Below are 72,089 nucleotides of genomic sequence, written 5' to 3'. Positions count from 1 at the left end.
TCGAAAAACATTTCCAGCTGAGATTCAGGAGACAAAGAGTCTATATGGAAGGATGTTCCCTGTTGCTTTTTCCTCACCTGTTTGAATGTCCCTTGTTTCCCTTCCTGCTTGATGACTCTGTCTTTACTGCTTAAATGCAAATTAAGCAAAGGATGCATTCCTTTGTTTGAGACACAGACTTGTTTGCCAGCCTCGGTTAGGAACATGTGCTAATAACCCCATACAGTGTAATCTTATAGCTTCACATAGCTTGTTGCCACATACATTTTTTCAGGACAATAATGACCAGCAAATTATGAATTTTCATGTGAAACCTCACAAGGCATACTTTGTACAAAGATTATTATAATAGTATGTGGGGTGTGGACATGGGTACATTCTGTCTCACACATACACAGTACTGCTGGTGCTTCATACTTGTCTAGCTGTATTCTCTGTTCCAGCCTCTGCAACTGGTTCTTGCCTCAGAGCGTAAGTGTCATTGTGAGATGCATAATCCTATATCATGACCCTCCTTTTAAATTTTTTCCTCCTAAATTCCTTTATGGAGCAAATGTTAACCAGCACTATGATTTAACTTGATAATGTCTGTTTTGTTACAGTATCAGCAGATCTCAGTCTTTTTGGAATTTTTAACAGGTTTTTGGATCTACTCTACAAAGTGTCTTTAAGCATGTTCTACTTTTCTTCCACACAGCCCAAGAATGAACAAAGATATGGCCAAGAAAAAACAACTGATGGTATGGGCAGAGAAATACGTAACCGTCTTAATTGTCATTCACATCACTGTAAGCTAGGTATTCTGGTCCTAAGTTTGCTGGGAGAGCAGAAAATCAAGAGTTCTTTAACTGAATTTGCTGTCCTCGGAGGGGACAGCAAGCACATGTGATAACCATGAAATCCAGCATACAGGTATTTCAGCAGGGTCAGGAATATAACTTCCAGCCCCACCGATGCCCTAGCAATTTTACAGGACTGCACATTGTATACATTCTGGATATTGCAAAAAAATAGCCAGAAACTTGGGGACCTTCATCTCCCCTCATTATTTGCACTCAGAACGGTTAACACGTCAACAGAAGATCTGATACTTAGTATTCTATGGACACAGGACCCAATTTGCCAAAATAATCCTGTTCACTTCAGGTTTAAGGCATTTCCACTTAGAGTCAATTTCCTTGGGGGCAGGTGTCATAAACAGATAGCTAAGGGTTAATGTCTCTTTCACCTGAAGCACCTGACCAGAGGACCAATCAGGAAACCGGATTTTTTCAACTTTGGGTGGAGGGAACTGAGTGTTTGGTTTTTGTTTCTGGCTGCCTGCTTGCTCTGAGCTTTGGAGAAGTAGTTCTACTTTCTAGTCTTCTGTTTCTAAGTGTAAGGACAAAGAGATCAGATAGTAAGTTCTATGGTTTCTTTTCTTTGGTATTTGCATGAATATAAGTGCTGGAGTGCTTTGATTTGTATTCTTTTTGAATAAGGCTGTTTATTCAATATTCTTTTAAGCAATTGACCCTGTGTTGTATCATCTAATACAGAGAGAACATGTGTACTTATTTTTCTTTCTTTTTATAAAGCTTTCTTTTAAGACCTGTTGGAGTTTTTCTTTACTTCAGGGAAATTGAGTCTGTACTCACCAGGGAATTGGTGGGAGGAAGAAATCAAGGGGAGATTTGTGTGTTGGATTGCTAGCCTGACTTTGCATTCCCTCTGGGGGAATAGGAAAGTACTTTTTGTTTCCAGGACTGGAAGCAGAGAGGGAGATTCACTCTGTTTGGATTCACAGAACTTGTGTCTGTGTATCTCTCCAGGAGCACCTGGAGGAGGGGAGGGAAAAAGGATTATTTCCCTTTGTTGTGAGACTCAAGGGATTTGGGTCTTGGGGTCCCCAGGAAAGGTTTTTCAGGGGGACCAGAGTGCCCCAAAACACTCTAATTTTTTGGGTGGTGGCAGCAGGTACCAGGTCCAAGCTGGTAACTAAGCTTGGAGGTTTTCATGCTAACCCCCATATTTTGGACGCTAAGGTCCAAATCTGGGACTAAGGTTATTACAGCAGGGGAAAGGCTTTTGATAAGTCATTACAGTCACAATGTGCTCCTGCAAGCAGTCCATGCCCAACTGGGATACAAGGACCAGGAGAACATTTTATTGCTAATTTAACAGATGAACAGTGGATCTAATTGTTACTGACATACTGGAGGTCCTTTAAAATGACGTAGGAATGAGCACCAGGTTCAGCACCTTGAAAATTCACGCATCAGCAATAGCAGTCAAAAGGTCAGTTCACCTCTTGGAGTCAGCTCTGATATAACTAGATTTAACTGGATGGTCAATAAGATGTCAGACCACTTAGACCTCTTTGGATCCTAAATCCGGTATTAAGTTGGTGTAATGCTCTTCCATGTGAAGCTTTTAAGAAGAGGAATATTTCCTAGGCTGTTATCAGTCAAAGTTGGGTTCCCTTTTGACATCTGCCCTTTGTCTCCTCTGTCTTCTCGTCTAGTCCGTATGCTTGGGACCTCCCAAACTAATGCAGTGTTGTTCACTATGGAGGGATTAGCACCTTGCAGCTGCCTTGACCATCTTCTTCCCAATGATGTGTCCAGCCAATGGCTAACTCTGTAAATTTACTTATGCAGATAAATATAAATTTGAAGTTTATAGTACAGTTTGGTCTAGTTTTATTACTTTGCTGCCTATATATTTCAGGCAGTACATCTACAGAAAACCTGAACAAAAAATTAGACACTATTTGCCATATTTACTTAATGATAAGCAGTGGGTCTCTAATGAATTTCAGCAATGGAATAGATATAGGCAAAGAAAGGAGACCATGTTCAATATCATTATGAAACTCTGGCTCATTGTGGCCCATTGTAATCCACATATCGCTAACGACATTTATTATTTTGTCTGTGACTGCTGCTACTGGAATATTTGTTTTTCTATTCTCCCTTACATGAGAAAACAGACTGGCAGTACAATGACTGAGGACTGATTGAATAGACAACCTTTGATATTTACTCGTCAGTTATTGACGCATGACACTAACAAACTAACAAGATACAATCTACCACTTTTGCAAGACAGTTAGGAACTCCAGTATTATTACTTATGTAACACATTAGTGCCTGTGCAGTTCCTTGTCTATCATAAAGATACAGCTACTCTGCATAACGAGCATGCTACTTATTTGTATACAGGTTTCACCTACTGTTGCAAAATTCTCCATCCACTATTATTTTCAGCCTCTTGCAAGATGGGGCTCAGCACCTAATAGGATTAGGTCCTTATTTTATACAGTGTCTTTCCTATAAACTCTATCCCAAAGCAAGCAGTCTGTGATAGTCTGTACTCCCATGTTCACCCCTTTTACAGGGCTATGATAAATTTTGTACAAAGTATGCCTTATGAGGCATCATTCAAAACCTCATAATTTGCTGACTATTATTGTCAGGGTAAAAGTATGTAAAGTTATAACATTCTACATTCTAATATGGTATTACTATGACATGTTCCAAGTCTGTGGAGCAGTCACAGACCAGTTCCCCAGAGACAAAAGGCTAGCTGATTCCTCAGCCAGGTGTCAACAAAATCAAATGGACCATCACCTGGTTAAGTGGCCATTCTTTGGCAGGAAAGAAGGTGTCGGTGAAAAATCTACATCTTGACAAAGAAACAACTTGGGGTCCCATCCACACAGACTTTGTCTCCTGAACCTCAGCTGGAGATGCTTCTTGAAGAAGAAGGGAGCACAGATGCCCCAAATTATTTCTCTTTCTTTCTTCCCATGGTATCCACAATACCTGAAGAACAAAGGAAACTGCATTGGACTTGGGGAGGGCTCCTGACTGAAAGACAGTCAGCAAGTAAGATGTGGTGAGAGAGACTTTGCTTTGCGTTCATTTAGCTTATTAAGTTAATTAGTTGCATTTTACTTTAATTTTCTTGTAACCAATTCTGACTTTTATGCCTCATTATTCATATTCACTTAAAACTTACCTTTTGTAATTAATAACTTTGTTTTATTGTTTTATCTAAATCAGTGTGTTTGAACTGAAGTGTTTGGGAAACTCAATTTGAGATATTGTACATATCATTTTTTATTAATAAAATGGCAGACTTTATATGATCTTGCATTGTCCAGGGGAAAGCTGAGCAGTATAGGTCATAGATTTCTGGGGAAAGTCTTGGACTGGGAGTTTGCTGGTGTCGTTCTGCAACGTAACTCAAGAGTGGTTGGTTGCAGCACTCATACTATAATGGAGTAACTTACATGCTGGAGGCTGTGTGAGAGCAGACCAGAAGTGGGAAGTTCTCACAGTGAAGCAGTGTAAGAGGTACTCCAAGTTGGAGAATTGAGGGGAAACAGCTGTTCATCCGTCCAAATTGTACTCTGGGTAATGTCACAATGATCTATCCCACAAGAATATATAGTTGCATTTCACACGGTCAAACTATAGACAAAGGTTTTTAACACTGGACAGTATTCTTTCAGGGTGGCAGACATTTTTGGATCACATACAACGCCTGTGACTGAAAAGATATAGAAAAGGCAGTAGAAGCAAAAGTTTAACATTGAAGATATAGAATAAATCTGCTCCACATCTCCATAGGGTTCACGCCCAGGTTCTCTCTTAACTTTATTTTCACAATGAAATATGGGCATCTATTGATCTTCTGTAGACAGCGACTCAAAAACAGTGACCTTTGTTGGCCTTGTGATGGTGCCATGGAGCATGCATTATTAGAATGCAGCTTCAGTATGTTCCTGATTTTGGTATTCAGGTCTGGAACTTAGTTAAAAAAAATTGTTCACTATTGATCTTAATAAGATGCGAAGATATTTTTGTGAAATAAGCAGTTCCAGCAGATTAATATGGACCCAATTTGAAGAAGTTGCTTGATATTATCTGCTGCCTTCAAATCAATACTGTGATATTGGAAACAGTCTTCAGAATTAAATTTCAAAAGCATAGCTTAATTCAGTGGTGGGCAACTTGTAGGCCTCACGTGGCCCATCAGGGCAAGATGCTAACAGGCCTCCAGACTGTTTGTTTACATTTGCATGGCCAGTGGACGTGGTTTGCTGTTCCCAGCCAATGCAAACTGCGGGTGGCTGTGCAAATGTAAACAAACGGTCTGGTGGTCTGCCAGTGGCTTGCCCTGATGTGCTGCGTGTGGCCCATGGGCTGCAGATTGCCCATCACTGCTCTATGCAATCAAAAAGGTACATGCTTGTAGGTCCCTGGCCTTGATGAGTATTAAGTCTAATCTTTCTCCTTAAATATGGACAGATCATACCCTGTTTGCTTATAAAAACTTCATTAAAGACTTAGCTCCAGCTTCTTTGATGGTGTAAATTAATCTCAATAGAGATATGCAAATTTACACCAGCTGAGGCTCTAACCCTTAATGGAAATTATAATGATACAGCCATCTAAAAAAACCCTGAAAACAAACACTAATGGAACCTTGCACTACAGAACAGATCTTTAGCCTACTATAAAGGAGCCATAAAACAAACATAACCATCCTGCCCAGGATTCTACCACTTCCCTCGAGAGAACATTCCACAATCCAACACCTTTCACTAGCAGTACATTTTTTTTTGATATTCAGCCTAAATTTTCCATTACTCAGTTCAGTTGAGTTAATCCTAATTATATCTCCTTGACTCCACTCTAAACAATTTCTCTCCCATCTTGGTGTTTGAACTCCAGAAATACTTGTAGAAGGTCATCACACACACCCCCGCCCAATTATTTGCTGTTTTGCAAACCTAAACCAATCTAGGTCTTTCAATATTTCCTCAAATTTTATGTTAGTCACTCCAGTCTGTTGGTCATTTTCGTTGCTCTTCTCTTAATTCCTTCCAGTTTGTAGGTCATCCTTCTGTTAATGAGGTGCCCAAAACCCTATACAGATCTGTAGGTGTGATATCATCAGTGCAAAACAGAGAATGACTTATTTTCCTAAAATGTGACATGATTCCTTTTTCAACTAGCTCCCATTAAGCACAATGTGAGGTCTTAAAGGGACCTCTGAAGAAACTGAATTGGCAACAAACAAGCTAATGTAAACAAATATTAGGGGAAGACTTATTCTCTTGAAAAACAAATCAAAGGGCAAAGAACCATTCAAACTGGGAACAGGGAAATTCACTGACAGTTTTTATTCCTTAAGTACAAAACAAGTACAATAAGACCCTAAGTGATAGAGCCAGATATTTGGCCTTCATCCTAAAGACCAAGTACTTCTCAGAAAGTAATAAATCTGACAACATATTGGCCAATTACTTAAAGGCAGAAAATAAAATAACAGCATCAAAGCCGTTACACTGGGTAAGATAAAATATCCCTTAATAAACGTCTCGACATTTGATCTGAATTTCAAGTTTCACCAGAAGTATTGCTCCTCCAAAGTGCTTAAGGAGACATCCACATTCAACACCATCTTTCACTCTCACCATGTCTCTTATCTCATCAGTGATGGTAATGCGTTTACATTATAGAGCCATATGACAAATTGTATTATCATGACTCTTTGATGACCTGCGCTTTTCTCATTAATCCATCTCTTTAAGGACTACTTCTAATGAGTGACGAGCTTGGGGGAAATGCATAGGGCACAGGACTACGAAGCAGGAGACTTGGATGATATACTTGGATTTGCCATTGCCTTGTTATACAACCATGGGACAATCATTTTACCTCTGTGCCTGAGTTTTTCCACCTATGAAATGAATATTATTGCTAAATCACTTTTTATTAGAGCTGTTGATTAATCACAGTTAACTCACACTAACTCAAAACAATTATTTGCAATTAATTTTTTAAATCATGATTAATCACTGTTTTAATCGCACTGTTAAACAATAGAATACCAATTGAAATTTATTAAATGTTTTGGATGTTTTTCTACATTTTCAAATATATTGGTTTCACTTACAATACAGAATACAAAGTGTACAGTACTCACTTGATATTATTTGCATTACAAATATTTGCACTGTAAAAATGATAAAAGAAATAGTATTTTTCAGTTAACCTCATACAAGTACCATAGTGCAATCTCTTTATCATAAAAGTGCAATTTATAAATGTAGATTTTTTTGTTACATAGCTGCATTCAAAACCAAAACAATGTAAAGCTTTAAAGCCTACAAGTCCACTCAGTCCTACTTCTTGTGCGACCATTCACTGCAAGTTTGTTTCCATTTACAGGAAACATAATCCTGCCTGCTTTTTATTTACAATGTCACTTGCAAGTGAGAACAGATGTTTACATGGCAGTTTTGAAGCCAACATTGCAAGGTGTTTACATGCCAGATAGGCTAAACATTCGTATGCCCCTTCATGCTTTGGCCACCATTCCAGAGGACATGCTGATGATGCTCATTAAAAAAATAATGTGTTTATTAAATTTGTGACTGAACTCCTTGGGGGAGAATTGTATGTCTCCTTCTGTGTTCTACCCGCATTCTGTCAGATATTGCATGTTATAGAAGTCTCAGATGATGACCCAGCATGTTGTTCATTTTAAGAACACTTTCATTGCAGATTTGACAAAATGCAAAGAAGGTACCAATGTGAGATTTCTAAAGATAGCTGCAGTACTCAACCTAAGATTTAAGAATCTGAAGTGCCTTCTAAAATCTGAGAGGGATGGGGTGTGGAGCATGCTTTCAGAAATCTTAAAAGAGCAACACTGTGAAGCGTAAACTACAGAACCCGAACCACCAAAAAAGAAAATCAACCTTCCGCTGGTGACATCTGACTTAGATGATGAAAATGAACTTGCGTTGGTCTGTAATGCTTTGTATTGTTATTGAGCAGAACCCATCATCAGCATGGACACTTGTCCTCAGGAATGGCGGTTAAAGCATGAAGGGACATACCAATCTTTAGCGCATCAGGCACGATGCAGGCTACAATAGTACCATGCGAATCACCTGTTCTGACTTTCAGGTGATATTGTAAACAAGAAGTGGGCAGCTTATCTCCTGCAAATGTAAACAGACTTGTCTGTCTGAGCGATTGGCTGAACAAGAAGTAGGACTTAGTGGACTTGTAGGCTCTAAAGTTTTACATTGTTTTATTTTTGAATGCAGTTATTTTTGTACATAACTCTACATTTGTAAGTTCAACTTTCATGGTAAAGAGATTTCACTATAGTAAATTGAAAAATACGATTTCTTTTATTTTTACAGTGCAAATATTTATGATAATGAATATAAAGTGATCACTGTACACTTTGTATTCCATGTTGTAATTGAAATCAATATATTTCAAAATGTGGAAAACATCCAAAATATTTACATAAATGGTATTCTATTATTGTTTAACAGCATGATTAATTGTGATTAATTTTTTTAATCATGATTAATTGTTTCAATCGCTTGACAGCACTACTTTTTATAAAGTTCTTTGAGCTCAACAGATTAAAAGAACAATATAAATGCTAAGTATTATTTAGTAGTATTTCATCTGTATACATTCCAAACTTCTCAGCAGCTGAAACTTTTCTTTTTAAAAGTTTCTTCAAAATTACATGGATCTGACAGCAAGACAAGCAGAATTCAATCCTGGACCAGTGACTAGTTTACTGTCAATTATCTCACAACTCATAAGTCTAGAGATGGGTGACAGATACAGCTGGAAAGGGGAGGTTTTCAGCTTTCCACTGGTCATTCAGCAATTACTTCTAGCCCTGGAAGATCCAAAGGTGTCAGGTGTTAAAACTACAGAATAACTGTCCTAGGAGAAATCACTTCAGGCAATTTGTAGAGGCTTAAAAAATGTACTAGTTATAATTTTCCTTCTTTTCTAGAGCTTGTACAACTGATCTCATAGTACAAAGGCACCTTACTTTATGAACAGAAAGATGAGAAAATAGCACCAATCCAACGGTTTAACATATTAAAATATTTGTAAAATATTTTTCTCTATAAAATATGTAGCAATCACATGATTGTGTGGTGTTACTGGCACTCATTTAAAACCACCTGCATAACTCACTCATGGTGAATGTGGTCATTCCGTAGTAAGGCTGGAATAACCCTTATACCATACCATCAGGCATTCTATTTTTTTCCAGTTGTATAACAGACATAGAATTTGTCCTGAAGAAAGAGATCCCTAATGCTGCAAGGTAGAGAACACAGCACTAATGAGAAAAAAAATGGGAGATAGGCTGGACCAGAACTCTGAATTCTTGTACCCTAGAACTTTCAAAGGTATTCAGAATTTGAACCGGGGTGTATCCAAAACTGAAATTTGCAGGTGAAAGCCCCAGATCCTAACACTGGGCTGTTTGAAATCTTTCCGAAGCCTTTTCAATTCTGTTTGATCCATCTCTACAAAACCAAGCCAATCAACCAAATAAAAATACCAGCAAGCCAAAAACATGTAATAAACTGATGTCTAAAAAAACCATCATAATTCCCTTCTTGGAAAACTTGGAAAGAATGACATTGTAAAACCAAAATTGTGTCCAAGGAGTTTTGCAGAAGTATATACATGGGGAAACTTTGTGATAAAAGTAAAATGTCAGATAGTATAGTAGGCTGATGGGACACAATGGAAAATTTAAATCTACCTATTTATTTTAAAAAGATGAAAAGTAGGATTTCACTGATGTTCAAAGCAAAGCAACATTACAGAGAAATGATTACTGGCAATAATTATTACCGAGAGAATGTTAAAATTCTTAAGATGGGCATCAGAATATGTCTCAAAATTCTATTAAAAATCAAAATACAAAATGTAGTGGTTGTAGCACAAATGTATCACTCTTATGTAATATGTTTCTAAAGCCCCAGTATGATCAATACATATATGTCAGAGAATTAAAACTGTACAGGAAAATTAGGAATTTTTTATAAGCTGTACTGAACTCCAGCCTGCATTAATGGGTTCAGTTTGTGAGACAAAGTGGGGGTTATGGGGAGCAATACTAAGGAAATGGCAGAACCCTTCCCTTCCATGTAGAGAGGATCCTCTCTAATGCTGCACATGGATTTAGGGAACAAAATTTGGGCCATTATAATTAATATTGGCTTTAGACTTTCATGAGACAGAATTAATAACATTGCAGACACAAAGATTAATTCATGTCTTGTGTGTTTTTAGATGTCACTTTATGTGGATTATATTTTGGTTTTCTTAAACGAACTTAAGATTTTGGTCCAACATTTACTGAATGCTGTTGAATTTGGATTAAATTTCCTTGGTCCTTCCCCTGGCCTCTATTTATGGGGATACTAATAATAGGAATTAGCAATCTACCCAATTTGCAGGTGGAATCAGGTAGCCAGAAGGCTATGTTTTATAATGTACACTGGAAAAAAATTATTGGACCACAAAATATGGGTCCAAATATTTCAGAGCATAAACATGCATCTCAAAATGAGAGGTCACTTTTAAAATTGTCCTTTATCTTCAGTATCTGGGTGTAAGATAAATTAGTCAAAGGTGAGGCTTGCCCTTTAAATTAAAGTTGTTTCCAAACATTTTCAATCATTTTTCATTTAATTAAACCTTAGGTGGCTTAATGTGCCCAGGAGTTTTTACCAATTACTCACACAGCTGGAGCAAACAATGGAATTAAATTCAGAACAGATTCTGATTGTAATCTGCAATGTCTCTTTAATGTGGTCTCTTCTCAACTTTACTTGCTGCAACAGGATGGGTTCAATATTAATGGTCCTCACCTAACACATCCTTCGTATTCTGAACACATTGTCATTTGCTTTTCTACTGCATTCTTCAGTGAAGTTTTTATCAGCATCAGCATGAACAGGTTCCATTGGAATGAAAAACCCCTATGTTTAAAAAAAATGAGGGAAAAGTTCTTCTTGATATATAAGAAATTAGGAGTAGTACAAAAAATAGTCAAACTTTCTAACTTTTGTTCAGTCTGTGTATTCCCTCTTAGGCCTTGTCTAGCTGCTGCATGAAGACTAAAATGCATTTTCCTTTTCTTTCTCATCCTTTTGCATTAGGCATTCACTCTGCTCTATACTGGTATTTATATACTAAAACATACGGCTTGTCTTTGAGAACACCCCAATATGATTTATTTTGGGGCAAATTCTGTTTTGTATATTTAAAGTCAAATCCTTACGCCAAGCAGGGGTAAACAGGGGACTTGGATATAATCCTCCTGCTCCAGATCACACAGAACCAGTGGAGCTTCTCTTTGGCCACTACTGCAACTTCAAGTGTGCATTTATGTCTGTGACTACTGCGTTCCCTAATCTGTCTGGAGATTTGGCTGGTGAATTGAGGCAGTCAGAGATCCACAATGTTCAGACCCCTTCCCTAGCCTGTTCCTAACCCAACCCTTCTACTACTCTTAAGCAAATAGAGCCTGGAGCTATGTGGAGTCCCCTGTGCCAGCTTCCTCAACCCTATGCTCTGGTGCTGGATGGCCCAATTCCACTCCAAATAATGCAAGCAAACACCCCCCCACCCCTCAAGAAACAAACCAAACCAAACCCCAAACAAGTTCTAGTAAGCGTATTATTTGGAACTATAGTTGTCCTTCAAATAGTATTGTAGATCATGATTAAATAGTACAATGACTTTTCTGGGGTAAATTACCTCTACTTCCACATAACGCTGTCCTCGGGAGCCAAAAAATCTTACTGTGTTATAGGTGAAACCATGTTATATTGAACTTGCTTTGATCCACCGGATTGCACAGCCCCGCTCCCCCCGGAGCACTGCTTTACCGCGTTATATCCGAATTCATGTTATATCGGGTCGCGTTATATCGGGGTAGAGTTGTACTGGCTTTACGGATATAGCTGTACAGATCCCATTAATGTTAATGAGAGTTGCATGATTACATTGCTGCATATCTCATTGAAAACAAACTCTCTTCTAATCAAGGGAGCAAGTTTGTTTATCAGTTTTCCTCATTCTCAATTCTACTTTGTATATGTCAAAGTTGTGACAATGACCTTAAACCATAGATCAGATAATTCTAAATGAAACACACTGGAATGTGTGAGTGCATTTTCTCTGCTGTACGAAGAAAACAAAGCTGTCTGTCTTCTTTTATAGTGCTATAGCCAAGATTTTATTAAGGAAGGTTACAGTGACAGCCTGTATAATTACAAGACAAAACAAATCTAATACATCAAAGTTCTGTCAATGTACACAGTGGAGATATACACCAGAGCTCTATAATACAACATTAACACTGTAGTAACTAAGACCCCAAACTTATGAGTTCTCACTATTTAAAAATTGTCCAGGTGTCAAAGTCTTTTAGAAAAAGATAGAAGAGAGAGCTGAGAGAATAAAAACCCAAGGGCTACTGGCTAGATTTCTTCAGTAAGTCTGAGGGAAATTCAGAGTTGCTGCAACCTTGTGCAAGACTGTACAGTCGTAGCACCTAAAGAGAGTTCCCTTTTTTCTCTGTTTATGAATGAATTACAAATAATATTAAATGAATATCAAACACTTATATTATATGATGTGCCAGATACAGTAGTAAAATGGGAGAATTTGATAGAATCTAATATGATAATTAAAATATGTATAAGAGGGAAGTCAGCTATAAGTGATATGACTATTATGAGTCAAATCTTGTTAACTTTTAATGCCTAGGTTTACCTCAGGGACAATCTTGTTAGGGAAATAAAAGTGTTGCATTCATACTGATTTCTTTTAGTGTAGTGTCAAAGTGAAGCTAATATTTACAATCAAGCATGCCTATGCTATCAGGTTAGTGAAATACACCTGAGTAGAAAGAGGCACTAAGTAAAAGAAACCGAAACCTTTGGTATTTGTGAAACCCAATAGTGTGTTTATAAGGGCACTTGCTCACAGAATGGAATAATAGAAATGTGGCTCTTTAATTAATGCTGCATTGAGTCTGTGCATTCATATAGCCCAAAGGCTCCACCATTGCTTCATGAGGAAGGTTTATACATCTGTTCCAGCCTGCTGGGGAACAATAGTTCTTGAAATGACTTTGCATTGTGTAATGGACTGTTAAAACAAGTTTAAAAAGTATCAAAAAATATAGAGGGAATTCTTGTAAGTTATAAGAATGTTAAACTGGACATTTCAGCAGCTAGCAGAGCAATGATGGAGAAACTGCAACTTGAACAAGCAAAACTGCAAAACTGGCCAAGGGATGCACCACAAAGGCGTCCACAGAAGGTAAGTTGCTGACCAGCTGATGTTCAAGATATACTTCAGATAGTTGTACCATCAGTTATTGCCTAACTTGTCTTACACCAGCTGGTGTGACAAAATGTGTTATGCAAAGAGCCTGGAAAATTCCAGTCCCAGTTGCAAGACCTCAGAAGTTGAAGTCTTGTTCCATGATTGGATAATGAGAGAGGACGACTGTCATTTTGGTTGGACATTCAAAATCTTTGGAAGACATTTGGGTCACCATCTGATTGATTCACACCAGCACTTCCAGGAAGAAGAAGCAAACAAGACCACCCAGAAGAAATAGGATAAAATGGCTTATTTGCTTCAGCATGTTGCTTCTTGGAAGTTGAGATCTTCTGGTGACATCAAATACCTATCTTGGATAGGCACATTTAGTGGTCTCTGTTTTCCAGCAATTCAGATTATTTACTAATTACTTCAATAATTAATTTCTTTCCAAAATTAAATGTCTGGGACTAAATCCTGATAACATGTGACCTCTCTTTTATTAATAAATGGTAACAATTATTCAAGTAAAAATAATGCTACCAGTCAGAAGTTCCCCTTGTGTCTTTATGTCTTTTAAATTGACCAACGGTGTATGATAATTTTTCTTTTTCACCTACATCTTTCAAAAGGGACATGATTGTTGTATACATCTTCACAGAAATACATTTGTACTGAATTTGTAGAGTGAAAAATATAGGATAAAAAGATCTGTTCTGGTCCATTTTCGGTGGTGGGTATATTCTTGGGAATCCATGAGAGATAGTATTATCTCCGTATCACCAATAATAAATACCACTTCCATTTTTCTTCTGAGCCAACCTCCTTTTATTGAGGGCATTACTCCCTGGGTGGGTATAACATATTCTTTTTTAAGAAGATTGCTATTAGTGTTGCTTGTATAGTAGCTCGCAGACTCTTTCATGACTTGACAGAACAGGATTTAGAAAAACCACAGGTAGTGACGCTAGAGCACAATTTTTGTTTTGTCAGCATGGATCCATTCCAAAACCCATTGACTTTAATGGGCTTTGGGTCAGGTCTTTGTGAACTACAAAGCTGTAAAGGATTATTGGGGCTTGTCTATGTCCCACAGTCTGAATAATCACCTTTATATTCACTACAGTCAAATCTTGTCTCTCTTCTGCCACAAGGGACACTCCATTGCCACTCCATTAAAGAGTGGCAGAATGAAGTGAAGCTGGAGATCAAGCTTATTACTTTCCCAGTATGCCTCAAGTTAGCCTGTATGGACAGACTTGAGCTTTAGTCTAAAACTGCTGGGCATCTGCTCTAAGCTGGACCTAAAGGGTGCTTTAAAGTTGTGCCATAAAGTGCAGCTGATATGGCGATGCACAGGAAGTCTTATGAAAAGCTTTTACACCACTCCTGTTCAGAATCTTTAGAGCTTGATCCCTAGCCTGAGCCCAAACATCTACACAACTATTTTTAGTGCTGTAGTGTGAGCCCAAGTCTGCAGACCTGGGCTCTGAGACTCACTGTTGCTTGCCATGTAAACGTACCCTTTGTGTTTGTTTTTCTATTTTGTATAAGAGGGATTGAGTGTGAATAGTTCTTACCTACCGACCTCACAGGGTTGTATAGCTTAGTTAGCTCTCTCAAAATATAATGCAACTCTGGGCATGATCAAAGCCCTTTGAAGTTAAGGGACAGTGTCGTGTTGCTTTCAGTGGGCTTTGGGTATCTAATAACCAATAGTCATATATAAAAGAGAATTTAGTGAGAACATATGCAAGTCTTTTGTACATCCACCTAAATCCTATCCTCAGCTTGAAGTCTTTATTGAATTTTTGATGCTGGCATGACACAGTACATGTCTAGCACAAAGTTGATGCATAGGCAATGATAAATATTAGCTCTAATATCATATATATATATATGTCAGCATATATAAAAATGAGGAAATGGTCCAACTTCAGATAGTGTTATTTTAAAATAACACTATTGGTAAATTGTGTAGATAATTCTTAATTCATAGCACCCCATTAATATATTAATATGAAATTCTGTGAGTTTTTACACCAAAAAGAAATGGTTGCTGTTTTAAAAACACGTAGCTGTGTTCTGTTTCCTGATCCTTTCAGTAATCAGAGCAGCTATTATTCATCCAACCACATTTCTGTCACAGAACCAGAATCTGGAAAAGAATGCTTTTTTTTTTTTTTTAAACAAACACAAGCAACATTAGTTACAGATTATTAAACCACAAAGAAGAATTTCACTCAGTCACAGCTCTGACAAACCTAGAGTTATGCTCATAAGCAACACTAAAACCCATACTGACACTGAATCGCATTTTGCATTTTTCACACAGGCCACTTCCTTGAAGATTTATTCAGTTTAAAACCCGTTCCCATTAATCTAAATCACAATATATGTTCCTGATTATAATGGCATGTATGTAGAAAATGAAAGAAGTTGTTAACATCATACTACTTCTTCATTTGTTTTAGAGTTTGAGGGGCAGTGAGGTTTAGTGCAATGGGCCCTGGACTGGGAGTCAAGAGACCTGGTTTCTCTTCCTGTCTTTGTACAACTCACATTACCACTCTTTCCCACTATTTTTCTATTTAGATTGTAAACTCTTGGGGGAGGGGCTTTTCTTACTATGTGTCTATATAATGGGACCTGCTCTTGACTGGGGCTCCTCTGCATTGCTGTAATATAAATAATAAGACCATCATGCACACCTTCTTCCTTCTACCCCAGCCCTTCCCTCAATAATCAGCTTTGTGTGTGATGCTACATGAGTTGGAATGACTAGAATCCACCTAACCTAAAGATAACTTTGGGAAATGAGGATCTAGGAAATGTTTTTAAAATGCCTTCCATGTGGTTAAATCTTATTCTTTTCAAAAGCAGAACAACTTGTTTTTGAGATTAATTATTATTATGTGCCTGAGGAATAAGTTATCTCTGTCAGGGATGATCCAGAATTCAGTGGGGAATGAACCCCTGGAGAGGCAGAGAAATGAACCCAATCTTCTAGTTTGGTGGCAGAATTTTAACAAGGGGCTTGTGGGAACCACCGGAGGCTTCTGAGACCTATTCCAGCATGTAAGTACAAAAAAATTATTGGGCAGTGAGGTTGTCTAGAATTAACTTCTTCCTATAAAATCACACTATTGTTCTAAATATTGTCTCCCTTCTTAATTACTAGAAAAGCCCCCTGCATTAATACTCGCCCTCATTTAGTAGCTGTCCTTTTACCAACAGACCAGCAATGGAAAGCAATTATATTTAACAGAAGCCCCCATTGTTTTGAGTTCCCCTCCTTGATTTAAAGCTGCAGAGGGTTATAATTAAGTGTAACACATGGTGCATCCTCCAAAGCTATGTGGTATCACACAATTAAAAATAAGGAAGAGCTCACAGAAATAACTAATCTTAGTTTAATGTATTTATGTTAGTGTTTTATCCTCAGGCATATAATGAAAGAGTATAGTTATGATATTGTTTATTGAAGTGCTGAGAGAATCTTAATTTGTTGTAAAATTACTTAAGTGACAAAATCCTATGGGATAGTCGTCTATCTTCTGGATAATGCTAGAAATTAAATTGTGTCATAATACAGTATTTTAATTAGATCCATAATGTCTGGGCCATCAATTTTTTAAGGAGAACTCTTCACTCTTCACTGAAATGACTGGGGAATTCTTGTTGGAAGTGGCAGAACAATAGGGCCCTATGCATTTATTTTAAAATACCATTTTGTAGTGTTTGAACCATATATTAAATCTTTGAAAATGCTGCAGTAGCCAAATAAATAATACCACATAACTTGATGAGAGCATGTAGCAGACGTATACTAATGAGATTTATTCACATAATAGATTTATTTTAGCAGTTATGTCACGTCATAAACATAATATGTTAAGATAGTTTGAAGGAAATGATTTCTTTATTTAATTTCATCTGAGCAGAATGATTGAAGAGAATAACGCATGTTTCCTTCTGGTTTAGACTTCCAAGAGAGCCTATCTCTTGCTATGTCTCCATTCCGGAAAAGAATTAATATGACACAGCATTTAATATCATGTTGCATAAGGACAAAAAACCTGCATCAGAATATTAAAGAGGTGATCCATAAAACAGAATATTTTGTACTGAACATTTAAAATTATCTCAACTATGTTATAGTGACACCATAGTTATGGATAGGATAGTACTTCCACCCTGATGTGGACGGCTTGCCCAATGATCAGAATAGGTAAGATTCAGACCTACAGCATGCAGTGACAACTTGTCTAAACATAAAAATGATTAATCTCTGAAGTCTAATTTCTCATGGCCCCACAGTGCTAAAAATAGGGGAAGGGGAGATTCTTTGCTTCTATCCGTTGAGATGCCATCATATTGGACTTTAAAACCATATCTTTGAAGCCATTTTGCGTCATTTCTGGAGATGTTTATGGCTCCCTGTGAGTCCTGTACAGTTAGGCTAAAGGACCAAGATTTTCAAAAAGTAGGAGCTGGAAGTCAGACTTCTAAATCCACATGTAAATGTAATAAACAAGAAATACTTTTAAAATCAATTAGAATTTTATATTGATTATGGCCAATTAGATGCTTGGGGAGACAGGTATCAAATTATAGCATGAAAATCTCTAGAAGTGTTCACAGGAAGTGCATAAATCCAAAGGTAATCAAGACTCCATTCAATCAACTTGAAATAGAGTTAATTAAAAAAAGTAGTTAAAAGAGATACCTGGGACTATACCTGTTCCCCTGCCTATTTTTTGTGATTTTACATTTTCTTATTTTTTTTAAATATTCCTTTGCCCCCTTCTTCTGTTTGAAAAAGCCACATAAACAGCAAGGAACACTCACTGACAGCACAAGGAAAAAGTTAAATTCATTAGATACAAGGGACTTGGTATCTTCTCACAAGTTCTGCAATGATGTAATAAAAAAAATCAGTTTCAACTTCCAAAGTATTATCAAATATACAAACTAAGCAAACCCCAGAAAAAAAAACAAGATTTTTTTCTTTCAACCCTTTTTGGTTATAGTAATTTTAAGAGTCCCTTGTGACTATAGTAGGTAAAACAATTTTGAGGAAAAATATCATTATTAAATTGACCATTTCCCTGTAAGTAGAAAGAAATGTCATTTAAAAAACTGATAAAATGAAAGTCTTCAGTGGCCACCTCAAATATTTACTATTGGCTTCAGCACTCTGTTAGCAAGTGATTTTTGTTTGCAGTGCATATTGGGCCCAGGATATGAGAGAGAGAGAAAAGGTGAGTAAAATAATATCTTTTATTGAACCAACTTCTGTTGGTTAAACGGACAAGCATTTGAGCTACACAGAGCTCTTCTTCAGGTCTGGAATATACTCCGTGTAGCTGACACATGCTGATTACCATTCCAAGACCTGAAGAACGTCTATGTAACTCAAAAGCCTCCCTCTTTCATCAACAGAAATTGGTTGAATTAAAGTCAAGATATTACCTCATACATTTTGTCTCTCTATCACTTAGGAAAGTTTCATCTCAGATGAGGTAAGAGGCTTTAACTACCCTTTGCTAAGCCACTGTATAATGATAATATAATAATAATAACTTGGAGCCTCACAGGATCTCTCTTAAATGAGACATATTCTCTATAAATCACAGACAAAATAGTTTATTGTCTTAGTGCAAAGTAACCAATTTTGTTTGAAAGGATTCATCACTGCATGCCTCATTGTTAATGTTTCTAGTTGTCTGTTGCAGATTTTTTCTTAACTGGTGCCAGTGCATCGCGTTAGTGACACCACTCACCCCCTCAAAATTATATACAACACCCACCATTATGGTATCTGAGAGCAGTATCTATCCCAACTGCTTACACATTCCTGGCTTTTTCTGATCTCTGTTCTGACAGTTCAGATGATGTCGAGCTCCTCATATTCTCCAGACAGTGCTAGTTTGAAGGAGAAAATGGAGGGCCAGCTTTTTCACAATTCTCAAATGTCTTGAAAGGGCTGTCTCCCGCATCTCATCCATTCAGCATGGTTTGTACAAGTTGGGAGCAAAATAACTAAATCTGGGATTTTCAAAGGTGCTCAACTCCCATTGGAATTTGATTGTAGCTAGGTGCCCAGCTCCCTTAAACAGCTATGAAAATCCCAGCCTAAAGGAATGAAAACAGGGTCTTGGCTTGCATGCCCCTGAAAAGACTTCTGGGTTGATGCCTCTGCTCTGACAAGGTCAAGACTTAGGTTACAACTCTTAATTTAATATAGTTTTCTGTTTGTAATAGCAATAAAAAGTATTCTAGTATGGATGCCCCACCCTCTGGCAAAGAGAACCACACCGTTCTTTTTGTGATGACTCTAAAACTCACCATGTGGATTATACACATTGTTTTTCTTAGCTCTATAAAGGGCAGCGATTCTTTTGTTTTTCAGAAGACACGCGTCACCACTGGGATGGTCAGAATAAACTTCTTAGCTGTGATACTTGGGAGTGGAGGGAAGGAGAGGATGACAAAACCCTGGCAACCCCTGCAAAATTCCCACAGTTGTGCGTCCAGTACAAGCAAACATACCTTGCTCCTTTTCAGCAGACAGAGATTGCATCAGAAAGATGTATGTTTATTCAGACTATTTCTGATGACATTTTGTTTTTTATTCCACATTGGTAGGAAATGAACACTGGTGTGTTTTTACTTCGTAAGTTAATTTAGGGCTTGTTGTTACAAACTGCCAATTATTTATATTTAATTACCTAGGAATTTCCTCCACCAAGAACACAGGAAATATTCAGTCCAGGATTAGTGACCTGTATCTCAGAACTTACCGGGACCACTATGTACATGGTATATACAGAATACCCTGAGAGTGTGGCATAAAAGTTTGAGTGGCCTAGATAAAGGCTGGTCACATTACCTGAGTGGAAAAGCTAAGAATGAATTATTCAGGTAATCCCAAATGAGCGTATTCTGTTATGCAAACATATTTTACAGAAAAAAGCATTTTAAAAAAATGTTAGAGCTTTAGAAATTGTAATTGATAGTATTTATTTTACCCTGTTGCCTCTAAAACCAGGCAACCCTATTACCATGAGTCAGCTGCACAGACCGATGAAGGAGAAATTCCAACTCACTCTATGTGCTAAGTATTTAATGCAGTATTTCTGACATGAGTGCACACAAGAAGTAACTTTGCTCTATTTACACAGCCCTACAGACTTTATTTTCTAACTCAGGTAGGAACTTATAACTATCAACCCAGCACAGAATTCACAAATGATAATTGATCTTAAAAAGGGCTATCATGAATGGATAATTCTTTAAAGGATGTTTTTTTTTTGCTTTTGTTACAGTATTTTGTGCTTTTGAAGACTTACGAATTGGTGACATATTGTAGTAACAAGCTAAATACACTTCTAAGAGCAGTATTATTATATACTTTGTCACCTGCCATATCACTGGCCTCAATTCCTGACAACATATTCCAGTCATGAGGTAAACTTAATTTTTGATGCAAACTCAGTCCAGCCTTAGGGCAGGTCTGTACTTGAAATGCTGCATTGGCACAGCTGCACCAGTGTAGCTGCACCACTGTAGCACTTTAATGAAGGGGCTCTATTATGACAGGAGAGAACTCTCCCGTCTGTGTAGTTAATCCACCTCCATGAGAAACAGCAGCTATGTTAATGAGAGAAGCTCTCCCGTTGACATAGCACTGTCTCCACTGGCTCTTAGGTCGGCATCATTATGTTGCTCAGGGGTATGGATTATTCATACCCCTGAGCAACATTGTTATAGTGAAGTAATTTTGTAGTGTAGACCAGGGCTTGGTTGTTTCAGGAAATGATGTAGTGAATTATCCTTCTGTCATGGTATCATTCCCCACTCTGAACCTTAGCGTCCAAAAGATGGGGTACCCGCATGAATTCCTCTAAGCTCAATTACCAGCTTAGAACCTGTAGCGCTGCCACCAACCAGGAATTCCAGTGCCTGTTACACTCTGGTCCCCCTAAAACCTTGCCCGGGGACCCCCACGATCCAGACCCTCTGGATCTTAACACAAGGAAAGTAAACCCTTTCCCTCACCATTGCCTCTCCCAGGCTTCCCTTTCCTGGGTTACTCTGGAAGATCACTGTGATTCAAACTCCTTGAATCTTAAAACAGAGAGGAAAATCCACCTTCCCCCCTCCTTCTCTCTTCCCCTCTCAGACTCTCCCTGAGAGAGAAAGTAATCCTAACCCAGAGAGAAAATTAACCTTTCTCTCCCCCTTCCCTCCTTTCTCCCCACCAATTCCCTGGTGAATCCAGACCCAGTCCCCTGGGGTCTCACCAGAATAAAAAAAAATCAGGTTCTTAAACAAGAAAAGCTTTTAATTAAAGAAAGAAAAATCAGTAAAAATGATCTTTGTAAATTTAAGATGGAATATGTTACAGGGTCTTTCAGCTATAGACACGGGGAATACCCTCCCAGCCTAAGGATACAAGTACAAAGTAAAATCCTTTCAGCAAAATACAAATTTGAACTCCTTCCAGCCAAATATAAATTTGAACTCCTTCCAGCCAAATACACATTTGCAAATAAAGAAAGCAAACATAAGCCTAACTCGCCTATTCTACCTAGTACTTACTATTCTGGAGATATAAGAGACTGTATCAGAGAGACTGGAGAGAAACCTGGTTGCACGTCTGGTCACTCTCAGAACCCAGAGAGAACAACCACCAAATTCTAACAGCACACACACAAACTTCCCTCCCTCAAGATTTGAAAGTATCTTGTCCCCTGATTGGTCCTCTGGTCAGGTGACAGCCAGGCTCACTGATCTTGTTAACCCTTTACAGGCAAAAGAGATATGAAGTACTTCTGTTCTATTAACTCTTACTTATCTGTTTATGACACCTTCACTGACAAATTATTCGAAATAAATTTCTCTTTTAAAATAGGATGAAAAGCCCACATAAAATAAAATATCCATGTATTGTAAAGCACATTTATCTTATTTTTGTAAACTATTAATAATTCTAAATGGATTAATTATACTTTTTGTTTTTCTTTTAACAATAAATCTATTCAATTTATAGTCCTCCATGAATGTAATTGCTCATTCCACCCATGTTTGTATGTCTGCCTACTGCTACCTCCAGAACATTGTGAGAATTCAATATTCTCACAATTGATCTTGCCTCCACTTAGATTTTAATTCATGCATTAGTCACTGCCCAGCTTGAATATTTCAGTTGTTTGTTTTAAGGGTCTCGTTGAAGTTGTACTTGCGCTCATGCAGACTCTCACTGGGCTATCCCAACCCTCTCTCTGAACCACTAAGATATACAATGGCATTTAGGCATCTTAAGTTGCAGGTAGGCACCCTATGGGATTCACAAATGCCTAAGATTACTGGCAACAGTATGTGATCAGACAGGTGAGGCAGGATGTTATTTTCAGTGTCCTAACACATGAACCCAATTGGCATTGGTAATACATCAGAAAAGATTCAATCTCTTCTTTCCTTTGGCTGCCACTTTTCTGACGTGGTCTGTGGTAAGACAGCATCCTTCCTCCAGACCTAATGGGGAGGGATGGCCCCATGCCCCCTAGTTGGCAGACCAGGCCAGTCCTGCCCCCCCACGCTGGAAGAGAGGTTTAGGCTAGGAAGTATAAGAGGTTGGCCCTCCAAGTCAATTGGGCTGGAGATAGGGAAGGAGGCAGACATCTCTCCCTTGCTGCAGAACTCTGGACCAGGCACCAAGCTGTGCATCACCCTACCCCCAGAGGAGACCAACTGTGGTGAGGAGTTGTTGGGATTGACATCCATTGTTTACCCTGAGGAGATAGAGGACCCATAGATGATGGAGCCATGCCAAGAAAGGGTGATAGGAAGTAGCCCAGGGGAAACGGGCATTAGTCTGGTTATAGTGTTGAGAACAGACGAGGCCGCATGTTTCAGTAGGATCCCCGGTGACCCAGTGGCAGGACTACCTGCCACTGTTAGGGCCCTGGGCAGGACCCAATGGAGTAGAGTGGGCCTGGGCTCCCCTATCTCCTGCTGCAAACCCCACCTCTGGGGTGGCATCCTACTCATCCTAGGCCAGAAGGCCTGTGCGTTATCTGTGGCTTACCCCAGCTAGAAGTCTGTGAGCCCCAGACTCTCTTGTTTGCTGTCTGCAGTAGTCAGGAGGCTTGGGCTATAGACAGCTCCCTGCTCTGCTCCACCCCGAGGGGCAGAGCTTCAGACTGTAGTCCCTAGACAAGAGGCTAGACTAAAGATGACTTGTTACTCTGCCCTACCCCAAGGGGCCAAGATGGTAGACTAATTGTTGTCTGCCTAGCCAGGAATCTAGGCCAAAGACTGCTAATCTCCTGTAATTTCACTGTTTGATGGAGTGAGGCAGAATAGCCTTCCTCCAAGCCCGACTGTTGGCCATGAAACACTACATAGGCCAAACCTTAGTCCTGTGTTCAAGGTCATCCCCAGGATATATCAAGTTCATCTCAATCATATGGCAATACCTTCTCCAGCGAATGTCAGTTTCAGACTGTAGTTGAATGTCCTGTGATTAGTGGTAAAATAGGTGGAATTTATTTTTGCTGGATTCAGCTGGAATTTATGTTCCTTTGCCCATCTAATTACAATTTCCAAGTCCTCATTCAATCCTTTTCCAGTACCTCTATTTCACAACCCATGATGAAGCATAATAACACCTGCATACATGTACACAGTTTATTTCAAGCCACCTGACAGTCCAGCGGATTATAGTAGTAGAAGAAGAGAACTTCAGACTGAGTCCTGAGGAACTCCCACCCTGAGTGGCCTAGTCTCCGAAAAGGTACCATTTAATCTTATTTGTATTTCCCTATACCTTAGTAAATCTCTTATCTAAAGGTACATTTTTACCACAGATTCCCATCTCACCTTCACTAAGAGCTTATCATGTCAAACCTATCAAATGCTGCACTGAGATCCAAAAAGACTCCTATTGATGACTGGTGGCTTATGTTGGAATCCATCAATAATAGTCTGACAGAAGGCCAACCAGATGTCCATAGTTGAATGAAAGAGCCTGTATGCCTTTGGGTAGGTTCTATTTTCCTTTTTGTTAAAAGCCAGCACAGAAGCCTTGTTTGAATCATTCTTTCCATTATCTTTCAAAGGTGACTTGAAGATTCAAGCTGATAGCTGCCTGGAGAAGTGGCATCCTTGCCAGTCTTAAGAAGAGGGACAATAACTGCTCACTTCCACCATTTAGGTATCTTCCCTTTTAACCATGATTCGTTTATGATGTTGTGATGGCAGGCTCCCCTGTATTCACACCCTACACACTATTATAATAATCTTTGTACACGGCATGCCTTGAGATGTATCATTTGAAAACTCATAACTTGCTGATCAGTATTATCATAGTAAAATGCATGTAGCAACATTATATGTAAAGTTAGGCTTAAATCATGACTGGTGTGTGTTTCCCAGATAAGTCTGGGAATGGCTCAGTTTCTCCAAGACAAAGGGCAAGCTGATGCCCCAATCAGGTGTCAACAAAACAGATGAGCCATCACCTATCAAGTGGCCATTCTTTGGCAAGAAAGGGGAGCATGGACAAGGAGATCTGCCTCTTAGTAAAGAAACAGCATGAGGTTGCCTTCCTTCACCAGACATCCTGTCTCTTGGTTTTCAGCTGGAAATGCTTTTCAAAGTGGGACTGAAACTATAAAAAGGAGGGGCAAACACCCCAAGGAACCTCTCTTTCTCTCCATGTTCATCTCATTCTCCGCACCTGAGAAGACAAAGGAAACAGCTGCCAGACACCAAGGGAGGGGTCCTGACCTGAAAGTTTGGTCAGCAATGCTGTTGGAAGCATGTGATGAGAAACTTTGTTTTAAATCTAATACAGTTTAAGCAAGGCACTAGAAAGCATATTTAATCTTTATTTTCTTGTAACTATTTCTGACTTTTATGCTGTATTGCTTGCACTCACTTAAAATCTATGTCTTGGTCATTAATAAACTTGTTTCATTGTTTTATCTAATCTAGTGCGTTTAAATGAATGTGTCCAGGTAACTCCATTTAAGGGGGTTAGCTGGTGAATATTATTCCTTTAAGGAATGACAGGTTTACTAGATTTGGACTGTCCAGGAAAGGGTTGGGCAATATAAAATATATATTTCTGGCCAAAAATCCAGGACTGGGATTATGTTGGGGTTACCCTGCAATATAGCCAACATTAGTGAGAGCCGGAGCATAACCCAAGTGTGGCTAGCAGACTGCAGTTATGCACAGATACTCAGAGTGTGACTTGCATGGCGGAAGGCTGTTTGTGAGCAGCCCAAGCTGGGAGCTACTACGAGCAAGTAAGGCACCCACGGTTGTAGGGCAAGGGTGACACAGTTTCTCACTGGTCTGGATTGCACCCCGGTATTTCACAGATGTCAAACTACCTGCCTTCAACCTTCTTCCTAAAGTGGAACTATATGGCCAAACTGAAAGCTATTCTCACTGAATAATAAATAAATAGAGCAGAAATGGAGGCAGATATGATTTTTTTGACTTAGCATTCTGGTTTCTTCTAAAGGAACTGACATCAACAATGCAACTCATAAGGAGGCTTGGAGAGAGAAGCAATAAATTGATTTTTCAATGGATTACATCACACAATAGTATATACAGTAGTGAATAGCTGATGACCTGGCTAAAACTAGATCAAAAATTCAGGTTAGAATGAGCACGGCTGAGGATATTGATGCACTCTGAAGGGAAGTATTAGCTGAAATAAATGGTTCAAAGATGAAAGATCCACTGATTTGATATCAAAGTATCTTAGGCAATAACATCCACTGTCATGAGATTGCAGACAGAGCACATTGCAGGAATGAAAATCAATAGAGATGGGACCAAGATATAGCCACTCTGCAAGATGTGTTGGAAGCACACGTTAACACCTGTCTGTGATTTTGAAAGTAGTGTAGTTTTAGCTGTGTTGGTCCCAGGATATTAGAGATGCAAGGTGGGTGAGGTAATACCTTTTACAGGATCAACTTCGGTTGGTCCAGTAAAAGATATTACCTTGCCCACATTGTCGCTCATGCATTTGAATGTAATAATGTAAGGAAAGTGAAATTTTTTGGATTGGACACCTTGCAGCTAGTCTTTAAAAAGAACCCTGTGCCAGTTGCCAGATTCATTCTTGAATTGTATAGTGTAGCCCAGTATGCCAGATTATCTCTATGATATTCACTGCTTTGCATTTTATTCAGCTTTATTATATTCAGCAGTAATGCAAGGAACATACAGGCTTGTATCCTGTAAGACACTGGCTTCAGCAGTTAGCATGAGGCTTGAGGCCTATGAACTATGGCATAGATAAACTTAGGTAACTCATAAGTTTTGGAGAACTGAAAGTAGAGTGTAGGGGGAAATTTTGTCCATAATGACATCAGCCAACCACAGAACATGAATGAACATTGGCTTCTGGAAGGGTTTGGATGGAACATCCAACCGCAAGAGTGCCATGGCAACAAATTGATATATATGATAATGGGGTGAAATCATAAATACACTAACCTATAGTAGAACATCTTAACATTGGTAAGTGGAGGAAATGCAAATTAGGAAGAGGGGAGAAACCCCTACTGAATATGCATTAGACATGGTAACATCAATGTAATATATTAAAGTGGCATCTCAGGGCAATAGGAGGGAGAAATGTAGCCCTTGGGAGGGGCCAGAATGATGGTCACTGATGAAGATGAGGAAAGGGACAGTGATGAGGAAGACAATGGCCAACATTTTAGGTTGTTCTGCAAGGGATGATGTGAGTATGGCTGTTCAGATGTACTTTCTGTATTATCTCTACCTACCTTACTGAGTTAGAGTGTGTGTGACTTTGCTAAATGTAGTTATAAATTATTTATTTGTAAATATATAGGAGTTCCTATAGTGTGAGTGTTGCATCAGTGCACATCGGGGTTACAACTATATAATAATTTTAATAATACTGGGCCTGATCTTGGGACAAGAACCTGCCAACTCTCCAAGTGATAACTGGGAATTTTTATTCATAAACTATAGATCAGGCTACAATAGTCTGCTATGATTATTACAGGACACACAACCACCACCACCGCCACCACAAGCTTAGGTGCCTTACTCCCATTTTGTTTTCAATCAAAGGAATTTCAATGAGAGTTGCTGTAGAGGCTCATGCACCAAGCTCTCAGAGGCCCCAGGTTCAATCCTGCTGACTGGGGTCTGTCAGTGTTACATTAACACAACTACATTCATCTTAACTCTGTTACATCAGGAGGGATAACTCAGTGGTTTGTGCATAGGCCCGCTAAACCCAGGGTTGTGAGTTCAATCCTTAAGGGGGCCATTTAGGGATCTGGGGCAAAAATCGGCATGGGGATTGGTCCTGCTTTGAGCAGGGGGTTGGACTAGATGACCTTCTGAGGTCCCTTCCAATCCCGATATTCTACAGTTCAGTCTCTTAGAAATAATGAGCAGATTAAAGTAGTATGGGGTCCTGGGCATTATGGACATTACACCCCCCTCACCTTCCTTAAACTAGACAGAGCATGTGATATGAAAGATAATTTCTGCCTTAGACAAACTCCAGTGTGCTGCCCTCTTTCTATCCCCTAGAACAGAGGTTCTCAAAGGGGGGGTGGAGAGCACAGCAAGTCTTCTGATGGCTTGGTGGTTATCATAGAAGTTGGTGGGGCTTGCTAAATGCCAGGTCACAGTGCCACTTACTCAGGTTTGGCCCAACTACCCCACCATCATGATGGGGGGTGGTGGCAGTTCGGCCAAATTTGAGTGAATGGTGTTGCAACTTGATATATGGGGTTGCAGTGCCACTCAGGTTTGGCCCAGCCAATCCTCTGACATGATGTAGGGGCAGCTGGGCCAAATTTGAGTGGGTTTGTGACCTGGCGCACAAGGATGGAGCACGACTCAGTTTTGGGGTTTTTTTTGTTTTATTTTTTTTCTGGTGGACCAGGCTCCTCCTGATATATTCTAGTATTATCCGATGCAAAAAACAAAAGAGATGCTTGGAATCTTGCAGAGAGTAAGGTTAAATATGGGAGACAACAAAAATATAATAATAACTAACAAACCACACCAGAAATTTAACAAGCATTGAAGGTAATTAATATACAAGAAAACATACATCTCAGTCCAGAAACGATTTCTTGTCCTGTCCTTTCACTATCTGGATTTTGGATGCTTTGCTTGGTATTTGGTCAGTTGACAGAAATTATCTGAATAAGTGGAGATGCAGGCTGTCATTTTATCACTACATATTTCTTATACCAACACCTCTCTATTTTTGTCTTGCCTCCAAGTATTCAAAGCTGGCATATCATGCATGAGCAGGGAACATTTAGCCAAGGTTTCCAACCTGGACCAGAAACCAGACAACTGCTGTGCACTTTCATCATTCTTGCACTGGCTCACAGCTTCAGGAGCTCAGGAATATAAAATAAACAAATACAAAACAAACAACTAAGAAACAAACAAAAAAAATTCTTTGGGCCAAATTTTGCTCTCCAGTTCACACAGAAATGCTGAAGTCAAGAGGAGTTCTGTTAATGCATCCAAGGGCAGAATGTAGCATATCTTTGTTCTGGCTTTTACGCAAACCAGAGCAATACTGGGACCCAATTAAGCCTCTCCACACAGCTCTTGCACCAAAGGCTTTTCTTTCAGTCCTATCTGTGACTCTCTTTCAAATACAGGTATATGATGGCTGTTTGTCAAACTGCTTGCTGATAGAGTGGAGAGCCATCATCTGGTCCTTGGTGAATAAGAGGTTAATCTTGCCTCATTTTGCATCTCATCTTACACAGGTGACCATGGGAGCCTCATTAGATGATTGCTTGGAAGATTGCCTCTTGGAAGGCAAGGCTATAGGTTTACAGTTAAACTGAGAGTGTGAACATGTGCTGTTTCTCCTTGTTTTGTTGTTGAGTGTTTTGATTTCTGGTTGTAAACATAAAATGCCAGCTCGTCCCTCCGCTAGTGTAAATCAATGTAGTTTTGTTGACCTCAATGCCAATTAACACCAGTTGAGGATCTGGCCAACTACATCAGTTTATATGCTCCCCCTCACCCCAGACAATACTACCTTATTCCTTGGACTCTCCCACTTCAGTTTTTCCCTAATCTAGCATGATACATCACTTGCAACAGCCTACAGAGGAGAGCTGGGCTGTAAATATGTCTCCCTCATTCACTTGTATGTCTGTTTACAAAGCCTACCTATGAGCAGTCCTGAATCATGCAAAGCTGCAGTGTTGTGGTTTCTGTGGCTCAAGTCTACAGAGGTACAGCACTTTCTGCAGCTGCTGTCTCTAGGGGATTGCTTCTAATTGACGTTATTTTGCTTGCTTGTCTTCACTGATCCCATTTCTGTAAGAACTGAAATTTCACTCTTTCTGCCTTTGACTGAACATGTCCCTTTGCTGGATGAGCTCTATAAGCCTATACTTTTTCCCACTCTTGACTGTATTTCTGAAAGCAGTAAATGTCTCTATCTTAGGGGTTTTTTTCTCCTCTCTCGAGAATTATGAGGGTATGTCTGCACTTCAACTGGGGTGTGCATGTAATTCCCACCTCGAGGAGACATGCTGGTGTCAGCTCTCATGGAGCTGGCGTGCTATAAGTAGAGTGTAGAGGCAGCAGTGCAAGCAGTGGGAGGAGCTAGCTGCCCCAAATATGTTCCTAGGGTCTTGGATGGGTATGCACTCTGTTGGCTAGCATCTGGCCCCACCATAGCTATGTTCTATTTTTAAATATCAGAGGGGTAGCCGTGTTAGTCTGGATCTGTAAAAAGTGACAAAGAGTCCTGTGGCACCTTATAGACTAACAGACATATTGAAGCATAAGCTTTTGTGGGTGAATACCCACTTCCTCAGACTCATGCTTATGCTTATGCAGACAAAAGCTTATGCTCCAATATGTCTGCTAGTCTATAAGGTGCCACAGGACTCTGTCATTCTATTTTTAGTGTGCTAGCTGGGAATCACATCCCTAACTTGAAGTGTAGACATACCCTCAAGGGGTTTATCCTCTTTAATAGAAGCCAGATCCTGAGAAATGTTGACTTCTCTGGGAACTCTCAGTGCTCAGCACCTAAATTACCATTCTTTAGGGTTTATACACTTTAGAAGTATATTATATCCTGCAGTTGGTTGTGAATAAAAAACCATATATTCCTGACAGAGGCAAATCAGCAATATAGAAACCCTGCATTTTGCAATAGCAGTCTTACCAGCTGCAGCTACCTTTCTTTTGAATTGCCTTTTCCTTCTTAAACAAGTTCTTATTACTGGTGTCTTTGTTTTTGTGGGGAACAAGGCTTTAGATTTTAAGTGTTGGCAAAATTTGAGCCTGAAATACATGAGAATGATTTTTTAATTTCTCTTTCACAAAGAATGGGGCTATGCAGTGTCATCAACTTTTTTTTTTTAAGAACTTTCTACTCATTTCAAGGGGCAAGTTTTGCTTAAAAACTAATGTCATGATACAGCTAGCAGTTTGTAATTTCAAGTCTTCATCTCAGTTTATAACTTTGGAACATGTTGAATCAACACTTTGTTTCTAAAGTTAATGGATAAAATTGGATATTTTATTATACTTTTAAAAAGAATTTCTAAGAATGTATTGGTCCCAATCAGATCAGAATCAAAATGAAATTATTTCTGTTGTGGTTGCAGTTTCGATCACTGCAGCCCATCATGGAGAAAGATGCCAAAATCTGAAAGATATTATACAGATGAAAAAAACGGACATAGTGTGTTTAACTCTCTATGTATGTAACCAGCGATACTATTTGAAGGGAAGAACTAGAAAATAAATGAATTCAGCTGGCCTGCATGATGTGGCTGGTGGATTGGGCCACATGGCAAATTGCTTTGCTAGCAGTGAGACTAAAAGCTTGATATTAGGGGAAAATTGCAATGGCTTTGTGAATTAATTTTTAAATAACTTTCTTCCTCTGTCAGCAGATATTGAGATTGTTCCGCAATAAAAACACACAAACAAAAATATTACAGTATTCCTAGTTGCTACAAACTGTAAAATTGTAAATTGTGATGTTTTGGACCACTTCTGTAGTCAGGGGAAGATACACCTCAAAGCTATCCTTCATCCTGTGTTTATACTCCCCCAACATAGTATATGCAAACAGGGGCGGCTCCAGAACCCAGCACGCCAAGTGCGTGCTTGGGACGGCATGCCGCGGGGGGCGCTCTGCCGGTCGCCGGGAGGACGGCATCCCGCAGCTCTGGTGTACCTTCCGCAGGCGTGCCTTCAGAGGGTCTGCTGGTCCCGTGGCTTCGGTGGACTGGCAGAGCGCCCCCGCGGCATGACACCATGCTTGGGGTGGCAAAATGTCTAGAGCCGCCCCTGTATGCAAACTCAAAAGTGATGTAAGGCACCAGTGTCTAGCGGTCTGAGCATGTGTTGGAAGTAAGAAACTCTTGATTCCCAATTCTAGCTAAGGTATCCCAACAGCTCATGGTCTGGTCGTGTTCAAGTCACTTGTGTTTCAGCTTCACCACCTGTAAAAAAACATTTACATGGGGCACTGTGAGGATTAGTATTTGTTGGTAGGCTCAGATTAACCAATAGGCCTGTATCTAGTTCGACATGGAGGTTAGCTCCAATAACACATGACAACATCATTGGACACTGCTCATTCCTCTGGGCAGCTGTGGGAGGAGTGGGGACTCTAGTACACTGCCACTACCTCTTCTAGGTGCCTGAGGAAGGAGAGGGTTGATCTAACTACCATTGCTGCGTGTCCTCTGAGCTACCAGATGATAGGGACCTCCATCTGCTGCTGCCACATTTCACTCGGTCACCCCTCATCTTGCCTGGACCAAGCTGCACTTATGAGGGGGACTGTGCTGCCTGGGCCTCTGGATGTGTAGAGGGGCACCTGCCAACACCATCCTGCCCAGTGGAGAGTTCTGTGTTGCCACCCCACTCACTTTAGAGACTATGCTGCAGTTTTAAGAGGTGTATCCATTGACAGGACCCTCTTAAGAGGTGGCAGGAGGGCAGCCTTTGCCCCTCAGACTCCTCTGTTTGGTGGGGGAGGGCTGAGGTCTCCCTGCTCCTGAGGAATCCTAGCCCCCCCCCCAAAGTCAAGGAGCACTGGGCTCAGGAAGAGCATCCCCCTTCCTGAAGCTGGGGCTGTGCGGGCTCCTGGCATGCTCAGCCCATGCGGATGGGCGGCTGAGAGGGGTGGTTGCCCTGGGCAGCTGCAGCCCTGCCCTGTCTATCCGGGGCTTTGAAGATGTCAAGTGCTACATATTGGTCTGTGATCTCATTAAATCAGCTGCCAGCAGAAGTAAACAAGCAACATCTTGCTCATTATTAGTGCCAAGCTCCATGGAAACGGACCAGATGTATCCACGAGACACCCCCCCTTCCCCGGTCACTCGTGCAAAGGACCCTTTGCCAGTTGCGTGGCTGGCTCCGCCCGCGGAGACGCTACGCAGGAGCGGCCCTAGGAGGCCCCCCCGCCCCGCCGCGGAGGACAGTTTGGGTGGGGGTGCAGACAGCGTGACGTGAGCGCCTGCCCCGAGGGAGGGACGGCGCGCAAGGCTCGGGGAAACCCGGCGGGACAGGAGCCTCCGCAGCTGGTGCGATGCAGAGGGCAGCATGCGGCCAGCGGGGCGGACTGTGCGCGCCGCGGAGCAACGGGCTGCAGCAGCGCAGCCCCCACCGCCATGCAAGGGGAGACTGGAGCTGGGGGGCGAGCCGCGCCGCTTGGCACTGGAGACACTAAAGGTGAATGTGCGGCTCCGCTTCGCTTCCCCCCTGCCGCCAGCGCCGCTGCTCCGCTTGGCAAACTTTGCCCGGCTCGCGCTGCTGAGCCTGGGGCGCGAGGGGCTCCGATGGGAGGGTCGCTGGAAGCCTGGCTCGCGCCGCCGTTCCAGGCCAGGCGCTCCTGGGCTGCCAGGCATCCCCCAGCGGAACAGCGCTGGGGCGGGAGGGGTAGGAAATGAAACAGAAGCTGCTGCCAGGCAGCTGCACAGCCATGCTCAGCTGCCCGCTAGCAGCGGGCGACGCACGTGTCTGCGGGGCACTCCTGAAAGCCCTGAATGTAAAATCCGGCCTCTTTAAATGAGCAGCTGTTGCAACTCCTCTGTGTGCTGAAAGCGGCTTCTGCCAGGCTCTCCCCCCCGAGAGGCCCATCTCCCCCGCCGGCTTGCTGCTTGAGCAATGCTCATTTAAAGTTCAGAAAGTTGGAGGGCAGAGCTGTGTGTCGCAAGAAATGCGGGGAAAGTAGCGGGGGAAAGCGTCGAGCACCTGGGCTGAGCAGTGAGTAGGAGACAACTTGGTCTTGCCCGAAGTGATTTTTCACTCCGGGATACTCGCTGTCGCCTTGCGAAGGTGGCTGGCAGGGCAAAGGCTGAACTCCCACCATCGGAGTTACATGCTATGGGGATCCCTGTGACTAGGCTTGCCAACCCTCCAGGATTGTCCTGGAGGCTCCAGCAATTAAAGATTAATTTTTAATTAAAGATGATGTCATAGATCTCCAATAATTCGTCCAACCAAAGTTGGCAACCCTACGGTGTGACTCACTCCAGCATGTCCCGCAGTCCCAGTTTAAATATAGATAAAACGAAGCGCTAGCTGGAAGTGGCGGCCTGTACCCAACCGGTGGTGCAGGCTGCTGCTGACAGGCTGTTTTCAGGCGCTGGATGCGGGGCAGGAACTCGTGCACACTTCTGAATAGGAACAACGTTAACAAACTAGAGGGAGCAAAAGACTGGGCGGGTTACCCGGGAGGCACTATTTAAAAATGACGATACTTTGCATTCGCTTTTCCCCTTGGCGTTTTCAAACATCCCAATTCCCTGGGATTTAGAAATTAGTTCTGCCGCATGTAGCGCTTCATGGGCATAGGGCAGCAGACTCCTGCTCCCGTTGGTTTCTACTGCCTAATCTAGCCCGTCTTTATCTATCGCTGTAGTGCATGGGAGACTTCACAGGTTCGTTGTATTACGGCCAGTTGCTGGCCTGAGCCTGCCTTGCGTGAGTAGTTCCTGCTCACCTGACTTCCACGGGGCTCTTCAGCGTGGGAGGCCAAGAGAGCGCACAAGGCTTGGCGGGGCTGGCCCTGCCTAGGCTCGGGCTAATGCAGAGAGGCGGTGAAGGCTGCAGGGTGTCTTGCGGCTGAAGGGATCCGGGGCAGAGCGACGCTCCAGGGCGTGGGGACTTGCGGGGTGGGTTGTGCGTGACTCTCCGCCTGGACTGACCGGCGGGAGGGGATGGAGAGGGGGGCGGTCGGGCTCAGTGCGGCGGTGGGCTCTGCTCTAGGTAGGCTGCGCTGTGATCAGAGCTGCGGGTGGGCTCGCTCTCTCCCCTGGGGAAGGGCGCAGCGGTGGCTGGCTCCCCTATTCATGAGTACACGACACCGAAGACAGAGTGGGAAGCCCCGGAGCTGATCCAGCTGGCGGGAGGAGTGGGATATTGGTCAAGCTCTTTGAGGAACCGGCTGCAGGGAGGGAGGGTCTGGGGAGCGCGTAGCAACTTTCCACCTTTTGCAAACTTGCCGGGGTGCGCAAACCCCGAGCTGCTGCTCGCGTGAGAGGCAGAGGAAGGCGCCCAGCCGCTCTATCCGTGCAGGGTCCCGGGAACTCAGCGCAGGTAGGAGTTGACAGGGTCCCTAACTCATTTAATATTAGGGTCTGTTTCCGTAACGCAAAAAAAAAAAAAAAAAACCAACAACCCTCCCCCTCCTTAACAAAAGGCAGCGTTTAGGCAAATGTAAATTGCCGTCCCGTCTCTCTCGGTTTCTTTGCTCTTTAGCTGTATTTAAATAGCTTTGCGAAACTCGCTTTTGCAAAGAGGTGAGGGACGTCGGCACCCCAGTTTGCACCGAAAGGCGCACTGAACTCCTGCCCCTGCTAGTGTGTTCTGTAGTGCGGTGCGCGGGGTTTAATCGCAAGCGGAGCGCGGCTGCTGCTGTTTGAGCTGCAGCTGATTGATAGTGGCCGGGCAGACCGCGGATGGTGTCTGGCGGAGGCTTGCCGCCTCTTGTAGGGACGTTGCAAGCAGGGGAAGGGGGTGCGAATTTGCAGGGGGATTTGCTTTACCCAGTCCCGCCTTCTCGCAGGACGATTACTGTGCTGCGGTTTGCATGGGTCTGTCAGTGGTTGGGTCGCAGAGGGGTTTTCCCTAGAGGTGTGCGTTAGCTGCTGCCCCAGCTGGCGTGAGAGAATCGCTCGAGTCCTTCCCTGCGTGCTGGCATCGTTGACTCTGGTCACTGCGGGTAGCAAAGAGTGGGCAATAGAGAATGCTGCTGGGGGTGGTTGTGAGATAAAGTTGCGTGGTACAATGTTAGGTTTTGAATATGGGTGCCTGATCTTGTGGTGCACTCCACACAAGATAGAGTTGGGAGGCTGTCTCAGGTGTGACAGAATTACTAATCTGAGATAATTTTGGCAGGGCTCCAGCACTGTTAAATTTACAATTTATACCTGATGTAAATGCTTAAAGATGTTATGCCACATCATTCACCTGATAGGTCAGGGAAATTAGATTTCCACCACTACCTGGAGCGGCTGTTTCAAATATCAAATGAGTGATGTGCCTTTTGTAATATTTTTCTTTTCAATATTACAGATGCCTTTTGATTGTACGAGTGCTGAAATGTATTGAGTGCTGCAGCTACTTTTCCAACAATGAACAGTACAAAATCACCAGTGCTGGATGGATTAGGAAACACAACCTGCAACGCACACAATAAGATTTCGGTATTTTTTTCAATAATATTCATGACAGTGGGAATTTTATCCAACAGTCTTGCAATAGCAATTCTCATGAAGGCATATCAGAGATTTAGACAGAAATCAAAAGCATCCTTTTTGCTTTTTGCTAGTGGTTTGGTTGTCACAGATCTTTTTGGCCATCTCATCAATGGAACTATTGCCGTGTTTGTGTATGCCTCTGACAAAGACTGGATTCGATTTAATCAATCAAACATTCTCTGCAGTGTTTTTGGCATATGTATGGTATTCTTTGGTCTGTGCCCTCTCTTTCTGGGCAGTGTGATGGCTGTTGAACGTTGCATTGGAGTCACTAAACCAATATTTCATTCTACAAAAATGACTTCTAAACATGTAAAAATGATTTTGACTACGGTATGTCTCTTTGCTGTTTTTATAGCTTTGCTGCCTATTCTTAGCTTTAGAGCATATCAAATTCAAGCATCGAGGACCTGGTGCTTCTATAAAACAGAACATATTGAGGACTGGGAAGACAGATTTTATCTATTACTTTTTTCTTGCCTTGGGCTACTAGCCCTTGCTGTTTCGTTCTTGTGCAATGCTGTCACAGGAATTACTCTCTTAAGAGTCAAATTTAAAAGTCAACAAAGACAAGGCCGATCTCATCATTTTGAAATGATCATTCAGCTATTGGCTATAATGTGTGTCTCTTGCATTTGCTGGAGTCCATTTCTGGTAAGAGCCTAATACGTTTGCCAATTTTTAATGCACATCTGTGTCTGAAGCTTGTCGTTTTTATCTGCAGGTCTTTGACAGTGGCTGGCCATGGTGAACACCACAGTCCACACTTTTAACATCCATATGTTATGCTTACAAGCATCCTATTATTTCAATTGCATGTGGCAGTCTTACCTATGCATCTGTAACAAAGATGGTATTTGTTTTCATTTCTGACTAGAACTGAAATAGATTTATCAGTAAGCAGAATATGATGATCATAAAAGCCTGTTTACAGTATCATGATGCAGTGCTAAAACACTGGTCTCCAGTCTAACCTAAGGTTAACATGGGTGTTAGTGCAACAGTAGGAGATTCCCAAAAATTTCGCATGTAGACCTGTCTGAAAATACTGTGCTTGTAACACTGTTAGGTCCCAAACTGTGTTTCACAACTCTTTATGTGTAGTTATGCTTATAGTGAGGATGGTGTGAGTCTTGCGTGGGGTACCCAGAATTATGAGCCCCTGTGTTACCCATCTCAGCTTCAGCAAGTGAAAGTTGGCTGCTGCTAAGATGTGTGTCAGCTCCCTGACACAGCAGCTTGTCTGCCTTCCCAGCAAACTCTTGAGGACACTGCCAGTTTAAACTTTGCCGCAGGTAACAATCGATGAACCCGAGTTCCCCAGAGACATCTCTCTGCAGTGTCCAGTCTCTCCCAGTGGACACTCCCAGAAATTAAGTTCACTGCCTTTAAAGAGACAGAGCACACACCAGCCTGTTTGGCTAGTTGCGAATTCACTCTCTACTTTAATACATAGCACTGAGATGTTTTTATAATAAAACGAATAAGTATGTTAACAAAGAACAGAGATTTTAGTGATACTAAGCGAGAACAAAAAACAGCTCTGGTTACAAACAAACCTGCTTCTAAGGCTGTGTCTACACTACACAGCTTTTAGCAACACCGCTGTGTTGCTACAGCCATGCCACTAAAAGTCATGCCATGTAGCTGCTGTTTGTCGGCTCTCCTGCCGACAAAAAACTTCCATCTCCAATGAGCGGGGAGTGGAAGATTAGATTGCCATGCTGTTTATGCTGGCGTTTGTCATTGGCAAAACTTTTCTTTCGGGGAGGGGCATTAACACCTCTAAAAGACAAAACTTTTGTTGTTCAATTGCCAGTGTAGGCATAGCCCTAGTGATTAAAACTCAATTTCAGCAGATTGCAATATTTGTCTAAGCAGGTTTCTCACTTACATTAAGTCTCCAGCAACTCTTGCCTTTCGGTTCAAGAGGATCCAGCTTTCCTAGGCTCAAAGGCAGCTGCATGCTATCATCCCCTAAGTGAAGGATAATTAAAATGTCTCCTCAGCCCCTTCCCCACTTATATTATCCAAGGTCTATTGTCTCTGTTTCAAGAGCCAGGAAGGCTTTTTAGGGATGTGGATTCTGTTGTTCCACTCCTCCAATGTGATTAAGTGCCTTCTCCCCTTCTCAATTAGCTTGATAGCTTTATTTACCTTATATGTAAATATGCTTTCATTGGGCCAAGCTTTGTAAGCCAGAGGACAAACAAGTGAATCCATAGTCCTTTGTCCAAGCCAAACTTGTTTATCAAGTTTGCCCCCAAAATATATTTTAGGAACACATTTCCAGCACACAGGCACAATTCTTTACACCCCATCTGTGCATACATCATGCAATGATACTCATGACCAGCATGTCACCAGTTTACATAAGATACCGTACGTGACACCTTTGAGTTATATCTGATGACAACAATGAGTGTGCCAGGCTTGATGTGAGTTATGGTATGTGTGTGTGGGGGCTCTGTCAGTTGTTAGTGGTGGGCACCATGGTCACAGATGAGGCCTATAAAGTCCACTTCACACTACAAGTTGTAAACCGTCTTAAAGGAGGTAAAGTTTAGAGATAGTTAATGATGTCATGTCACTTTTATAGAGCAACTTTCCTCATTAGATATCAAAGCACTTTACAAAGGAAAGTTTTATTATCCTCATTTTACAGATGGGAAACAGGCAAAGAGGTGAAGTGATTTGTCCAAGGTATCCCAGGAGATCAATGGCAGAGCTGGAATAGGGTTCATGTCAGTGCTTTGCCCACTTGGCCACACTGCCTAATATGTTGATGCAACTCATAGGTTTTAAATCCGTTTCAGAATTGCGTTAAAGAACAGTGGTTGAGCTGTACGTGATGTTTTTGGTAATGGCTTAATTTCAAGTATGGTTTACATATAAGTGACCTGGTTTAGTTGTAGTCTAAACAGAGCTTTAGCAAAGTTTGTTGCAGATCAGCATTAGGAGTTAGTGCTCCAAGCCAATCCCCCAAAACACAGCAGAGAACCTAGTACTTGCATGTTACTGGCTGCAGTGGTTCTTCCAAACTGCTTAATGCAGGTCAGGTCAGTATAAACCAGGGGTGGGCAACCTGCGGCCCATCAGGGTAATCTGATTGCAGGCCGTGAGACATTTTGCTGATGTTGACAGTCCGCAGGCACAGCCCCTCACAGCTGCAGTTCTCCGCTCCTGGCCAATGGAAGCTGCGGGAAGCAGTGGGCTGCAAGGATGTGCTGGCTGCCACTTCCTGCAGTTTCCATTGGCCAGGAACAGTGAACTGCGGCCACTGGGAGCTGCAGGAGGCTGTGCCTACAGGTGGTCGACGTCTGCGGGCCGGGAGACATTTTGCTATCAGATTACCCTGATGGGCTGCATGGGGCCACAGGTTGCCCACCACTGGTATAAAAGATGTCAGTAATCAGAGTTGGAACACACTTGATTATCATATAGTAAAGAATCCTAAAGTTTCTTACTCTGTTCTATGATGGCATTATAAAGCACATCTGAATTGGGTCCCAGGGGATAGTGTGCATGTTCACACACTTATGAAAATGGTTTAACTTAACCACGTAAACTGTTTTGAAAGAGTTTAACTTTGTACTAGTGTGAGGGATGTTAAGACATGAGCAACACTGTATCTTAATTCTTCTTTTAGAAAGAGGGCCTATACCATAGGTGCTGACTCCATGGGTGCTCCAGGGCTGGAGCACCCACAGAGAAAAATTAGTGGGTGCTCAGCACCCACTTGTAACCAAGCTCTCCCTACCCCCCAGCACCTCTCCCCTGCTGCCAGCCCTGCTGACCACTCCTTCCCCCTCCCTCCAGTGCCTCCCACCTGCCATGAACAGCAGTTTTGAAACATGCAGGTGGGGTGGGATGGGGAGGAGTGAGGCATGCTGAGGAGAGGGGGTGGAAAGAGGAAAGAGGTGGGGTGGGGACTTGGGGGGGAAGGGTGGAGTGGGGGTGGGAAGAGGCAGGATGGGGGCGAGGGCTTGGGGGAAGGGGTGGAGTGGGGTTGGGGCCTGGGCAGGGGGAGGTCGAGTACCCCCCAGGTAGAGGGGAAATCAGCACCTATGCCCTATGCTCCTCTTACACTGGTGGAAAACGGGTGTGTGATCAGAACAAGAGTATCTGCTATAATAGAGACCAGTGAAGACATGGGGTGAAATCCTGGCCCTACTGAAATCAAAGGGAGTTTTGCCATTGACTTCAAAAGGGTCAAAAGAATTTCCCCTCTGTTTTTTTTATTGATTTCTCTAGACTTGCACCACAATACCGTTTAAACTAATCTTAGCTTTTTGTAACATTATTGTCAGTCTCATGTCTCTCATACATACTTTGTGGACGAAGTCTTCAGGATAATAATGTAGGCTTTTTTTTTTAATGAACGCTTACTTCCAGTGACGTCCTGAAATAAATTTGAGGCAAGCGCAGATTGACTATCCAGAAAAGTAATTGAAGTGATCAGTTTACTTGTCAAAAAAACCTCAGTATATTACCCAGTTCCAGTAGTTATTTTCAGATAAAATATTTGTCCTTAAAGATTGCAGTTGATTTAATTCCAGAAGGACTTTGAATGTCAAAAGAACTATTAACCTGACTTTTCATTCAAAAGAGACGTTTTGTTTATGCAATATATGATGAAACACTGAATTACAACTACTCTAATTGTTTTCATTATCACTCATTCGTTTCCTTACTGTGCCCTTTCTGTTGCCTCCGTTCTAGAGGAAAAAATGCTGAACTTTCAATCTCCTAAGTACATACACATATTTTTTCTAAAGCTTGTAGATGGATGAGTGCTCCCATAAATATTTTGAAATCGTTGCACTCTTGATAAAATATTTTGCATCATATAGGTTGTAGTTAAATATGAATTACTGTTATCTTGATAAGCTTTACTCTGAATCCTGCTGTTTAGATCTCTCTTCTGTTTGAGATTTATACTGACAAATGACTTAATGCTTAATTTTTGTAATTGAAAATTTATATAAATATGTTCTTCAGTGAAGTGACAGCTCTGGTTAGAGGTGGGTAGTACTGGCAGGTATTATCGAAATCTTCTTCACAGCTCTGCCAGTGTACTGCATTGTGCATATTCAGCACTTCTGAAATTCACCCTCTGAATGTCTCAAGTCCAGGCTTGCCAGATTGTCATCAAATATTGTGCTGGCTTTTGCAGGGTGGACAAATGTTCTTTGGGGATGAGAATAAAATCACAAACTCACTTTCACATTTGATTTAGAAACCCAAGTGTTGAGGTGAAAGACAAGTCCTTTAACCCATAGATTGTTGCAATTCCCAGATTGCTAGTAAAATGGATACATAAGGGTGTATTGACTTGCCATTTTTGGCTAAACTTCAGCATAAACTTTTTTTTAACAACCTGATGTCTTCTATTGTGGGATTAAGCCATGTTCTTGTAGAGGAATGGAATGGATGGTCTAGACCCTGGCCATAGAGTGACTTCTATGTGCCTATTCATAAAGTTAAGCACATTTGTAAGTCTTTGCAGGACTGGGGATTTACTGTCTTTAACTATTTTGATTCTACTGAGGATATAAAAGTTAATTTCCTGATTTGTCAGCACTTAGGCATTTTTGTTTTATTTTAAAAGTTGTTCAGAGAAGATAAACGCATCATTATAAGGTAACTACAGTACTACTGCATTTTATTAGAGCATAATGGAGCATACATAGGTAGTGAAAATAAAATATCGTCAAGAATGCGTTGTTATAAACTGGAGACATCTGCAACATATTCAGAATTCAGCAGTAAGTATTATTTCTCATGGTAGTACTGAACTGAAGGGGCATTTTAGGGATGATTCCAAAGAATATTCAGTCGGGCAAAGAAAATCATCTGGGGTAAATGAGAATATGAATACGAAAGACACTTTCAGCATTGAACTGAATAATATAATAGAGTGAATGTCCTCTTAGCCTCATTCAGGCATAAACAGATAAACTAATTTCGAATGGAATATATAGTTACTTTTTTCTGGTCAAAACAGGCATAATTTTAGTTAACTTCAGCAGGAGTTGAGGGCAGTCAGCACTTGGTAGGATTGGGATCTTAATTCTATGTTTTCCATCTGGCTTCAGTTATGCGCATGTATATGTATCGGGCTAGTCTGGGCTGTTCTGCTACCCACCTGTTCTTTGAATGGAACTGAATAGCTATGATGGAACACATGCCATTTTATTAGTCCATTGGTGGAGTTTTGCTTTCATAAATCAGAACACAAGCATCATGCATATATGTATATACAGTACATAATAAAATCCATTTATCCAGACTCCATCCCTTCTAAATTTATGTTGTCTGGTGCACATCACTTTCTCAGTTCCTTGTCCTGTATTTGAAAGCCAAATAGTCAAATATTTTTGATCTTCTCCTAAACGCTTTTGACAAGTGGGATTTATAAATAGATTTTGGATAAATTATTTGCTTTAGATGATATAATATAATATGCACCTGAATGAAAAAGATAAGGCATCAAATCAGACATATTATTTAGCAAAATATTAAATTAATATTTGTATCACACTTATCCACCAATGTAGGGGATTCTTACTAATATTTCAAGTAAGAATACCTTTTAAATATAGTCCTAGCTTTCCAAAAGGGCTTTCCATCAATTTATCATGAATTATTATTTGCTGTTGATTCCCTGAGTAGCCAAACGTATGCTACATTTCATATTAAAGAAAAGGTAATGGGAGTCTTTCTCACTGAAGTCAATGGACTGGGGTTCTACTCTCTGTCTTGAAGAACTAGTACATTAGAGAGCTTGATGTGAGTGGGAGTTGTGCTGACATGAGTTAGGTAGAGGTGTGACAAAGTCTGGGATGGGAAAATGATGGCGGTGAAGGTGGTGGAGGATAAGGATTACAAATACAAAGGCAGGAGTTTACCTCCGTAGAACTGCACATCTTGTTTTTAGTTCTAATCGAGTTTATCGTTAACTGCTACGTGCACACTGCTATGTGTAACTTTCTCCTCTGGTTCAGTAATACTGAATGGCACCTACTTTCTAAATGAAGATATTCAGTTTTCATTATAAAACCAATATTCCCAAATATTGCACATCTATCCATTGATTGATACCCACTGTTAAATATTTAAATGCAATATAACTTTTTTCTCTTTGTAGTTAATACTTTTACATATATGATTTAAATATTAAGTCTTTCTTCTGTGCCAAAGTATTCTGTTTTGATGGCAAGCTCTTTGCACAGGGACTGTCTGTTTCTGTGTGTAAGTACAACATCTAGGACAATGGATCTCAATCTTGGTTGGAGCCTCTAGGGGCTTGTGCAGTACAAATATGTGCATAATAATAAAAATACTCATGACTCTTACCTAATGTCCATTGAGGCAGTGACTTTCTTATGCTTCCTAGCCAGAAATGAGCAGGTCAGTGATGAGCAGGGCTGTGAGGATTTGCTTTCTGCCGTCATGCGGGAGCCTGGCTTCAAGGGAGCAGGAGAGAGTGCAGATGCAGTGCAGAGCACAGTTTCCATGCTCTCCCTTGGAGTAATGCAGCTCTTGGAGGATCTGCTAGTTTGGGGGAACTGAACATCCTGCTCATTCCATTCCTCTTTCATCATCATGGGAGAATTCATAGGAAACTCCAGAAGAAGAAACTCATATATTTTACTGTTCCCTGTATGGGCATGACCCACGTGTGGGATGAATGGTCCCAGTGACTCTATGCTTGTTGTGGATTGCCTGATTATCATGAAACAGTCTTTCAGATTATATTTTCCAAAAATGTTAACACACAACTTCTGTGCTGAACCAGATTGTGTCAAGTCATGTTTTGTGTTGCCAAAGGGCAATTCCTGCTCATTCTTAATCATAAAAGCAAATGGGGAATTTTTTTTATGAGTAAGGTCAGCATGGTTTGGCCCCAAGAGGTTGGATTTCCAAGAAAGCAGAAGGAATTGCAGCATTTTGTGGCATGCATGTCAATAACAATATACGCTGCTACACAGAGCTGCTCTTTTGACGGTGACATGCTACCTAACCTATTTTTTGAAACCGCTCGTTTTTGAAGCTACATTCATCTGAGGAGATTCTGACTTTGTCACATAAATTCTCTGTGGCTGAAGGGGTAATTGCATTTCTCAATATTTTGCTATTTGGAGGAGTAAAATGTACTTCCTGTAATTCCACATGGGATGGGTCTGAGAGTACATTTTTGTACAGGATCACATTCCGGCTATAGAGAAACATCTTTTCCATTTATTTTAATTGCAGTTCTCTGAACTTACCATAACTCTTCATTGTCCTTTTATTATCTTTATTAAAATGCCGGAGTGGTGCAGTAGTTACGACAGGGAGCTGGGTTTCAAGGCCCCTGAGTCCCGATTCTGGTTAGCTTCCCCCCTCCCCCCAGTTTAGCTAGTTTAAAGGGACCCTAAGCTGCCTGGAACTGGCCACCTTGAGAATAGCACATGTAGGGAAAGTTCCTTGGGTAGAGTACAGCTGGCAAAATGGCTCTTCTGCATGCCCTTGTGCCTCTTGTTATGAGGTGAGAAGGGAAGGGCATGTTAGTGAAGGAGGCTGTATGGTTGGAGTACAATTTACTGCCTCTGTTCTGGGCTGCGGCTGCCGCATGTAGAATTCCATCACTGGGGCCAGATTCTCAGCTGATGTAAATCAGCAAAGGTTCTTGGAGGTCAGTGGTGCTCACTGATTAACATCAGCTGAGGATCTGGCCCTTATTTATTACTAGTATAGTAGAAAGCATTCTTACCGCCTTTGTTTTACAAGAACTTCTATACATATCACTTTAGTACGTGTGTGTATATGTGTTTTAATACAGTGGTATTACCCTGCAGATTTATATCCAATGTATTTCTCATGCTAACCCTGAAGTCTGTCTCTGTATTACTGCTTTCTGTATCACACTTTTGTGTCTTGGCTGATTAAATCTCCATATTACCTTATGCTGATATGTACGAAATCTCATCGCCTTTATATCTGCTCATTGCTTTCTTTCTGCAGTTTATCTCAAACAAACAAACACCCCCCTGCCCCGGAATCTCCTTTTATTTCCTGGCAAAATAAAATATCTTTAAAGTACAATAGATTCTCTCTTATGGTCTCTGGCAGTTGATTTTTGGTAGCTGAATCATACATTTGAGAGGGCAAGTATTTCTGAATGGAAAATTTCATAAAGAAGGGATTTAGGTGTTTATTTCATGAGCTTCAGGCTAACTTTCTAGAGGATGCTGCATCCCAATGAAAAATAATTAACTTTTTATTTGAATAAGGCTAAATTAGTCTTTGAATTGGTACAAATGTGTTTCTGAAGATTGTTGGTGGTAATATTAAATCTCTTCACTCATCTGGCCAAGTAGCTCTTTAAAAGTTGCAACTACAGAAAAAAACAGTGTCACAAATGGCACCCTTATTATTTCTATTCAGCAAACTCGAGAGTTTAAAATAGAACTGGTAGAAACAAATCTACTTTTATCCTTACTTTTGTTAGTTTGAGATGTTTGAAAACTAGTAGGTTGATATACTTGGTTCTTTTTTCTGCTGCAAAGGGAAAGATAAAGACAAAATGCCTTGATAGGAGAAAGTTGATAAATTTAGTGCCAGACCTTGCTAACATTACCACCTGGCTCTGCAGCAGGCTGACCCATCCAAGGAAAATGCTGACCTGGTGCACAAGCTTAAAAAGAAATAGACATTACTCTAATGAATCCAGCACATAGTCCCAATTCAAGCCCATTTCAAGAGCTTACATCTTTCACCTCATCTAAAAGAAGTGAACTAATTTTATAGGGGAAAGAAAAGAGAGGTTTTTGCCTGAAAAATGTCTGCAGGATCTGGCTCATTATCTTTACTCATTAGAATCAATTTTATAAAGATTACTGTCCTCTAGAGATTTTCTTCTTCAGACCTGCTACTTAGCTCAGTAGGAGGATCTGTGAGACTGAAAACAGTCTTTTCTGAGACCTTATGGAAAAATAAATCTTCTGTTGTGTGTTGATCAGGCTTGCAAGCTTCATTGAGAGAAACAGACTCATTCTTCCTGATCTGGTGGGCTCTGGATGGTCAGACAGCTTTTAGAGTATGTCCTTTAGCATAGGGAGAATTCAATTATCATTCCCGTTTGATTTCCTCTGAATGAACTGCTAATGTACTAAATAGTTTTATTATTGGAACATTGCTATGAACCTTTTTATGAGCCTGTGTTTTTAGGTGTTTATAAATTTCTGGGGAAAAATTGGCTGTTTTGGCTGAAATTTCAGCTGCTTATCGTCAGTACAAAGGAATTGTTGTATAGAAAGAATTTTTGGTTTGTGTTTGTTTGGAGGAATGTCTGTTAAATTTATATCAAATTTGCTTGTTTCAATTTACAAACTAACATCAGGAAATTCAAAGCTCTGATTTCTGCAGCAGCCACAGTTAAACCATAGTACCATATATACATACACAGAAACCTCATATAGTACCATACTTAAATAATTATGGTTGCTGTGGGAATCAGAGCTTTGAATTTCCTGATGCTTGCACACATGTGTAAACCGAATTTGCAATGCTTTATTTGGAGAGAGGTAGCTATGCGAACCATTGAGCAGATCCTAAGCTCATGTAAATCTGCATAGTTCCATTGATTTTACTGGAGTTACACTAGTTTATGCCACTTTTGGGACTGGTACAGCCTTTAATTTAATGATTTCCCACCCTACCCTCAGAAATATAGTTTCTTTGAATAAAATAAAATATATCTGTGGTGGAACCATAACTATGCCATATCTTTCTCAGTCACAGCATCACATTACATAGAATTGACTATAAATAGCTGTATATATTTTTTGCACTGTGTAGAATTAAATCATGGGCTTACGCTCTATTATATACCTAGGGTAATGCTAGAGTTTCACAAATGTCTGTCTTCATAAGTGATCTGTTTTTTCTCAAGTTTGGTAAAATTCCAATTGGCCTCAGCCTTTCAGAGAAATAATTTGCTGTATGGGACTGATTTGGGTTGCAGAGATTAGACTAGCCATGGTATACAGAGGAGGAGAAATATTTTCAACTTATTTATGTGAGTTTATGTAGAGTTCATGTCAGTTTTCAAACTGTTTCGAATGAGGTATCTTTGAATGCTTTCTAAAAGTAGTCATGGTGTAGTTTACTCACAGGCTATTAAGAAATTGTTCTTCTCCAGATCTGGCAGTACAACACTCAGGGGGCTGGAAGGAGAAGAAAGCCAGATGAAGACGGTCATCACAGTAGTAAAAAGGCTCTGGTAGAAGAGTAGAAAATCTCTTCTCTTGCAGCAGCCAAGTGGCTCTGGAAGGGGAGAGGAGCTTTTGGTTTTATCAGATACTTATCAGACTGAGACTGATAAATTAGTGACATCACCCTGACTTAACCAGCAGCTGGCATGGGAGTGGGTTTTGCCAAACCATTATTTCTGAGTCTCACCCTCATTGTTCATATTTACTAGAGCTAGTTGAAAAAACTTCAGTGGAACAGTTTTCATTTGAAAAACACAATTCCATCAAAATGGAAATGCTTTGCAAAATAAAGATGATTTTAACAAAATTTTATTTTGGGAAAGGCAGGGTAGGAGAATGTAGGAATTCTTTTCTATGTTAAAGCAGCCCATTTTTTTTGCCATTTTTTGGAACAAAATGTTTTGATTTTTTTTCCTTTCAAAATGATGTTTTGGTTTGATTTTTAAATTTGGTGGTACAGTAACTCCTCATTTAGCGTTGTAGTTATGTTCCTGAAAAATGCAACTTTAAGTGAAACGATGGTAAGGGAATCCAATTTCCCCATAAGAATTAATGTAAATGAAGGGGTTAGGTTCCAGGGAATTTTTTTCACCAGACAAAAGACTCTCTGTCTCTCTCTGTCTCTATATATATATCTACACATATACAGTATAAGTTTTAAACAAACAATTTAATACTGGTACACGATGATGATGATTGTGAAGCTTGGTTGAGGTGGAGGAGTCAGAGGGTGGGATATTTCCCTTACTGCTAAATGATGAATTAGCAATTGGCTGAGCCCTCAAGGGTTAACTTTCTCACTCTAAAGGCAGCAGGAATGGAGGGAGATATGCGCATTTCCCCTTTTAAGTACACTGCCTTGTTAATTAGATCAGCTTGCTCAGACCACAGCTGCTGCAAGCTCCCTCCATCCTGAGCCGTGGTATGTCCCCTCTGCTCTATGGAAGATGGGGTAAGCGGGGTGCAGGAGCAGAGGGGAGAGGGACACCCTGACATTAGCCCCTCTCTTCTTTCCTCCCCCCCACAGCAAGCAGGAGTCTTGGGGAGCAGCTCCAAGGCAGAGGGCAGGAGCCGCACATGGCAGTGGGGGGAGGGACAGCTGCAATTGCTAGCCTGCTGGGCAGCTGCTGCACAGGAAACTTAGGGGAACGGAGAGCTGATAATTAAGGGGCTGCCAGTTCACCCTGGTTCCAAGCCCTCACCAGCTAGCTCAATGGGCTGCTCTTCCTGCAAGCAGCAGACAAAGCAGGCGGCTACACAACAACATTAGAAGGGAGCATTACACAACTTTCAATGAGTATGTTCCCTAATTGATCAGCAACATAACAACATTAACTGGGATGACTTTAAGTGAGGATTACTATATTATAAAATAAAAATTAACTGAAATTGAAGTGTTTCTCATTTTTGTCAAAACAAAATGTTTCAAAACTCTTAAAAAAATCCTTTCCTGGAAAGTTTGGGCTTTGGGTTTTATTCTGAATCAAAATGAAAGCAACTACAAAATCTTGAAATCCTCCATAAAAGAGTATTTCTGATCTCCACCCAGATTTAATATCTATCTCTGTCTTGCATGCCTGCAGTTAGTAAACTTCAAGACTTGCTCATTTCATTAAAGACTTATAATTTGCTATTTGATCCAAAATAGGAAACATTCCAATTTGTATTCAGTTATTGTAGAATTGGCCATGTTCTTTGGCTAAGATAGTTATGCACTCAGGTCTTTTTTGCTTGAAAAATCATATACTGAATAATCAATTTTGGATAGCTGCCTAGACTGAGATTGCATCTTTGTCCTGTGGGCTGATAAATTCTTTAAATGGTAAATATGTGACCTAAACCTTCTTTCCCAAAATAAGTTTGCATGGAACATTTCCAGCAATTCTTCCATATTAGCCAGTTTTAATTTGATAAATTAATGTCTTATACTATTTCTGTAATATCGATACTCCAAGCTGTCCAAGGTATCATTATGGATAGTTAATTTTGGTATTAATGTGAAATCCTGATCTCCCCTCCCCAAGATGATTATAGATTAATTATTGCTTTCTTTAAACAGCTGTTAAAGCTATGTCAAACAGTACTGCAGGCAGGAGCGGTGCTAGGGTTTTGGCACCCTAGGCGGGGGTCCTTCCATGCTCTCGGTCATTGGTGGCAATTCTGCGACGGGGGGTCCTTCCATGCTCCCGGTCTTCGGGCACTTCAGCAGTGGGTCCCGGAGCGAGTGAAGGACCCGCCGCGGAATTGCCGCCGAAGACTCGGAGTGCAGAAGGACCCCCCTGGTGCCGAATTGCCGCTGAGGGCAGCAAAATGCCACCCCCCCGAATCCTGGCGCCCTAGGTGACCGCCTGGGTCGCCTAAATGGAAGTGCCGGCCCTGACTGCAGGATCAGCTCATATTTGAGAGATCATTATTTAAATCCTCTTCTTGGCTTCTCACTTTGCTCTAGCTAACTTCTCTCAGCCACCTCTGTGTTTCTGCTTGCTGAATATCATAGTGATAGGAGACCAAGTGCTAGCTATGAAATTTACTTATTGCAGGTTCTTTTCCAGCTTTTAACACTCTTTAAAACTATCTTAATAATGACATCTTATATTTACATAACAGTATTCACTCACCGTTGAAGTGCAGCCAGTTACTTATCTTGGAAGCTCTCTGGGGCAGAGACTGTACTTTCTCTCTGGCTATGCCTACACAGCCTGAGGAAGTGAGCCTCCCAGCATTGGTCAACAGACTCAGGCTAGCGGGGCTCCCACTTGTGCTTTAAAAATAGCTTTGCAGATAGCGCTTTGAAGTTTTGATTTGGGCTGGAGCTCAAGCTCTGAAGCCTGAGGAGAGGAGAGAAAAATAAATCATCCTTAAATGAAGTTTAGATCTCTTTTCCTCGTCTCTCTTTAATAATAAAAGATAAAACAGTTTCATGACCATCCTTATTAGGATTTATAGTGTGATTAATTTGTTTGTCAACAGTTAAAAAATAAAATGTATTTAGTTGTAATTTATTTATTCCAACAAGTAAATGTAATAGTGATTCACTCTCCCTGCTGTTTCAGTGCATAGCCTTTAACAAACACTTCTGTAAAGCTATTTGAATAAAAGTGAGCCAGTTTTTTAGAGTTTTGAGAATATTTTACAACACTAAAAAAAGGCACATTCACTCTTGCTTAGGCCCAGATCTGTAGATATTCTAAATCGCCATCAATCCATTGGCTTAAATGAATGTACATGAGGATTTGGCCACTAGTGTTTAAAATATATCTTTTGTTTTCTCAACCCTACAAGACACATGTACTATAAACAGATAACTATGAATAAATGTCCATTTCTGTCTTTCTAATGACCACCACTGTGGGTTACAACCAGAGGTCAAACCCATGATTGCCAGAGCTAAAAGCAGCAGCCTGCCTTTTGAGCTAAGGGAATAATTCTTCTAGCAGGCAGCCAACACGTTAACTCTGTGGACTAGTCATTAGATGGGAATGTACAACACACTGAACAGTGGGTTTCACTGGCTCACAAATCAGTAGACTGCTTGAAGTCCTTGTGAGACGTTTGCATCAAGGGCTTGCAAGATTGGGCCCCACATCAATGCATAGAGTGTTTTTTGCATCCTAAAGGAGAGGGAGGGGAAAAGGCCTCCATTATGTAATTATGATTTCCCCTCACCCCTTTGTATGCTCCTTCTGAGCACGAGTCTGATTTTGTGGCATCCTTTAAGTCAGTAGGAGCAAGGAACACTTACGGAATTCAGCCCTATATTGAATTCTTACATAATAAATAATAGACTTGAAACCTAAGGAGCATATGATATTTATAAAAAATACTACATGTAACAACCTCATTCTTCACGCCTTATAAACAGTCTTACAAGGGCAGTTTCTTTAGCTGGCATCTTTTTGGGCACTATGTGCCATTGCATTGTATGTGGCGTTATCTACTATTTTCAGCTTCAAAATTTCTTCGCTTTCCAATCAGATAACCCAAGAACATTGAGACTGTAACTGATTTTAGGGCTTGTCTACACAAACACGTAGTTTGTGGCAAGGCATGGTGTAAATCTACCCTGCACTAGCTTGCCATGCACTAAGGCTACATCTACCCTTGTAACTAGGGGTGTGAGTCCCAGCTTGCATGAACCTACTCATTGAGTAGTGTAGTCATGGAAGCACAGACAGCAACAAGTGGCGGCACAGGCTAGCTGCCCTGAGTACATACCCGCAGGGTCAAGGTGGGTTTATACTCAAGTGGCTAGTCACTGTCCTGTGCTTACACTAACTAGTGTGCTAACTAGCCATTTCAGGGGTGTACAAGGGGATAACATGCAGAAGACATATTTGTGCCCCATTATGGAATGCTCCAGGAGTGGCCCATCATTTTTTTTCAAAAGAGCCAAGATTGGGGTGGACAGCTTCCTCCTTGTGGTCTCTTGCTGGGCACAATTTGGTGCCCGTGTGTAGGTCCTAGACCAGGGATTGGCAACCTTTGGCATGCGGTCTGACAGGGAAATCTGCTGGTGGGCCAGGATGGTTCGTTTACCTGCAGCATCCGCAGGTTCGGCCGATTGCAGCTCCCACTGGCCGCGGTTCACCGCTCCAGGCTAACGGGGACTGCAGAAAGCGGCGTGGGCTGAGGGTTGTGCTGGCCAGCTCAACAACTGCACCAAGAACTGCTTACACCTCTAGGTCAGAAGTAGCTGGATTGTCAGACAGCAGATTACCATGGAGTCTTATTTTAATCAAAATTATGGTGACGTAAAGCTGAAATAATTTCCTTGACGTTACAACTGTATAACATTTGTGTGAGATCAGAATCTGTCCCAGGAACTTTACAGGATGATCAGTGACACCACTTCTAATTCTCTGATCTGAGTTGAGAAACTGTATACAAATGTGATACTTGAACAGTAGTGTGTGCATACAGCAGTATTCTCTGTCCTAAGACATTTTAATGTATCAACTGACTCACTAATAATAAAAGTGACCTTTTATTATTTGATTGGAAATCTATTAATACAACTGTAGGCTTTTCCTCTGGCATTTCTCACCACACTGCTGTATCTGAGCACCTCACAAACATTAATGATTTTAGCTTCACAATACTCCTGTGAGTTATGTTGAACTCTGTTTTACAGATGGGGAAAACTAAGGCACAGAGATTAAATGAATTATCCAAAGTAACACAGGAAGGCCATGGCAGGGCTAGGAATGGAACCCAGATCTCCAGCCAAGTTGTGTTAACCATAAGACCTCCGTAGTCTGGGTATCCTCAGGCAAACCTGGACACCAGAATCTTTTTTGAACTTTGGATATTTGATTTTCCTAATTGGTAGCACCAGCTATCTAGAACTCTGCACTTCTCTTCACCATATATTTTCCCAGGATAGTGTCCTTCACACCTACCTAGTGCGTGACTGCTCTTTCTCAAGGTAACTGTGTTCAGAAGGATAATCAGTGAATTGGTGTATGTAAGTGAATACATATTAGCAGCAAATAGACATGGACTTGAATGTACACATACTGGGCCAGACTCCTACCTGGAGTAGATTTGGTATACCATCAGACAGATCTATGCTAGTTTATACCATCTGAGAATCTGCCCCCTTGCGTCTCATTTGCCTCTAGTACAGTGGTTCCCAAACTTTAACAACCTGTGAACACCTGTCACTAAATTGTGAAATCTCATGAACTCCCTCATAAAAATGAATATTTCCAGGGATTTAAGTTTAAATTTCCTCAGTGTGATGGATGTGTTGCTTTGCTCTGCATAGTTCTTGGAAGTCCGGAACCACTGGAGAAAGATAGTCTCAGGTCTGGTTTGGCATCAAGTCTGTTTCTGTATTTGGTTTTTAGATGTGCATATGAGGAAAACACTTTCTCGCGCAAGTATGTTGTTGAAAATGATGATAAAACTGTAGTAGCTTTTTCTGCAAGAAGGGGGTACTTGTTACTTAAACTCAGCCAAAAGTTGATCAATGACAGATTTCTGAAACTCCTTTTCAGTTCCTACTCACAGGAGATCTCAATCAATTTCTTTTTTTCCTCAGTGTTCAAGATCTGCGTTGAGAAAGTGGTATCATCAAAAGGGTTGTGAATCCAGTCATTATTGCCTGACATAGCTGGAAAGTATTCCCTGAAAGTTGTGCAAAGTCCTTTTTAGGTGTGCAGGTATATTGGATTTAGTGCACTGATCCAACTGAAGTTTATATTCTGCCAGGAAGTTATGAAGATTACTGAAACCCTCAGTTTGATTGTTTTCCAAACAACTTTCCTAGAACTGCAACTTCTTTATCATGGATTCAGCTCGCTCTTGCACATTGAAAACTGTTATACTGAGGCTCTGAAGAGATAAATTTAAGTCATTAATTCTTGAGAAAACATCTGCTAAATAAGCTAGGCTCTGGAGCCAGATTTTATTTTCCATACAGCTGCCAAGGTGGAAAGGGTGGCTGTTGGGGGGAAAAAAACTAGGATTTCTGTTCTAAGCTCAAACAAGTACACAAGGATTTTGCCCTGTGAGAGCCATCTAACTTCAGTATGGGTCAACAGACAATTGTGTATACTACCCATTTCTTCACAAAGTGTGTGAAATATTCTGGAATTTGTTGACTGTGATTTTATGAAATTCACTATTTTCACTGCATGGTCCAGCACTTCCTTCAGTCCCTCAGACATGTGTTTTGTTGCGACGGCTTGTCTATGGATACTGCAATGAGTTTGAGAGACTTTTGATGCAACCTTTTTTTGTTCGAGCTACAAATCCAGTATACTTCCCCGTCATTGATGTGGCCCCATCAGGGCAAATGCCTAGGCAACGAGACCAACCTATTTCCTTTTCTTGAAAATATGCATTAGTCAGACTGAAGATATCTTCTCCAGTTGTACATTCTTCCAGTGGTCGGCAAAACAACAAGCCTTCTTCAGCCATACCTTCATTCACATAATGTATAAACAGTAGCAAAATAGCTAGATTAGCTTCATTAGTTGATTCATCCAAATGTATAGCATAATATGGACTATTTTTCACTCTATGTACAATTGTAGTCTCTACATTATTTGACGTCATTAATTCTTCGTGACAACATACTGTTGGACGAAGGTACCATGTTAGTCCTTTTTGCAGCCTTTTCTCCGAGCATGCAATGAACTACGTCTTTTATACATGGACCAATCAAGCTCTCTGCTATGGTATTGGCTTCTGATGCTTTTGCTACTTGGTAGTTCACGCGGTATAATGCTTCAGGTGCATTTTCATTATCAGAACTTGCTTTGGATATAAAACTGGTAATGTCACTTTTCCTCTCAGCTAATTTTCTTGAAAAAATCAGCAGGCTTGTTGAGTTGTGCAGGATGCCTAGTTTCTAAATGGCGCTGAAGTAGAGAAGGTTTGGGGCTGCTGTTTGCTAGAACATCACCACAAATCACATACAGTGGTTTTGGATGTTCTTGATCACCAATACATGTAAAGCCATATTTTATATAATCATCATCATGTTTTCTTTTCTTTGTAAGTGACTCTCCAGGACTATCATGATCATTAGACCTAGATTTTCCACAGTGTGGACTTGAGGAAACACTAGCTGATTCTTGCGTCTTTACACTTTCCTTTTTAAGCCACTTTTCCATTGAACTGGTGTACAAAAGTTCTAATAAAAATAACTCAGAGGGACTGCTAACCACCAACAAACTAGAAAATGAGAAGATTCACTCACGTCTCATTGAAGCAAAACAGCATTACAGAGAGAATGACTTGGTATTGAATTACTGAGGCACCTTAATGCTGCTACACTGGACACAATGTGGTTCCGGCTGGTATGGCATGCAAACACCTTTTCTTCTGCCACCAGGTCTGTCCTCAGGGGTGCCCCGTGAGGGACAAATTAGCCTGGACCACCCCCCACGTATAGCCCGGCCCCTACTCACTCTGCCTGTCATGCCGCCCAGCTTCCCCAGTCTGCCAAGGACTGGGGTCTGAGCTGCCACCTGCATGCCTGGGTCCCAGCCACTGCCCTGCCCACCATGGGGCTCAGACTGCTGGCCCCATGCTGGGGTCTGGGGTGCCGGCTCCGCACTCTGTGGGGCTTGAGCTGCTGGACCCCGTTGACAGGGGCTCAGGCTGCCCGCTCAGCACTCCACTGAGCTCCGGCTGCCGGTCCCTGCTGACCACCAGGATTTGGGCTGCCCAGCCCCAACTGCCCAGCCCCGCTCTCCATGGGGATTGGGATGCTGACCCCCAACTGACTGCTGGGGCTTAGGCTACCGACACCAACTGCCACAGGCTTGGGCTACTTGCCCCCTCACTGACTGGGGCTCGGCTGCCTGCTCAGCCCTCCATGAGGCTCAGGTTGTCTGCCCTGCAACCAGGTCCCACCTGCTACCTCCCAGGCCTGGGGTCCTTTGGCCGCCATTAGGGAATTTTTTCTGGTGAACCACCTGTAATGTGCGAACCCTCAGGGGTTCACGAATCCCAGTTTGGGAAGCACTGCTCTAGTACAAGTGTTACACAGTTAACTTTATGGCATTATTCCTGATTTACAGCCATGGAAAAGAAAGGAGAATCAGGCCATTTATTTTTCATTTGTTAAGATTTGTTCTTGTAGCCCTTATTCCCGTGAGTAATCTTTACTCATACAAATAGTTCTACTGACGTCACTTTCACTTTTTAAAAACAAACGAACAATAAAACAGGTGCAACATTTCCTTTTCTCCTGTTAGCTTTCTTATCCACAGTTCTATAGAAAAGCCACACGCTTGGTTTTAATTTAACTACAAGGGCCACATGCACAGTTAGTGCAAAAGAGCACATCCCATCTACACCAGATGAGGATATGGCCCATAGTTTCTAAAATAGGGAGGAAGAGATCATTAGGGAAAAATAGAAGCTGTAGTCCAAATATTGTTGTAAATACTGCAGTGTAAAACTAGGTGTGTATATGTGAGTGGCAGCAGAAGCACATGCACCATGTGATGTTATTCTGAGAACTCCTTGCTTTTTAATTGACTAATATAAAATAAGAAATCAAATAAAAATGTAATTATTGCATGGACTCTGTTTTGGCTCAACAGTAACTTCCATTCTCCATTTACAAGCTGTGACACTTTTATAGCAGTGCTATAGGTAAGTTGGTGTCAGCACATCTTTGATAACTCCTATGGTTCAGGGAATATAACATTGTCGATAAAAGATGTATACGACTTCTTAATTCCACTGTTGATAAAATGCTACAAAATTGAATCTTCTAGGCAGCTTGTACTGACTGTTGCAGCTTTATGTACGGTACATGGCCCCTTATAAATGTCAGTTGTTCAGACTTCTGGAAGAGCAAAATATTTAAATAACTTTTTGCAGGAATAAAACACACACTGATTATTTTTCCACAAGTTTTTGGGGAGATATGCAGCGCTACCTTGTCACTGCCATGTGCAATTTAATGATAACATGTAATTTGACCACAACTCTCTTACTATATTAAAGCTTGTCAGACCATGCACTTCTACAGATAGGATCTTGTCTGTGGTGAAACTTATGGGAAGGGGAAGAGAATTCTGTAAACTCTGCAAGGTACATGAAGGCTCCCCTCAAGGGGACTGAGGGGCACATACAAAGCCCGTGGAGCCTAACAATCTATGGAGGGAAAAGTTGCTCCAACCCATAGATTCTTATATTTCCGTATAGAAAGTGGGATCCTAAGCCAGTGCTAGTGCTAGCCCAGTGGGGGCCCTGAGCAGAATATTTTTGTGACCCTCCCCCTCCCCCCAGCACATGCTAATAATTAATAGGGGGCTTCCTTGACCTGCTTGGGCCCTAAGCAATTGCTTAGTCTGCTTATGCCTAGCGCCAGCTCTGCTTTCCAGACCCAACCTCTTGGCCTGCTTTTATGCAGTTTTTTGCAGCACAGGAGGGAGCAGTGGGAGAGAGATGGGTTTGGAGAGTTTAGGCTTAATGTACAAAAGCCAATAACGCAGTATGTCCTGTTTCATAACTAGCTGTGAAATGTGCTTTTTGTTTTGACTGGTTGGTTTGTAGGTCTCTAAATAGGAACAGGAAGGCGACTTGTCATTTAGCCTATTAGTTGTTCTCATGGCATCGAGATCCAACTGGAAGTGAAACACAAGCTATGTGATATTTATATTTGGAGCGTGATGTGGAATCTTGGCGCCTTTTAATTTTAGTTGCATCAAGGGAGGCCTCTATGGGGGTACTAACCTTCTGCAGAGATCTGAAGGATGTAAAGTGGGGCTGAGGGGGGATTTATAGCTATTGAGGAAAATGTTTTAAATTTTTTTCACCAGACATGTTGGGTGTTGCAAAATGAGCCTGCGTTTTGTGAAACCTAACATAGGAAGAAGAGGTAGAGCTGCTACTCACTGCAGATTATCCTCTGTCTCTGCAGTATTAAGTTCTTTGGTTCCACATATTCTTAGTTTCATGGGCAGGGAATTCTCAGGTTGTTCATCTGCCAACCTCCTCCAACAGAACCTGGGCTCTCCCTTCTCACTTTTGTTTTCTGAGGTTAGGGGTTGGGGATGAGTATGCAAGTGGCTTCCTCCAGTTATCTTGCTCTTCCTGCACCTTTTCTGTGAGGATCTAACAAAGCGGCCCCCTGCCTCTCACCATAACAGAGGTTATTCTGGGGCAGGAAGCAACAACATGACTGAGGCACGCTTCTCCAAGGCTTGCTGCTCTGGCTGTTTAAATACTATGGGGCTGAAATACTTATGGTAATACCAGTTATGATAGGATTTGGGGATGGTTTGCTTCAGTTAGCCCAGTGCAATATGGCTGCCTCATAGTTCTTAAAAGTCTGGGATAGCAGGCATAGAAGGAGTGTTTTTCTGGGCCCACTTAGCTCAGACTGTGGATGGGCTAGCCACCAGAAAGGCCTTACTTGGATTTGGAAGGTGGTATTGGCTTTTGCTGCAGGCTTCCTGATAAAAGAAGATGGGAGAAAATAACTTGCTTCTCAAAGAGCAATGAAATTTAGTAGGCAATTGTGCCTCTTCAGAGAGAAAGCCTGCACAACTGGAAGTGGTCTAATGGAGAAAGAGGCTGGGAAGATTTTCCCCCCCCAATCCTCAAGCTTCAGTGGGGGTACGTGGCCCAGGATCCCCATTGGGTTTGGCTGCTGGTTGGAGAGAGGTGAGACAACCAAGTCTGAAGTAGTGAATTATTGTAATGTTACATTTATCTTTAAGGAATATGTTTCTGCTTATGATAACCCCACAAATCATCGTGAACTCTTCATGTAATAAATGTACATAATGCTTAGTGATTAGCAAATCAAGTTCTCTTCCTAATACTGAAATGATAAAGTTCTAGTGGATTTGGAAATGCATTTGCTCATGTCTAGTGCAAATACTACTAAGGAGGGGAAGGGATTATTTAACATGATCAAGGAGTAATGGGCATAGCTGTGGTAGTTAACATGTTATGTCTGTCAACTGTATAGTACACATTATTTGCAAATACAAATTTCCACTATCTAGTAATGAGATAAAGTTAGAGGCACTATGATAATACAAATGAAAAATAAATATGTTGAGAGAGAAAAGAAAAACTTAGGCTAAGTATCAAAAATCCTTTCCTTTTGGTGACATCTATGAAATGGAAATAATCTTCCAAGGAAAGTAATGGGAGCTCTGTTACTGGGCACATTTAAAACAAGACTTAGGGTGACCAGATGTCCCGATTTTATAGGGACAGTCTCAATATTGGGGTTTTTTTTTAATATGGGCTCCTATTACCTCTGTCCCAGTTTTTCAAACTTGCTATCTGGTCACCCTCTAGATTTGACAAAGCACCAAAAGCATATCTGATTTATCATGTATTTATCATAATAGTGTCTAGGCACCCAGTTCAGTTAATAAAATGAATCCTGAATTATTGTGTCTGAACAGACTCTATTAACTCTTATTCTCCCATACAGGGGAGGGTATCTTATAGAACATTATATGTAGGCGTTTAGAGGTCAGAACAGGGTCTTTTTCTTCTTCCTCCCCAGACAGATTGTTCTACAATCTGGCATTGGCAAGAGAATAGACTTAATTATCTGCTAGGCATTTCCATCACTGGTTTCTCTGAACCTGATTTCCAGAATCTTTGGTAATCTTGCATTTGGTAGTAGCAATTTGCATGCTTGCATGGCTAGATTCTGATCTGACTGGTTTTATGTCAGTGTTACTACATTGACTTCAATGAAGTTATTCCTCTTATACTACTTTTAAGTGGGATCAGAGTCCAAACATATGACTAATAATCAGAAAATGTTATATTCTCTTTTATTCATTGAACTTAAGCTGGAACTCTATGTAGAAAGTATTTTAAATAACATGGTTGTGAAGCAAAGTTTTATAGTTATGAAAATATTATAGATAATATCTCTTTATCGCAACATGTTCTATGTAAGGATTCCAAAGCTGAGTTATTTCAGCACTTTGTGGAGTATATATATAACAATTTTTATTTGGGGTTTGCATATGTCCATTTTTTACACAGACCAAACTTGTAGATTAACTGTCCTAGCAGTTACACCTTACCAAATAATGTAAACCATAAATATTATATATCCAATTCAAATATTTTTTTCTGATCTTAAAATGATACAAAGGAATAAATCCACTATTAAAGTAAATAATATTTCCCTATTTCAGCACTATAAATAATGGAAAATTGATCCTCCTTAAAAGTGATTAACACTAGAATGGAAAAGAATCATAGAAGTTGTATAGATTAATATTCTAAAATTCACTATGCGTGTGGAAGAAAAAAACAATACACAGCTTTAATAAAATCAAAATAGAGAAATTCTGTTTCTTGGAAAGCTATGCAATTCCTTTCCCCAAAATGTACAGAATTCCAATTTGGATTGCTTAAAATTGCAGAATCCAGATTTGAACAATAACAGATGGATCTTTAGAAAGTACATGTAAATAAGAGACCTTGGGGTATGTTTGAAAACTATAAATCTTTATTTAAAAATCATATGGTGAATAAAATACACACTTATATGATATCTGCTTTTTCAATTCTTTATACTGTTGTTTTAGCTCTAATTCTGCTACTTTTTCTTGTGCTTCCTTTTGCTGTAAACTAGTTTTATGGAATGAGTAAAGTGTGTGTGTGTGTGTGTGAGGTTTGCAGAATTGTGCTTCTAATAAATAAAATGAAAAGCTTCCTGAGAATAGATCCCATGCAGAAGCCATAAGAGTCCTCCAAGTCTCAGTGGACTGTTGATGTCAGAAAGGAATATGCCCAAAGACTGTAGAGCGAAAAGCAGGTTCAGAGAAGCTGGCTTAAAGCTGTTTATACTGGCATGGCACTCAGACATTCCTCACTTTCATACCAATTCCCAGCCATCTTCCTGCCAAGCTTACCAGCTTTTTTTCAGACAGTCTCTATGGGTCCTCCAGTTCACTCCTTCACATGCTCATACAGAAACATTATACAAATAAATGCAGTCACATTTCAAGTTCTTCTCTGTTGCACCCTTCAATTTATAATCAGATGCAGTGCGCTACCTCTTTGCAGCAAACCAGATTCAGGAGCCGGGAATACAACAGGTTATTTTAAAAATGTCAGATAAACAAGTTGGATTCTTCAACAGTAGTTTTCTTTCCTCACTCACTCTTCTTTTTTTCCTTTTCTTTTTTTCCATTCCCTGTTTGTACAAATGCCAGACTAGCACTTGAACAGACTGACCTATCCTTACAACACCTAATAGATCAGTGTAGTCACAGTGTCAGTTATAAAGTATCTTGTTTCCTAATTACTTTTCTAACTCACTTTATGGGCTTTGGAACTGGTTCCCAATAGCGCTGCATCCTTTTTGAGTCTGAGAATTTGGACCTTGTACTCCTACTAAAAATGTCTGGTGCTTTTAATGTTGTTAATCTAAAGAGACAATTTAACATTCCCCAGCAGACTGACTCAGCCAGAGGAATCCAGGTTGCAAGTCCCTGGTGGCAGAAAGCCTACATGGAGAGGCAGATGTCTCAGTGGCACAAGACTCTGTCAGCCTTTGCTTATTGGGTGGTGTGTCAAAGCTACCCACAGCAGCCCAGAAAGTGGTGAGGCTAGCCAGGAAGAGAGGACATGGTCACGGTGCCTTTGAAATGCATTGAATCTGTGTCTCTCCCAGGCTTCCCCTGTCAGAACTGGTCCTGTTGAATGGCATCTGGAAGTGAAAACTGCCTTCCTGTGAGGGAACTACAAGGGCAGGCAGTAGCAGTAACGCTGGAATACAGGTGTAATTTTCTCCCAGTGCTTCTGAGGATGAATGAAATCCTCTGAGTGTTCATTAGCAAGAGGGGATGGATTATTGGCCTAAGCATCAGGTTTGCAATGTATATAGGCTCTTAGGATCTGCTGGTTTGAATCTTGGCAGAGGCAGCTCAACCCTTTGTCTTTGAGGTAGTTAAGTTGCATTCCATTGTAGTTTAATGTGCATGGAACTTTAGAAAATGAAGGTCCTGTGCTCTCTAGACAGATTTATATTTTCAAAATGTGAGAGGCTAGGTCTATGTGTAAAAATTTCCCAAGTGAAAATGGCCAATATCTGTATAAATGAAAATCTACATCTAGAGAATCCATGGCATATTTTGTAAGCCCAAAGATTTACCTTGGTATCATTGGCCACTATATCTTCTCCTCCCTATTTTGCAGCCAGCCAGCCCCCATTGCAGGGGTGGTTGCATTTTAGTAGCTAACCATTAGAACTGTGCAGAGACAGGTAATTCTATTTCATAGAGGATTTCGGTTGTTTGAAATCTAGTTCCATTCCAATTGGGAGTGAAAACCAAAAATTCTAAAATTCTTTGCAAAAGGGAATGGAGTTCCAGGGCAGTTCTTGGGGAGGTGTGGGTGGGAGGGGGTTGCCAAGAATCCAGGTGGCCTCACTGGCACAAAGCTAGCCAAGGTACTGAACCCTGCCTGGGTTCTGTTGGAACTTCAGCAAAATTGGGCTGTCCTTGCAAAATGATCTGATTTTGCTGAATTAGCAGATTTTATTGAAACAGTGCTCTGCTGGAAATTTTCTGATTACCTCCATTTAACATAGATATTGTTTATAAGATCATTTTGGGATTTTTCTGGATTGAAATGTGCTATGTTCGTACAAAGTATTATTTTGTTATCGAGCATTAATCTGTGGGAAGATTATCAGATAATGCTTAGAGAGAGTAATTTGAAATAATCACTTCAGTTATTTGCATGCTGTTTTAAAATGACTTTCTAATATTTAATTAAAAATATTCCATTTTCCAGGTGACAATGGCCAATATTGGAATAAATGCAGATCGTTCAATGGAAACCTGTGAAACAATACTTGTTGTTCTCCGAATGGCAACGTGGAATCAAATATTAGATCCCTGGGTATACATTCTTCTAAGGAAGGCTGTGCTGAAAACCCTCTACAAGATTGCTAGGAGATGCTGTGGAATGCACATCATGAACTTGCATATGTGGGAACTCAGCTCCATCAAGAATTCTTTAAAGGTTGCAGCAATTTCTGAGTCACCAGTTAGTTCCAAACAAATAAATCAACAGCCACTTAGCTCAACAGGGCAATAAAATCAAACAGCGTATGAAGAAGTAATGGGAGTGTAATGATCATACCCTGAGAACACCTTCAAATTTGTTAGTCTTTGTGGTAATATGAGGGTAACTGGTTTGGTATTTGTTTCAAATTGTGAGTGGTTTGGTCTTATTGTTTAGCAGTTTGATATTGCTATTCCAAGATGTGCACTTGAGTAACTGTGATCACTCTCAAAACACTTTTGGGTGAAAGAAGCGTCTTTCAGAAATGGGGTTTAATCAGACAAGACAGATTTCAGAGTGGAGTTAGTTCCACATTACCGTGCCTGCAGCAGCAAAAACACATCGTCCACTGACTACAGAGCCCAGTGGCAGAAACTGTTAAGCTGGGTGTCGTGAGTACAGATGGTCACCAGCACTAGGCTCAAGGAGCACGTGAAGAGAGGGAAGAACTTGTTGGTTGGTAATAGGGTAATCTTTTGTCAGATAGTGGCACCTCAGTAGTTAAGTGTCTTCATAGCTTTTTAAGGTCAGAAGGGATAACTATGATCATCTTCGTCTGACCTCGTACATAACATAGAACCCCTCTGAATTAATTCCTGCTTCAAATCCAGTAAACAAGAACATATCTTTAAAATAAAAAACCAATCTTGATTTAAAAATGTGCAGTAATCCACTGCAACTCTTGGTGAATTATTCTGATGGCTAATTACCATTAGAATATAATTTCTAAATTTGTTCTAGTTTCAACTTTCAGACATTGGATCTTCTTTTGTATGACAGATTGAAGAGCCCTCTGTATCAAATTTCTCATCCTCATGTAGGTACTTATAGACTGTGATCAAGACACCCCGTCCCTTCTCTTGGATTAGCTCCTTGAGTCATTTACTGTACGGCATGTTTTCCAATCCTTTAATCATCCTCGTGGCTTTTCTTTGAACCCTCTCCAATATTTCAACAGCCTTCCTGAAATGTGGACACCAAACTGGATACAGTATTCCAGTAGCAGTTGCACCAGTGCCAAATACAGAGGTAATATAACCTCCCTACTTGATGTTCCTCTGCTTATACTTTTAAGGATCTCTTTAGCACTTGTGGCCACAGTGTTGCCCTGGGAGTTTGTGTTCAGCTGATTATCTGCTATGACCCCTCAGTCCTTTTCAGATCCACTGCTTCCCCAGATAGAGTCCCCCATCTTGTAAGTATGGTCTATGTTCTTTGTTCTGAGATGTACTGTATGACTTTACACTTTGCCATGTTAAAATGCCTGTTTGCTTGCACCGGTTTATCAAGTGCTCCAGATCACTCTGTATCAGTGACCAGTCCTCTTCATTATTTACCACGCTCCCAATCTTTGTGTCGTCTGCAGATTTGATCAGTAATGATTTTGTTTTCTTCCAGGTCATTGATAAAAATGTTAAGTAGCATAGGGTCAAGAATGGATCCCTCAGTGATTGTTTCTGTTTACAATTACATTATCAGACTCAAACTCAGCATGTAGTTTCTCAGGACACATGAGAATTATGAGCCTAGTCCTGTAACTCTTACTCATATGAGTACTCCCATTGAGGTCAGCAGCAAACAAATTTAGACCTAAACCCATGTGAGCCTACGTAAAGAACAGAGTTGATCAAAAAACAGTAACACATTTCTTGAAAGGTGCCACAGATGCATCTGCAAAAATACGTGTACTGTACGCCTGTTTTATCTGCAGAGGCCCATGCTGATGCATGCAGACAAGAATTTGCATGAACAAAATGAGCACCTGTGTGAGCAAATGTAGCTGGTATTTGTGGGAGCAAGGAGTACTCTCAATTTTTGCAGGTGTATTTGTGCCTTCCTTTGCAAACGTAGGATTCAAAGCTGAAGGCTGAATGCCTACAGTGGAAGCTGAGTACCTCAGTACCTATGTTAGAGGCTTCCAGCACCTTGAAAAAAGGGCCCTTCACAATTAATTTTACCATCTCATTTTTATATATAGCCTGTATGCTTATTGTTGATCACTCATTTGATATCAAAGTACAGTGTAAATTTCAGTTCCAAATGTCTGAATGTCATTTGTTCAATATTATGAAAATAAAAAGTACAGTAATCTACATTCCTATGTCATTTAAGTAATGCTACTAGTTGCAAATTATTACATGCCAAGGATCAGCTGAGTATTTTGGAAGTCCTTGTACTAACACTAGGTAGATATTCATTTTATACTCATAAGCGTATCATCCTCCCCCCATTGAGGTCAGTGGCAAAACCCTTAACTTCAGTGAGAATAGGATCAGGCCTGTGGAGACTGTGGGAATTCACACAGGATTGTGCAGTCAACCTGTGACGTTATTATGTAATAGGCAGGCTTTCTTGAAGAGCAAGAGATTGATACGAATGGTAGCATTGCTATGCAGTATCTACTGAATATGATCCATAGGAGAAGAATGTACAGCTGCAGTCCTCAGTGTTATCCGAGGTTGGATGAAACACGTTGTAAGAAGTGGTTGAGTGTAGTGGAATAATCAACTTTGCCAGGTGATTGAAAGGTGTATCCTTTCTCACATTTTTCAGCAAAAGACGTGATTGGCTTGGATGCGGAGAGAATTACTAACCAATGCATATAATCCATCAAAGACAAAAAAGCACTCAATAAGCACTTATTAGTCTATCATTGTAACATAACTGATCACGCTTATTCATTTCCTTCTAAAAACAAGAGAAGAGTCACGGAGAAGAAGTTTTGATTTTGTGACTGTACTGTGTTATTACAAAATGGAGGTAGAGTAGAGTTTCTAAGCAGGAAAGAGTTGTTTCTGGGTGGAAAACAATAGTGTTAACTTCACCTACTTCACTTCATATAACTGTTCCACTTTGGCAAATTGTTGGTCCAGAATCAGTGCTGACCCTCTCCATGTGGTTGCATTGAAATGAATGTAAGTATGATTTAGTGCTGAATGTGTCCTCCTCACTGTACACAACCTGTTGTAAATGTGTCTAGTAACATAAATAAGTTGCTCGTCCTTTTGGGGTGAGAATTTTGCTTCATTGGCTGCAGAATAATGTTAGACTGAGAGACTTGACAAGTGAATGAAGCATATCTGCAGTTCATTGTGTTGTGAATAAATATAGCTTGTGTACTTTCATACTGGCTGAATTGTAAAAAGGTTTAACTTTATATGTATATGTGTTTTCATATATTCTGTGTATTGATATCTATTGAATGTAAATTGTAGAGCCTCATTAAACTTATTAAAACAATGTCTTGAGAGTAATGATATTTTACAATGATAAAAAACCTAAAATACTGAAAAATAATTGATTACAGCTTTTAATCATATCTCTTCATCATGAGAGGCATATTGGGTTCTCGACAGTTAGTAAATTTCAGTTTTGGTAGCAGTGTGCTTTGAATAATTAAAGCTGAATCCTTGTTCACATTAATTTCACGAATAGCCCCACAGAAGTAAGTGAGGGGTGCTGCTGTAAGTAAGGCAGGCAGGATCTGGCTCTGATGTCCTAGTCTTGCAAGATGCAGTTCTCACTGGAGTTGATAGGGTTCAGCATATTTCCAGAAGCACCCAGCTATCGCCCCACAGAATTGGGCCTTCTATAGGGTAGAGCTTGGAACTTCAAGGAATTTCATCTTTGGAGGAGACAGGCAGAATAAGTGGGATTTTTATTCAAGCACCTGTAATTAAATCTCTGCAGACTGTATAGCCTAAAATATAGCCTAGCCTCTGCAAGCTCCACTAAGTGAGGTTTATGACTTAAATAAATCTTTTACTCTTACTGTTTTGTTTTGTCCGGGATGGAATAGGGTGGGAGGACATGGTAAGACCCATTTTATTTCAACTCCATCAATCTGATGACAACAACAGCAAAAAAAAGAACAAAGCTCTCTGTTCTCACTTTGGTAAGCTAGATCTTCCAACTCCCAGTTGTGCGACCGTGGCTGGGAGGAACAGTCCTTTCGTTTGGAACAGAACAGTGTTACTGCCCAAGAATAGACTATTTGAAAGTTGGCCAATCTTAAATACTGGCAGTGCAAAGTTCTGAACTAATATGCATGAAGATTCCTTATTCTACGGGAATGGAAATAAGGGACTGGTGCAAATAAATGTTAGCAGCAGCATTTCATATTCTTGAGAGAGTCCTTAACTACTAACTCCTGTGGAGGATAATAATGTGATAAAATTGCAATACACACTTGCAATAAGAATCTGAATGTACACTTCAGATGCCAAAATTGTACAGTAGTAATACATTGATATGTCAGTTAAAAACAAAATGCAGTTAATCCTACCTTTATGTAAACAATTTTCAATGGTAGCTGAGTTATCAGAACACACAGTGTGTGTTGGGAGTTAAGCATGCATCTGGACAGCCCATTAGCAGTGATCAGGGTTATTCAGGTGCATCAAATGAGAGACTATATTGTATCTATTGAAGCATGGATAGTTAGTGCTAGCCAGCTTTCTACATGATAGGGAAAGGGTACCTATTTCTAGGTTGCAGTAGTTACAGTAGTCATACAGATGCTGTACAGTGGGGAAGAAAGCTATGTTGCAAAAAAAAATAGTGGGAATGGGTATTGGTGGTTACTTGGAGGGTAAAAGTAAATATGCTGTAACATCCTTTCACTGCATACCTGCCTCTGGAACTCAAGTCTGTGCAACTTAGTGGCCAGGCCCAGAGTGTTGGACAGGAAAAGAAGCTGGGAGAGAGCTACTAAGCATAAAATATTCCCTTCTTAAGGAGTTTACAAGACATTGCTTCATAGGTTATTGCATGCCCACCAATGCCATAAATGTCTGCTCCATCTAAGTCTCGCCCCCTCCTGCAATCTTTTTGATGACCAGAATACCTTTTGGAGGGGGGAGGCTGTTAGTCCTTTAAATCTGTCAGAGGCAAACAGCTGGCGCCCTGTGGTGGTCATTCAGCAACTGGCTGCTGTTTGCTGCATCTTCCTGTAAATTGAGTATTTTTAATTCCTCTTATATTTTCCTCCTAGTTTTTCATTTCTTATGCCTGAGATACCACATTCTCACTTCATTGAAAGGCTTTTTTATTTTCTTTTTCATATTTAATAGATCACTCAGGTCCTACCTAAGTCTGCTATATTTGGGATAAACAAGTTACAATTTAAATACATTCTAAATTGCAATTACTTTTAAATAAAAGAGATTGTTGTAAAATCTAATATCACAGTTGGTTATCTTGTAGTACCACACTCCAAAATACTCTCATTTGATATTTTCATCCAAAAGTAATTTATTTTAGAACCATTGCAGTTTATATGGAGTAAACTTCTCTTTCCTAGGCTGAGGCTTGGACTCCTGAGATTAACTCAAAACAGGATTTAGGAGTTTGAATCTTTTAGTTGCTTTTGGAAAATTTTACCCCCCAAGCAAATCCTCGGCAGGGTCCGGGTATGGCTCACTTAATCAATTCCCTTCCTTTGCAGGGGCCTGGGGCACTGATGCACCTCTGTCCCTCCTATTTTCTGACTGTGGGACATAATAGTTTGGTCTCCTGTGGGCTATCATATTTTGCTCTAATTTCAGTTGTTGAGTTTAGTGTGCAGGTGCTGGCTAGTGCTGATGGCCTGTACGATATGGAGGTCAGACTAGATGATTTCGTGGTCCCTCCTGCCCTTAAACTTCATTACTCTAAATCAGTCTTGACTTATCAATATTAACTCAAACTTAAAAATATTTGGATCAGTTGCCAACACTAGTAAATAATTAGAGCTGGATGAATAATGAGAAAAATGTTAAATCTGACTGCGTTCGATACAACCACAGTTGCAATTCATTTTCCCATTACTGTTCAAGCAGCTTGGATTTGTTTACACAAATGTTTGGGGAGGTACCTTTATTCTTGTGAATACAGAAGGTATTCATGTGCAAATGAATATTTAAGTGAGCATATTAAGTGAATGGGGCATATTTGCACCAGAGTGCTTGCCTGGTCTGCTACACATATATAGGCTCAGTTATTTGATGGCAATATGGTAGGAGACAAGTGAATGTAAATTGTGCTAAACAGCCTTATCTTTCTCACTCCCACAGACAGAAAGGAAAGTGAATATTTTAAAATCTGAGGTTTGTGTTAAATAACGCAGCTAAATGTAATAATTGTGAATTATTTATATTTTACTAGTGCCTAGAGATCCAAACCAGGATTGTGGCCCAAACCCTATTGTGCTAGGCACTGTACATACCTAAATACAAACAACATAAAGACAGATCCTGATCCAAAGGGACTAACTTCTAAGGCCCTGATCCTGCAAACACCGATTAATGTGAGCTTTGCATACTCTAAAGGCCCCCTGAAATCTAAGGCAGTACTTGCAGTGTGTAAAGTTAAGCACGTGCAAGCATAAGCAAGCCCTTTTCCTCTCTTTTTGGCAAAAAAAGACTGGAAAAGATTGTGCTTTAAATTTCCTAGGCCAGCTTATCCTGCAGTGTTTTTTTTCCTCCTTGAAGTTTTCCCTCCTTTTCTAGAGACCCAGTGCCCTAACATTTCTTCAACATTTGCTGTTTATAAAGGCCTGGTTGTCCAATCAGGGAAGAGAAACTGTATCATGTGACTTAGTATTCAAACTGTGTGACTGGTTACCTAAATCCTAAATTTCAAACATTCTAAGAAGAACTCACAGCTTGTTAACACATTTAATAAAAATCTGACCAAAAAGTGCTTGCTATTAATAGTTTAATCAACTCTACTTGCTGCTGCTTTACGAAAAGATCAACACTACCTCCTCCTTTCCTTCATTTTCCCACTTAGGATGACCAATGCTGTAGGTCCCATATAAAACATGTAATCAGAATAACAGTTAAAATGTAAGAGAGTTAAAAATGTCATTCCCAATGTAATCAAAACATCTAATTGTTAACACAAATCAGTTATATGGTGCTGTGAATGTACTTAGTACTTTGTTTTTTCATCACACACTGATGGAGACTTTTTAAAAATAAGTATTTATTGCCTGCAGTCACAAGGAATATAAACAGGTATCTGTGTTTAATTTCAGCACCATGGTTGCAAAACAAATATTCTCTATTGAAATGGGCTTTACAAAAATAAAAGCATGAAGGGAAATGGAATGACTTACTGCCTGTGTTAAAGTAACACTTGAGCTATTTGAGGATACATTGTAAAAATATTACTGCTATAACTTACAATAAATGTACATATATTGTATAATAACCCATAATTTACGATGCCTCAGCTCTGCTGTAATCCTCTACATTGTGTATATGGTATCTTTAATGGTCTTGACTGTCATATGATCTTTTAATGCCAACGTAACAATAAATAACTTGCATTGTCAACAGTTCTGTTTGTCTTTAGTTAAAATTAGTTACAAAAATAGATATTTAAAACCTACAAGAAATTCTTCCTCAGATTATTTCAGTTTTTAAGGTAAGTCAAGTTTTTGCTTTAAACATTGAAGGGACACTTTCAACGAATAGTCCTGGTTTTAGAATTGAAGTCTGGATCTCTTTCGAGGCTGGACAGTGGGTCATACTCAATGCAGGCCGAAAGCAGTCAGAAGTCCTAGCCAAATTCAGAGGTGGTTGTACAGAGGTAAGGTACATATGCTGAAGGGCAAAAGACATTAGTGTGGCAGGAAAAGCAACTAATGCTGTAAAAACTAGTCAGTTAAAGTAGCTTAGGGTGACCAGATAGCAAGTGTGAAAAATCAGGACAGGGTGTAGGGGGTAATAGGTGCCTATATATGAAAAAGGCCCTGAATTTTGGGACTGTCCCTATAAAATCGGGACATCTGCTCACCCTAAAGTAGTTCCTTACATTGATTTAGCACTACGTCTAGTTCCTCTGTGTGCCTGAATGAAAGGACATCATGGGGGCTGAGGAGACAGAATACCGACCTGCAGGCAGGGGACTAACATCACAAATGCAATTCATGAGCTGTCATAACTTCTTGGCTGCTCCATGTCCTGTGCACCCAGGAGGGCTGGAGGGGTCAGCCACTAGATCTGCATAACCTCAGATCTACTTGTTAAAACCGCTCCCCTTTGACCCCCCAAGTCCTCTCTGCATTACTGTGGCTAAAGGCCTCAGAGCCTATGTACGCACTCTACAACCTTCCCTTACCATCTGGCCCAGGAAGTGAAAATGCACGACTTGCACAGTCTTTTGGCCTTTATACATTGATTAATATGAAATGACCAGTGTTCCCAGATTTATGGTTCTGTATTCTGTACCACTAAGAACCTTCTGAGGTTCCAAAAGAGCAGGGGAACATTCTTGAACAATACCAGTTCCTGAACATGCCAGTTTAGGGAGCATTCTGCATCTACGGAATCATGCCTCATCACAGAATCCCTAGTTATCTTCTTAAAATCACTGAGTTGGGCAGATCCTCCTGCTCTTCTTCTGGCTTATATGCATCCAGAGCCCTTGCCACCAGCTACTAAGAGCATTCACTGAAAAGGGTGAGGGGACTGCAGTAGTGATTCGTTGTTAAAGCTAAAAAAACAAAACAAAAACCACCCTTCAGGTCAAAGCTTTGAAAATACAACATAGCAAGTTAAAAATCTTATTCATTGCTGAAAACTTATCACTCAGAAAAACTAAAGTGATTTTTAAGATGTATTACACATTAAAATAACTCATTCACTGCTGGAAATTTCTCTCGCCCCCCAGTGTGAGCCCCATGTCTTATACCTCCCTGCAAATACTTCTAACAGGCAATCACTTCTGCTCTTGCACTATGATGTCAGGAGAATCAGAGAAGGGTAAGGGAATGGCACTTGGAGCAGTAGCCACAGAGAAAAAAAGAATGAGGACATCATTAAGAACCTATACCTCCAAAATATGCATTTTTTCCTTTTGTGTACTGTACATGAGTCCCCGAGAGCTTTGTCACATCATTGTAGTGACACTTCCTGAGCCACTCAATGCTGATATATATATTGTAACAAAGTTCCTCCTCTGCTTTGGTGGGTCCTGTGCTTATTGGCAGATTTGCTTGCCTCAGAGATTCACGGCAGCCCTCAGTTTGGCCACTTTCATGGCTCAAATCTACCGTTCACTCAGCTAACCTCATCACTGTCCAGCGAACAGGAGCTGCTAACAGGGAGTTTTGCAAGGGAGTTCTCCAGGTGAAGGAGGAGCACATACAGCATCTGTGGGGTAAGTGACTGTCTGCAGTGTTTGTGTTTGTGTTTGGGGGTTACTTGCTGTGTGCTGAGCTTATGTTTGTCAGTCTGTTTGGTTTGTTTGTTTGAAGGACCGTGTGCTGTAGCTGGCAGTTGGAGGTGGAGCTACTAGGAAGGTTTGAAAGCTAGAAGCCT

At 40.7% G+C, this 72,089-nt stretch overlaps 1 protein-coding gene across 2 annotated transcripts; it reads left to right on the top strand.

Moving 5' to 3' along the window:
• The first annotated feature begins 32,710 nt into the window (after positions 1-32,710).
• PTGFR (prostaglandin F receptor) lies at positions 32,711-66,021 on the top strand. Of its 2 annotated transcripts, none has more exons than XM_050961896.1 (3): positions 32,711-32,957; positions 35,805-36,322; positions 62,509-66,021. In XM_050961896.1, the coding sequence occupies exons 2-3, from the start codon at positions 35,864-35,866 to the stop codon at positions 62,812-62,814; spliced, it is 765 nt and encodes a 254-aa protein (XP_050817853.1). In that variant the 5' UTR covers positions 32,711-32,957; positions 35,805-35,863; the 3' UTR covers positions 62,815-66,021. The 2 variants fall into 2 exon arrangements, with proteins under 2 accessions (XP_050817853.1, XP_050817852.1); XM_050961895.1 differs by having other exon boundaries at positions 35,805-36,643.
• The last annotated feature ends 6,068 nt before the right edge of the window (positions 66,022-72,089 follow it).

The sequence above is a fragment of the Gopherus flavomarginatus genome, chromosome 7 (genome assembly GCF_025201925.1).
Source record: "Gopherus flavomarginatus isolate rGopFla2 chromosome 7, rGopFla2.mat.asm, whole genome shotgun sequence".
Taxonomy (NCBI): Eukaryota; Metazoa; Chordata; order Testudines; family Testudinidae; genus Gopherus; species Gopherus flavomarginatus.
The sequence above is the reverse complement of the archived record's forward strand: the minus strand, read 5'-3'. Positions and strand labels throughout refer to the sequence as shown.

Coding starts and splice junctions, on each gene's coding strand:
- PTGFR (XM_050961895.1), top strand. CDS start 35,864: ATGAACAGTACAAAATCACCAGTGCTGGATGGATTAGGAAACACAACC. Junction 36,644..62,508: donor TTTGCTGGAGTCCATTTCTG/GTAAGAGCCTAA, acceptor TCCATTTTCCAG/GTGACAATGGCCAATATTGG.